The following is a 72,089-nucleotide window of genomic DNA, read 5'->3' as shown; positions in this document are numbered from 1 at the left end:
AAAGTATTAATAAAATTTAAATTAAGTTTAAAGGAAATAAATTAATATTAAGTTAAGAAACAAGAATGATTCCAATTAAAATAAATGTTCTTAAGGGTTAGAAAATGAAGATAAATAAATACATGAGGCTTAAAATCATTATGAGATTGATTAATAACATGCTAGGAAGAGTTAATATCATAAGATTTAATTAGCCTTAAACAAAACAAAAATTTAGAAATTATTTATTATTCTTATAATCACAATAACTAAGAAATTATTATTTTTATTTGTATATTATATTTTCTTGTATTATTGGCACCACTAAGCTTTATGCTTAGCATGTCGGGTTTGCAATACGTAGGTACTAAAGATTTGGCCAGAGAACTCAGTAGACCATAGACTAGGAGATTAAAAGTTTTTATCTGTATTTGGGTCCCGAGTGTCACCTCCTCAGCAGTGCATATTTTGGTAGTGTCCGACATCTTCTATTTTATTTTTTGTCATTGTAATCAAAGTTTGGACATTTAATGTAAATTATGTATTTTTGTACATTAAATGTGCATATGATGTAAATTAATACAGTTTAAAATTTTCAATTTTGAATTGTATATGTATGGAAATGATTTAAATTTTCTTATGTATTTATATGAGTGAAACCTATTAATGTTCTAAATGAGAAAACAATATTGAGAATCTGTACAAAAATAATTATTTCACACAGGTGGGAAAATCGTCAAATTATTAAGAAATGAGGGGAAACTCTGTCAGTTTCTCCACACAAAAAAAATAAAAATAAAATAAAATAAAATAAAATAAATGAACAATTGATTAAATTTAATGAAAATTGAATGTGATAATTAAGAAGTAATAAATTTAGATAAGATAAGATAGGGTGGTCCGGTACTGAGTGTGACATATCTTGCTCAGCTACACTGTAAACGGGTAAGAGGTGTCACATTTAGTGGCATTAGAGCAGGTTTAGGCATTTCATGGTCTAGATAGAGTCCATACCATGCATTGCATTTGTAAGAGTCGAGGTGACACTAATGCAGATCTGTTTGTTTTTCTTATTTTGATCAGGATATGGACCCTACGTCAGAGAGGGAAGTTGAGGAAGAAGTAGAGAGTCAGGCTCCACCTGCAGCTGAGACTGGAGGCAGAGGAGAACCTACTCCACCAGCACCAGAAGTGCCTGTGCAACCTCCACAGGCCATGTTTCAGCAAATGGCCTAGTTTTTCAGACAAATGGCCGTAGTTATGCCATGACCACCACCTCCATAGCAGAAATCTCACCTGGAAAAACTTAAAAAATATGGAGCTATGGACTTCTTGGGTAAGAAGGAAGATGACCCGGTGGCAGCTGAAAATTAGCTAGACCGCACCATAAGGGTATTGAAGCAACTCCATTGCACCCCAAAGCAGAATCTGGAAGGTACTGTGTCCCTGCTCCGGGACAATGTCTATCAGTGGTGGCACACAGTATCCAGTGAGGTTCGGCCAGAGCTGATAACTTGAGATTTCTTCCTCGTTAATTTTAGGAAGAAGTATGTGGGAAGTGTGTACCTAGAAGATAGAAGAAGAGAGTTTATTAGCTTGAGGCAGAGATAGCTGACTGTAGCAGAATATGAGAGAGAATTTGTGAGATTGAGTAGATGTGGAAGGGAGATAGTCCCCACAGAAGCTGAGAGGTGCAGAAGGTTTGAAGAGGGGCTAAATGATAATATTAAAATTATGATAACAGCTTTGGGAATTTCAGATTTTACAAAACTGGTTGAAGCCGCACTGAAAGTGGAAAGGGTCAGAGTAAGTGAACATAATAGGAAAGATAGGCAGCGTAAGAGGGAATTTGGACCAGGACAGTCAAGTATACCGACTGATAGTAAAAAGCTTAATGGTTTTGGTTCATAAGATCAGACACAGGGCTAGAAAGGCCAGACTGGGATATCTATAGCTAGCTCCTCGGGCATAGTAACGAGGGGATCAGCCCTAGTGCCAGAATGTATGCACTATGGCAAGAGACACAAAGGGGAGTGTCGACTGTTAACTGGAGAGTGTTTCAAGTGTGGAGCTACGGATCACTTCATAAGAGATTGCCCTCAAAGGAGTGATTTAGAAGTTCCAGCACGAGCTGATAGACCTACCCCCACAATGCAAAGGGGTAGAAGATCTAGTAGAGGAGAGATGGCTGATATTTCACAGAAGGTCATTTCTGAAACGGTCGAAAGGCCCGAAGTCAGGGTGGCACCACGGGTATATGCCATGGATGCTAGAGAAGAGCTCAACCCAAATATTGATGAGGCAACACAAGGAAGTGGAGAAGCAAGGAGATAGCAGTTCCTCGACTACTTACGACAGGTAAATTTCGAGGACAAAATTTTATTTCGAGGGGAAGAGTTGTAACACCCTCACTTTAGCCTAATCGTACGTTCTACTTTTCCAGTGACTAAGGCCTGTCCAGATAGCTAGAATGTTTGGAATTGTACTTAGACTAGAGTGAGGAGTCATGAATAATTCAAATAAGTGTAAGAAAAATTAAGGAAAAATTTTAGAAATAAAATACAACAAAGTTAAATGAGCCGGTGCCCTAGCGATGGGTGACCTAACGGGAAGTTGCTGTGAAGACAGCTAGTGGCTCTAAACCCTAGGGAAATTCCATGAATTAATTTTTGAAATTCCAGAGAAGAGTCATTGAGGTTTTGATGGTATTAGTATACCAAGAAAATTCTCTTAGAATTTATTCAATCGGTACAGATGATTTTGGGTCAATAAGCCAAACGGAGGGTATTTTGATCATTTCGTCTTCAGAGATGATTTTTGGCCAACTTGTCCAATTAAGTAAATAAATTGTAACACCCTCACTGTAGTAATTTCGTACATTCTACTATTCCGGTGACCAGTGTCGATCTGGACAGCTAGAACGTCTGGAAAAATATTTAGACTAGAGTAAATAACTCAAATAAGTGTAAGAAAAATTAAGGAAAAATTTTAGAAATAAAATACAATCAAGTTAAATGAGTCGATGCCCTAGCGATGGGTGACCGCACGGGAAAGTATCGGTAAAGATAATTACCGACCCCAGACCCGTGAGAAAATTCATGAAATAATTTTTGGGACTCCAGAGAAGAGTCATTGAGGTTTCTATGGCATTAGAATGCTAAGAAAATGTTTAGAAAAATTTTTCAATCGGTACAGACAATTTTAGTCTATTAAGCCAAACGGAGAGCATTTTGGTCATTTCATCTTCAGAGATGATTTTTGGCCAACTTGTCCAGTTAAATAAATAATTATTATGATCTAAAATATGAATAAATATTGCTACAAATTAAATTGAAATTAAGTAGAAAAGAAAAGAAAATGAAATTTAATTAGGATTATGACATCATGCACATGTAAGCATGATGTAATAAAAATTTGTTAGCCAATCACTATTCAACAAGCATTCATAAAAAGGATAAAATGAGATAATAAAAAAAACCCAAAATTCACTCATCTTCTTCCATTTTCTAGAGTTGGCCGAACCATTCCCTAAAAAAAGCTCCATAGCTTCTTCTTTTTTTCAAGCTCTATTTCTCTTAATTTCCTCCATAAATCTTCATACTCCCTTCACAAAAAATTCATTTCTAGTCTTGGGAAAGCTATTGGTAGTAACAAAGAGAAGAAATATTGAAGTTTTGGAGAGCTTAAATTGATCTCAAAGAGGTTAGTGCACTAATTTATTTCTATTTCTTTTCTAAGTATGACAAGCTTGCTAAATTAAGTTAGATTGATATAAAATTAAAAGAAATTTGTAGGGATAGGAAATTACTAAATTTCAACAGCCATTATATGAGTTGTGGTTTGATGGTTTTGAGGAAATTATTTGTGTTTATTAGTGATATTGATGAGTAATTGTGATGAACAAATTGATTGGCATGTGTTTACATGAATTGAAGAATTGTGAGTTAGGGTTTTTTACCTAACTTTGAGGAATTGATGTGTGTCTTGAAATGGATGATGTTGAGATGATTTAATGACCATTAGAAGTGCTATATATGTTAAATGAAGTTTGTGGAGTTGGGAGAATTGAGTTTGGGAGTGTTGATTTTTATGCAGGAAAATCGGACCTTTGAGTCCAGTGCATTGTTTGAGTTATAACTGGAGTTGTGTTGCTCCAATTGGTGTGAGGCTAATTGGAGATGAAACCTAGGACAAAATGCCCCGTTTCTCATGGAGAAACCATGCCCAAATTCTGTCCATAAGTTGACCAATTTATTGTCCCAATTCGAATGTCCAGACCTTGAACCCAGAAAATTGGCCAAATGAATAGTGTATGTTTATTTGGCCATAACTTCTTCTAGACAATTCTAAATGACCAGAATTTTAACCAGTGGAAAGATTAGACCTAGGACTACAACATTCATTGAGAACACTAAGCCCAAAATTGCCTCTAACCAAATGAAATTGTTGACTCAAGTTAGGACACCAAACTAACCTGCACCATGCTGCCCAGAATTTTCTGGACTAAAGCTCACCCGACCAGTTTTGGCAAAATGGCCATAACTTGGTCTATAAAAATCCAAATGCAATGAAACAAATGGAAAAAGTTATATAAGACATAGATATACAATATTGATCTTTTAACCAAAACCCAGAAACCTAGGGAACTAGGTCAATTGACTAGGTTAAGTTAACATATAAATTCTGGAAATTTTCAAAAGGACCATTTGACCTCAGAACACATATTTAGCTATATCTCCTACTAGAAAACTCCAATTAGGTTGGGCCATACAGATCTGGAACCCTAAGAAACAGGGCTCCAACTTTGTTTTAGACTTGGTCCTCAAATTATGAACATAAGAACCCTAAAATGGGAGTCAATGTTTCTGATCTAAACATGAGTCCTGGTAGAACAGAGTACATGAGTCTAGGCCAGTGATTTGGCCATAATTAATTCTACAAAACTTGAAAATTTGTAATAAAAATTTTTGAGTGACTATAAGACGTAGAGAAAAAAATTCTATGAAGGGAGTCAATCTGCTATGTAAAGACAGTGCACCAAATCTGGACCTAAAGAAAAGTCCATAAAACAATTAGACATATGAGATGAAATGAATTAGAATAAATTGTTAAGCATAAAAATAACATGAATTAATGAAATTATAAATACTTAATAATATTATTCTGCCCAAAGTACACCTAGACTCATTTATATAGCTTGGATAGATTGGTATACCAATTAGGGACTACATATTGCAGTACTGCCTACAGGGATAATCATTGACAGACAACATATGTTTAAGATGATTATTCTACTGGCTTTATGCCTACCCGATAGCCATAGTGCCAATTTTTATTATTACTGGCTTATGCCTGCCCACTGGCCTTGTGCCTGATATGACCGTTGTATACTTGATAGACATACGGCTGTCTAACTTGTATACTCCCGTGTATCCAGTCTTTATAGTCTGTCATAGGTTACTTGGGCACAGAAATGAGTAGAAATCCTTAATTGAAATAAATACATGAGAAGATTGTTAAATTGAACTTCATTGAATTATGTTAGTAGTATGCCCTAGAGCATATCATTTAGTATGTATCTTGTACATATTTTATTAATAAAAGGCATTTCCACTTTTCCGTTTACATAATATATTTATGTGTAATAGAAAAGGTCCATTGATATTTTGTTAGAAATATTATTCTTAAGTTGTTAAGAATATGAGTGACAATATTTCTAGCACAAAGTATCATAAATAGGTTCACAATCGAGGATACTTCATAATAAGGACATGACTTATCCAGAAAGATTGTATTCATGTTTGTTCCCAAGTTATTTATATGAGATATAAATAAGATGGAATGGTGAATCTCATGCCATATAACAAACATGATAGGCACTTATAAATGATAAGTAGGCCGAACCAGTGACACTTATGACAAGCACATGGAGTTTACTCTTGTCAATGTTTTGTCATAAATCATATCAGTGCATATAATCTTTAGACCTGAGAGAGCACAGTTATCTTGTATATAGGTAGTTTGAGTTTGATACTGCTTCCATACTTGTACTATGTATGGGTATATGGGCATGTGTTGGCTTCTACTAGTTATATATGGAGGTAGGTGTTAATCAAGATGGAATCTGTTCCTCTAAGTAAATAGAGATAAAATCCTATGTTCATTTAATTGTTCTTGATGTTTCAAGTTCCTGGCCAGGACAGATAGATTTATTCAGAAAAGAGTTTCTGATGAGAAAATCTTTTAATCAAGAACTGGAATTAAAAGAGAACATAATATTCATAGCAAATGGAGTTTGACATAAACCATGACTCCAGCTTGAGTTGGGATTTTGTAATAGAGAAATTCTAGTGCATGGTAACATATGATTATAGGTTCATTTAAGGTAAACCTTATTAATAATTGGGTGGCCATGGCATGCTATACTAGGTGTTAACCATGGTCTATGAGGTTCATAAAATGATTTAGAGAAATCATTTATGGTAAGAAAGAGTTCTGATGATATTAAGAGTTGATATCATGTCTCATTGCCAATTAGTGATGAGCCTAGTAAGTCACACACATACACAAGTTATCACCTATTTAAATATGATTTAATTAATTAATTCAAGAGTTTAATTGATTAATTAAATAGGTTTGGTTTGCAATAAATTGCAAAGTCCCTAGCATGACTTGAAACCAAATCTAGATTATTGGATGTGAAGTATAAATTAAATTTATATTTAAAGTATTTAAATATGAATTTAATTAATGAGAAATTAATTAATAGAGATTAATTAATTAATTTATATTTGATATAAATTAATTAGAAGAAGAAAAATAATTATTTTGGGTTAAGAACTCAAAATTAAGACACAGGGGTATTTTGGTCATTTCACAGTGTGACACGTGGCACCATGAGATGGTGACACATGGGATTACACATAAACTTGCCAAATGTTTTTTAATCATGTAAGATGATTAAAATCAAGATTAAATATAGGTTTAACACTTGGCACAATGTGATTGGGTCACTTAAACCTAGAGCTAATCAAAGGGTGACATGAGGCAAGGGTTTAATGTGTTAACCTAGCTATTTAAGTGTGGTTATGAAAAGAAAAAATAACCAGCAACCTCTCCTCTCCTTTTTCACGCCACTTTGAGGCTTTTCATCTATTCTTCTTCATCTCTCATCAATTCAAAGAGATTAGCCATCAATCTCTTAAATTAAGAACACTAGAAATTTTTTCTAGTGTCCTGTTTACATCTATAATATCTTAAAAGGCAGAACTTGAATTTCTAATTAATAGAAAAGGCTTTAGAAGCTGTTCAAGGGCTACCATAGGTGTTCTTGGTGTGGACAAGCTAGAGGGACAACATCTGGTGTCCTGAAGACGAATCTCAAAGGCGGAACATTGCGATTGCATCAAGAGGTTAGTGTAATCGTTCTTGATTTAATCTAGGGTTCTAAAATTAATCTGATTAATTTTAAAATCTTAAATGGCAAATATAGATCCAAAAACATATTAAAAGAGTTTTAATATGTTGTTTATCATTGAAATCAAATAGATAAAAATATATCTTGCATGATGCATGTGACCCTAGGTGAAAATTTTTTAATTCAATGGTATAAACTTGTGTTTTTCACGCTTTCGTTCCTTCAAATTAAGCATAAGATACATGATAAAAAGAGTCCGATTAATTTATTTTGTCCAAAGTTCTATAAACATGTAAAAGACCTAGAAAATTCATAAAATTTTATATTTCCTTATAAGAATACACGTAGAATAATTATTTCAGTTATTTGTTTATTTTTATTTCAATTTATGCATCACTAAGCATTATGCTTAGCGCATTGGTTCTTACCACGCGTAGGTACAGGAGAGCCACAACAGTAACAACAGTAGAGCCTAGACAGGACTTGAGCAGATCTGCTACAGTGTAAATTGTCACCTCACCAGTTCTTTTTGGTAGGGCTCATGTATAGTTAGATTTTGTATTTTGGTTATTGTATGTAATAAATCAAATTGAGATATGCAACTAAATTTTGGATTGTATATAAAATTGTATATTATTATGAGTAATGTTATATGAATAAAATGCAGGTTTATTTTATTTGAAAATTTTATGAGTAATGTTATCATATGGTACATGAACAATTAACATGAGAAATGATGTGACAGAATGGGATAAAAAAAAAAATTTCTACACATAATATAATATAATTGAATTAACATTGTACATAACAAGACATAATAGGGTGCTCTGGCACCAAATGTAGCACACTTTGCTCGGCTACACTATAGACCGTGTAAGGGGTGTTACATAAATTATATGATATAAAATGTGAATAAATATTTCTAAATATTTAATTAAAAATGATTAGAAAAGGAAAGAAAAGAAAAAGGGAACTAAATTAGATTTATGACATAGATATGACCTAAGCATGATGCAATTAAAATCTCCCAACCAATCCCATTTAGACACATACTTATAAAACCATTAAAAAGACATAAAAATTGACTAAAATTTTGTTGTCTTCCTTATTTGTTCAGCTAGCCAAAATTTTTGAGAGAGAAAACCTCCACGGAAACCTTGATCCCAAGCTTGCTTTCCACCCAAAATCACCATAAAACCTCATCCTCCCTTCACTAAAAATTACCCTTACCACTAGAGCAAGACTTGGGCAGCAATTAGAAGAAGAAAAAGTGAAAGAAAGTGAGATGTGAACAAGCTTAAAAAATCACCAAAGAGGTTAGTACCATATTCTTTACTCTTACTTCCTTCTAAGTATGAATTTAAGTTAAGTTAAGTTGACAACTTAATGAAAAATGAATTAAATATGCATGATTATGTTCTATGGAATTTTGGCTTGCTTTGACATGAGTCAGGGTTTGGTGAATTTCTTGATTTAAAGTGACTATTAGCTACCCCTAGTATGAATTATATGATTAGTACAACAATTAGGAGTAAGATGCATAAATTGAAGGCTTTGGTCAATTAGGGTTAGGGTTTTAAAACTCAAATTTGGGGGTTGATGCAATTGAACATAAATTAAAGTTGTAATAGTCAATTAGTGACCATTTGGCTATATTTGATGAGGAATTGAAGTGATTTGTGCCAATGGAATTGAGATTAGATATGCTGCCCTTGGTGACCTGCAGGGCTGGATGTGAGTCTAGCAGGTTTTGGTAGCTGTAACTTGAGTAGTGTAGGTTCAATTGGTGCAAGGCCAATTGGAAATGAAATCAGATACATAATGGCACAACTTTAATGAAGAAACCCTGCCCAGAAAACCACAATAGACTGACCTAAAAATTGACCAAATCCGGATAACACACATTCTGCCTGGGCAAAATGACCAAATGAACAATGTTCATTCATTTGGTCATAACTCAGTGTAGAAAAGTCCAATTGACGTAAAATTTATATCAATGGAAATCTTGTACAATTTAGGATAACTTTTATGAAGAACACAACTTCAAATTTTGACCATAACCTAATGGAATTGCCCACCAAAAATCAGAACACCAAGCTGGCAGAATGGAATTCTGCCCATAAATTCTGGGCAGACACCAATCCTGCCAGTTTTGTTAAAATTTGCATATCTTGAGCTAGAAAACTCCAAATGGAGTGATTCAAAAAGGGAATTAAAGAAGACACATAAGTAAACAACTTTCATGAAGAGAATTTTATCAAATTCTTACTGTAGAAATGACCAATGGAACAGTAAACTTAGTGCTTGAAATCTGAAAATTTTAAATAACCAACACTAAGCTTTGAAATGGCATTAGCAATCGATGCCAACAATTTTAGAATGCAAAATGTGATATGTTGGTGATATTAGAACAAATATACCTATTGTCTATAAAAATTGTCTTAGAGCAGGGACGCAGTACCCTCCAGATTCAGCTCTGGGGTGCAATAGAATTGCTTTAATACCCTTACGGTGCGGTCTAGCCAATTTCCAGCTGCCACCGGGTCATCTTCCTTCTTACCCAAGAAGTCCACAGCTCCATACTTTCTAAGTTTTTCCAGGTGAGATTTCTACTGTGGAGGAGGTGGCGGTGGCATAACTCCAGCCATTTGAATGAAAAACTCGGTTATTTGCTGAAATATGGCCTGTGGAGGCTACACAGGCACTTCTGGTGCTGATGGAGCAGGTTCTCCCCTACCTCCAGTCTCAGCTGCAGGTGGACATGACTCTCCACTTCTTCCTCAATTGCCCTATGTGACGTAAGGTCCATATCCTAATCAAAATAAGAAAAACAAACAGATCTGCATTAGTGTCACCTCGACTCTTACAAATGCAATGCATGGTATGGACTATATCTAGACCCAGAAACGCCTAAACCTACTCTGATACCACTAAATGTGACACCCCTTACCCATTTACAGTTTAGCCGAGCAGGGCATTTCACACACAGTGCCAGAGGACCCTATCTTATCTTATCTCAATTTATTACTTCTTAATTATCACATTTAATTTTCATTAAATTTAATCATTTGTTCATTTATTTTATTTTATGTTATTTTATTTTATTTTTTTTTGTGGAGAAACTGATGGAGTTTCCCCTCATTTCTTAATAATTTGTCAATTTTCCTACCTGCGTAAAACAATTATTTTTGTACAGATTCTCAAAATCATTTTCTCATTCAGAACATTAATAGGTTTCACTCATATAAATACATAAGAAAATTTAAATCATTTCCATACATATACAATTCAAATATGAAAATTTTAAACTGTATTAATTTACATCATATGCACATTTAATGTACAAAAATACATAATTTACATTAAATGTTCAAACTTTGATTACAATGATCAAAAATAAAATACAAGCTGCTGGACACTACCAAAATATGCATTGCTGAGGAGGTGACACTCGGGACCCAAATGCAGATCAAAACTTCTAATCTCTGAGTCTATGGTCTACTGGGTTCTCTGGCCAAATCTTCAGTATCTACTCCTTGCAAACAACAACGCGCTAAGTATAAAGCTTAGTGGTGCCAATAATACAAGAAAATATAGTATACAAATAAAAATAATAATTTCTTAGTTATTGTGCTTATAAGAATAATAAATAATTTCTAAATTTTTGTTTTGTTTAAGGCTAATTAAATCTTATGATATTAACTGTTCCTAGCATGTTATTAATCGATCTCATAATGATTTTAAGCCTCATGTATTTATTTATCTTTATTTTCTAACTCTTAAGAACATTTATTTTTATTGGAATCATCCTTGTTTCTTAACTTAATATTTCATCAATTTATTTCCTTTAAACTTAATTTAAATTTTATTAATACTTTTCCATGCCCGAGTAACTTATACAAATTGACCAGACTAGATAAATGGGCAAACTAGCACTGGGTACCAAGTACCTCAGGCCGTCGCACCATAGGTCGCAATGTGTCTCCCGGTGTGCAGACAGAATGGCTAATAAGCCATAAAAGCTATAAAGCATAAAGCCAAGCATAACATCATAATCAGTTTAGCCATAGGCTATCATATCATAGAATGGCATAATAGGCCATAAAACACAGAATGGCATGAAGCCATATGCAGTACTACCATCAGAACCCTATTGGCATGCCAATCTATCCAAACCAATCACACTAGGCCTACTAGGGCATATTACACTTTTAATTATGCAATTCTTTGCAATTGAAGTTCATTTGTTACTATTCATTCTATTAGTCAATTAAAATGTTGACCTTTTTATAGACAATAGGCATATTGGTTCTAATATTACCAACATACCACATTTTTCATTCTAAAATTGTTGGCATTGGTTGCCAATACCATTTAAAAACTTAGTGTTGGTTATTTAAAATTTTCAGATTTCAAGCACTAAGTTTACTGTTTCATTGGTTATTTGTACAGTATCAATTTGATAAAATTCTCTTCATGAAAGTTGTTCTTTTATGTGTCTTATTTAATTTCCTTTTTGAATCACTCCATTTGGAGTTTTCTAGCTCAAGATATGCTAATTTTAACAAGACTGGCCAGATTAGTGTCTACGCAGAATTTTCGGGCAGAATTCCATTCTACTAGCTTGGTGTCCTGAATTTTGGTGGGCAATGTCATTAGGTTATGGTCAGAATTTGAAGTTGTGTTCTTCTTAAAAGTTGTCCTAAATTGTCTAAGCTTTCCATTGATATAAATTTCAGGTCAATTGGACATTTCTACACTGAGTTATGACCAAATGAATGAACACTATTCATTTGGTCATTTTGCCCAGGCAGAATGTGTTTTACCCGGATTTGGTCAATTTTTAGGTCAGTCTATTGCGGTTTTGTAGGCAAGATTTCTTCATAAAAGTTGTGTTATTATGTATCTAATTTCATTTCCAATTGGTCCTGCACAAATTGAACCTACAAAACTCAAGTTACAGCTGCCCAAACCTACTAGACTCACATCCAGCCCTACAGGTCACCAAAGGCAGCATATCTAACCTCAATTCCATTGGCACAAATCACTTCAATTCCTCATCAAATATAGCCAAATGGTCACTAATTGACTATTACAACTTTAATTTATGTTCAATTGCATCAAACCCCAAATTTGAGTTTCAAAACCCTAATCCTAATTGACCAAAGCCTTCAATTCATGCATCTTACTCCTAATTATTGTACTAATCATATAATTCATACTAGGGGCAGCTAATATGTCACTTTAAATCAAGAAATTCACTTAACCCTAACTCATGTCAAGGAAGGCTGAAATTCCATGGAACATAATCATGCATATTTAATTCATTTTTCATCAAGTTTTCAACTTTACTTAACTTAAATTCATACTTAGAAGGAAGCAAGAGTAAAGAATATGGCACTAACCTATTTGGTGATTTTTTAAGCTTGTTCAAACCTCACTTTCTTTCACTTTCTCTTCTTCTAATTGCTGCCCAAGTCTTGCTCTAGTGGTAAGGGTAATTTTTAGTGAAGGGAGAATGAGGTTTTATGGTGGTTTTAGGTGGAAAGCAAGCTTGGGATCAAGGCTTCCATGGAGGTTTTCTCTCTCAACAATTTCTGCCAGCTGAACAAATAAGGAAGACAATAGAATTTTAGTCAATTTTTATGTCTTTTTAATGGTTTTATAAGTATGTGTCTAAATGGGATTGGTTGGGAGATTTTAATTGCATCATGCTTAGGTCATATCTATGTCATAAATCTAATTTAATTCCCTTTTTCTTTTCTTCTCTTTTCTACTCATTTTTAATTAAATATTTAGAAATATTTGTTCACATTTTATGTCATATAATTTATTTACTTAATTGGACAAGTTGGCCAAAAATCATCTCTAAAGACGAAATGACTAAAATGCTCTCCGTTTGGCTTATTGAGCCAAAATCATCTGTACCGATTGAATAAAAATTTCCCTCAAGTTTAGCGCCACTAGCTGTCTTCACGCCAACTTCCCGTTAGGTCATCAATCGCTGGGCACTGGCTCATTTAACTTTGTTGTATTTTATTTCTAAAATCTTTCCTTAATTTTTTTTACACTTATTTGAATTATTTATGACCCCTCACTCTAGTCTAAATACAATTTCAAACATTCTAGTTGTCTGGACAGACCTTAGTCACCGAAAATGTAGAACATACGGTTAGGCTAAAGTGAGGGTGTTACAACCTATATAAAATTGGTTTATCAAATTCCCCCAAACTCAAATATTTGCTTGTCCTCAAGCAAATTAAAAACAATTATATGCAATTGGGATACCTTTTTTCTTAGATTCATGAAAATTACTCATCCAAGCTTTCAAACTTATCTCTAGGCACCAACAAACCATAAACCCACCTTCAAGGTATAAGGAATTCAATTCTCACCAAAGTTATCACCGCTTAGCCTTGGGTCAATTATTCATTTCATCAAACCCAAACCAATCAATTACATAGAGAAATCATGCTCAAATAGGATCTAAAATATTCCATAAACTAAAGTGTCTCAAATGATGATGGAAATAGTTAAATGAATGAATAATGTGCCAATCCCATAGGCAAACCAACTAATCCAATCTTCACTAATGTAGCAAAACACAATCAAGAGATCAAAAGGACTTTTAATGGTTGTAATGGGGCTAAGGGGTAATAATGTGGCTAACAAAGAAAAGGTAAAAGGGAAGTAAAATACGAGAATAATTAAATTGTTAAAAAGATCAAGATACACTTTTTTTTTTTTAAGAATCAAATGGGAGGAAGAAATTTACAATAAATCACCAATGCTAGCATATAATTTTTGAACTCTTTTAGGGACTCCATAAATAACATTGAATTTTGCATTCCAATTGTTCCTTTTTAATCAACCCCCAAACTCATTTCTTTATGTCCTTGGGTGGTAAATAATTTTTACAACATGATATAATTGCTAGCCAATTTTACTTTAGTACTTTTCCCATTTAATTATTATATTCTTCTCTTTTTTTTTTAAGGTATCTATCACTTAAACAAATTATTCTCATAAAGTGTAGATAAATGTTTAGGTTTATGGCTAGGTAGATTATGGGTACTAAGAAAATAAGGGATATAAATGAAGGTTCAAATTGGTTTCAAAAGGAAATTTTAAAGTTGGGTTGGTTAAGGTTAAAAATGTAGATTTAAAATTCAAGAATGCCTTGATCATTTCTCTTTCAAGTGAATACTAAGATTTCACCTCGAAAGTTCTAGAAGGCTTGTTCTAGGATTGGTGAGAAACAATTAGTTATTTCTTACTCTAAAGTTTTCTTTAAGCACTCAAAACTCAATGTAATTAATTGGGTGGCCCTTGGCTAAGAAGATATAAACCTAGATAAAAATCTTATAGCCTTATACCAATCCGAAACTTTCAATCCATCAAACCCATCTAGAGGCAAGTTCAATTGCTTTTCAAAATGATTCTCAATCTTCTAAGAATTAGGCAGAAATTTATTTTTTTTTATGTATGCATGATTCCTAAAATGAATGTAAAACTTAAGTAATAAAAAAATGAAATAAAAACTATATATAATATATATGATATCTATATGCAAGTTTATATATTTACATGGTGTAGGTGTATGGTGTGTGGTGCATGTGAACTAAGTAACTAAGTATAAATGAAATGCAATTTAAGTAATGTAAAAAAAAAGATTAAAAATTTTGCAAATATTTTGCCCTCCCCCAAACTCAAATGAGACAATGTACTCATTGGCTTAATCGAAGTGGCGAGAATGTAAATTAAATCAATAAATGGTAGCTCGAGAGATATAAACCAAGAAAGAGTGGAAAAGAGTTACCATGTAGAATATACATACCTAGAGTTGAATGATCAGAATATGTACATGAGGCATGTTAGTTTTAATATTTGGAGCATGAGGCATGTTGATCAAAAACATGAGGTGTATTGAAGTAAAGGTAAATTGACATGCCCTGTGCTGAATGCTGAGCAACTGACACTGGGTAGCAACATGGGACATGTCATGCTTCATGAAAATTTTGGTGAGTTTTAAAAATTTTGCAAATTTGGAGCAATTCAAATAGCTCAAATGATAGCATAACCCTTAGCATGAGGCATGGTAAAGGAAAGCAGTGTCAGCATGCGGCATGTGAATATCCAGAAGTTACCTTAGATGTTGAATTGTCATAGCTAACAGAAGAGCAGCTGCTGTATTTTCAATAATCCAGTTATATGACTATCAAAAAGTAATATCAGTAATGCTATTATAATAGCCCATAGAAACTTAGATTAAAGAAAATGATCAATGCAACAGAAATCTGGATTACAAAGACAATGCATTCATCACAGCAAAAGAAACCAACGAAGCCATCAACAATGAACAAGCCAACTTAAGATGCATGAAACAAACAGAAATAAAGAAAAACAAAAATTTAAACCATTCACAAATAGATAAAATATGTAGAAGTTCAAATAACTAGGAAATGAACAGTTCAAACATAAACAGACTGAGCAGATTACACAATTAAAAACTAAAGTTTCATAAGGTAACTTGAAACTAACAAAAACAAAGTTCTAAAACTAAACAGTTGGTTGGTCTTCTTCATTTGTGGATTGCATTGGCTCATTTGCTGTTGCAGGTGCTTGCTCATTGGATTTCTCAGAAGCAGTGTCCAGGTTTTCTACCATAGCCTTCATTTCTTCAAAAATATCTTAGCCCCATTTGTACAACTGGTTAAAAGAGGCTACCAGCTTGTTATAAATGTCAATCATTTTTTTGTCATGAATTTTCTACTTTTTCCTGAATGAAGAAAACTTCTTTTTAATCTTTTTCTCAAGCTTGGCTTGCTTTTGTCCAAGTGCATCAACCTTAGCTTCTAAAGCTTTCAGAACAACCACAAGATCAGAACTATCATAAAAAACAGGTGGCTGTGCATCACTAATTTTGTCAATTTTGGCTTCCAAATTTTTAAGAAAAGAAAATAAGTCTAATTGCCCAGTAGTAGGTGGGTGAGAGCTAGAAGGACCAGCATCAGTTTGCTAGCCTATACCCTGTGATTGCTGCTACTCTTCACCCTCATGTCCCCCATTTACTAGCATATAAACATCACCCCTTTTTACACAAATTTTCATTTGAGTCATGATAATCCTGTCCAGAAAGGACTGGCTAACCATAGATACCATAGCATACTGGTCAGGGTTAAAACCAAATGATTTGGTAATTACAGTCACCATCCCTCCAACAACTATACTACTAGCTGAATTCTTAGACACTATGTGTTCCATATGAGAGTCAAGAAAATAAGCACCATTTATCTTTTTCTTCTCTTTCATGCACCATAAAAAGAATAAATCATTCTTTCCTACAACTCCATTACTCTGTCCTCTGCCTAGTATGGTGTGAGACATGAACCTTTACAAGTATCTCAGAGCAGGGTCTTGGATAGCTGAGGCTTTAGTAGAACTAGGGTTGTAATATTTTCCATATGGTGCAATTGACTTCCAAAATGAAGGGGGATCATAAATAGTCCTTTCCCACTCAATCACTTTTGCACTATCATTACAAAAACCAAATAAAGCATTCACTTGAGTAGTGTCAAGTTCTCTATCCTGACCCAAACACCTAAAGGAAATGGTGTCCCTATGGTTATTGTTTGTGGGCTGAAAATCCAATTGCAGTGAGCTTAAAAATTCAAATGTCAATTCCTTAGAAGTAGGTTCTTGAATTTTAGCAAAATTACTCCAATCTACATTCTCTAAATATTCATTAACAGAGTCATAAAGCCCTATCTCCCTGAGGCTGTGTTTATCAATGTACTTGGTGGCTAGAATTTTCTTTTTAGCAAGTGCTTCATAATTTTTCCTCATTTCAAAATCTCTAAAAGTCCATGGGTAAAATGAATTTACCTTCTCGCCGGATTGAGGGACAACTGGAGCAGTTTGAGACACATTTGGGCAATGATGCAGAGGTGATTGAACCCTAGTTGGAGTAGAAGAGACTTGCGGTGAAATAGGACTTTAGGCAGCAGAGCGGGTCCTGGTACTGATTGGTTTTGGAGAAATAACCCTAGGCCGTTTCGATGGAGCAGAGGAGCTAAAAACTAATTTTTTTTCTTTTTTGCGTCTCATACACAGCTGAAGGGGCAGATTTTGTGTGTGGTTGCGAGTAAGGTGTCACGTCTTGGGTTGCATTGGCAGGATTAGGGGTAGAATGAGAGGATTGGTGAGGTGGAGAATTAGGGTTCATATCGAGAATTTGGGGATTTGGGGCCGAAATGGGAATTTCGGGTGTAGCATCGGGTGGTGTAGGATTTGGTGTTGGGGTTGAAGAGTTGCTGTTACTAGCCATTTTTTGGGCTCGCAGCTTGGGTGTGTGGCTTGAAGGTTGTTTGGTGTGCACCATGGAAGGAACAGTGAAGGTTTTGAGTCATGCGGATGATGAGATGAAATAGAATGGGATGGCTAGGGTAAATGTTTAAGTGGTGACATACCTAGGGTCCGACATGAGGCATGTTGAGAATAGCTGGTGGTGACATGCCCTGTGTGATTTGGTGTAAGATGAATAACATGAGGCATGTTGGTGACATGCCCTGTGTGATTTGGTGTAAGATGAATAACAAGAGAAAAGTGACATGCCTCGTGTAATTGTACATGAGGTGCTACATGAGGCATGTGAGACCCCTTGAAACTCTTGGTAGGTTTTACATTTTTAGCAATTTAGAGTGCTAAGAACAGGTTTTGATGGTGACACTACCCCCAGCATACATCATGTTGAACCTAGTGCTAAATGACCTGATATACAACCCAAAAATGTGATCCTAAACACACTAAAACTAAACCCAAAACACAATTTGCACAAAAATTTCACTCAAAACCCAATTGAAACCTAATTAATCACTAAGAACAATTAAAATCCATCAATCCACCAAACATAAACTAAAACATTATTCAAGTAATATTCACATTAACAGTCACACCACAAGGAATAACACCCAAATTCAACCCCTAAACTCAGCATTAAAAATTCATGGACAAGGAACAAAACTCTGCTGCAGACACTATTCACATGACTAACTTTCTATAGAATTGTATCATGGAATTTTACAAAATATCTAATGGCAAATATGTCAATCTCAGTGCAATACATCAAAATTAATTACCCAAAACTATATTTCTCACCAATTTCCTCAAAATTTTGAAACAAAATGGCTTTCCACTCCACCATGTTGCTGCAATTAGACATAATGCTCAAATTAGTTCAGATTTGACTTTGTTAAGAGCAGCATGCACTATAGAAAACAAATATGAGGTTTAGCAACTTCCCAAACACTTATTCCTTTAATTCAGCATACACATTTGCTTAAAAATTACCATTAACCTGTAGAAAGAAATTTTAATGCCAAATTTGAGTTCAATGGGGTATAAAATGAAACAAAATAAAAGAAAAATTAAGTATAAGAAAAAATTTTGGGGTGCCTCCTAAAGAACGCTAATTTTAGGTCATTAGCTTGACCATCCTTAATTTAGTGAATTGGTGGATCATTAAGGAAACAACTTGTTCATTTCTCAATTGGCTGGCCTGTGATATAAATCTTGAGCCTTTGACCATTAACTTTAAAAATTCTAGAATTTTCACTCCAAATATCCATAGCTCCATGGGGATAAACTTTGACAACCTTAAAAGGACTAGACCATCTTGATTTCAACTTCCTAGGAAAGAGTCTAAGTCTAGAATTATACAATAGAACCAGGTCACCCTCTCTAAACTCTTTTCTTTTAATATATTTATCGTGCCAAAATCTAGTTCTTTCTTTAAAAATTCTAGCTTTCTCATAGGCATCCAATCTTATCTCTTCAAGTTCATTTATTTGAAGCAATCTTTTCTTTCCAGCACTTTTTAAATAAAAATTCAAAGTTTGGATTGCCCAATATGCTTTCTGTTCCAACTCAATTGGCAAATGACATGATTTCTCATAGACTAGCTTAAAATGTGTAGTACCAATAGGTGTCTTGTAAGCTGTCCTATATGCCCATAGTGCATCATCTAGCCTCAATGACCAATCCTTCCTTGAATGATTAATAATTTTTTTCAAAATTCTCTTCAGTTCCTATTAGATACTTCAACTTGCCCACTGGTCTGAGGGTGGTAAGGTGTAGCTACCTTATGAGTAACCCCATATTTCTTCAAAAGATTTTCAAACTATTTATTGCAGAAATGAGATCCACCATCACTGATTATAGCTATTGTTGCTCCAAATCTAGTGAAAATGAACTTCCTCAAAAATTTCACTACTACCTTTACATCATTTGTAGGGGAAGCAATAGCCTCAATGCATTTTGACACATAATCCACACCTACCAAAATATATTTATTCCCAAAAGATGATGGGAATGGTCCCATGAAATCTATGCCCCAAACATCAAATAAGTCAATCTCTAAAATTTCTTATTGTGGCATTTCATTTTTCTTTGAAATATTCCCCACTCTTTGACATCTATCACATCTCAAAACAAATTCTCTCATAATTTTGAACATGTGTGGCCAATAAAATCTAGCTTGAAGTACTTTAGCCACTGTTTTGTCCACACCGAAATGACCTCCATACTCAGAAGAATAACAATGCTCTAAAATGTTTCCTATTTCCTCTTCAGGCATGCACCTTCTAACTAGGCCATCATTACATCTCTTAAATAACAATGGATCCTCCCATGTATAAAACTTCACTTCATGCAAAAATTTCTTTTTCTGTTGATAGCTCAAATCTGGTGGGAGAACTCCACATGATAGGTAATTAACAAAATTTGCAAACCATAACAATGCAGTAATAACAACTAGCAATTGCTCATTTGAGAAAAACTTCTTTACTCTCATACTTAATCCTTGATAGATGATCCGCTACAACATTTTCAGCTCCCTTTTTATCTTTAATTGTAAATCAAACTCCTATAGCAATAGAACCCATCTTATCAATCTTGGCTTTGCTTCTTTTTTATTCATCAAATATCTTATGGCGGCATGGTCTGTATAGACAATCACTTTTGATCCAACCAGATATGATCTAAACTTTTCCATAGCAAATACCACAGCTAAAAATTCTTTCTCAGTGGTGGCATAATTTACTTGAGCATCATCTAAAGTTTTGCTAGCATAATAGATTGTATAAGACCTCTTTTCTTTTTTCTGACCAAGTACAACTCCCACAACAAAGTCACTAGCATCACATATAACCTCAACTGGCAATGACCAATCTGGAGGTTGCATAATAGGGGCTATTGTTAGAGCTTCCTTCAACCTGTTAAAAGAATCAAAACAAGCTTGGTCAAAATTAAAAGGAACATCATGATTTAACAAATTTGTAAGAGGTTTAGCAATTTTTGAAAAATCCTTTATAAATCGCCTATAGAAACCAGCATGCCCAAGAAAACTTCTAATTCACTTCACTGAAGTTGGTGGAGGCATCTTCTCAATCACTTCTACTTTGGCCTTGTCCACCTCAATTCCTCTATGTGATACCAAATGTCCAAGAACAATGCCTTCTTGCACCATCAAATGACATTTCTCCCAATTTAGCACCAAATTTATTTCTTTACATCTTTTAAGCACTTTAAAGAGGTTAGATAGACAATAATCAAAAGAAAAACCATATACAGAAAAGTCAACCATGAAAACTTCCATAATTTTCTCAATAAAATCAGAGAAAATGGCCATCATACACCGCTGAAAAGTAGCTGGTGCATTACATAAGCCAAAAAGGCATTCTTCTATATACAAACGTGCCACATAGACATGTGAATGTGGTTTTCTCTTGATCACTAGGATGTATTGGGATTTTGAAAAAAACCAGAATACCCATCTAAATAACAAAAAAAATGAATGTTTTACTAACCTCTTTAACATTTGATCAATAAAAGGCAAAGGAAAATGGTCTTTCCTAGTGGCACTATTAAGCTTCCTGTAATCTACACACATCCTCCATCCTGTGACAATTCTAGTAGTCATCAACTCATTATTTTCATTTTTCATAACAGTCACACCTCCTTTCTTAGGTACTACATGAACTGGGCTAACCCAACTACTATCAGAAATAGGATAAATGATCACACCTCCTTTCTTCACCACCTCTTTCATATTAGGATTCAACCTTCTTTGATGTTCTATGGTGGCTTTAAAATTATCCTCTAAAAGAATCGTATGCATGCACAAGGTAGGGTTTATACCCATGATATTATCAATGGTGTAACTGATAACTTTCCTATGTGCTCTTAACTCTCTCAACAATTTTTCAACTTGTACATCACTCAAACTTGCACTAATAATGACAAGATAAGTTGAATTAGGTCTAAGAAAAGCATACCTTAATGTAGATGGAAGTGGTTTGAGGTCTACCTGTGGTGCTTCCTTCTTATCCAACAAAGGTGGTTGTGCAACTTCATGTTTCAACTCTTCAACTTGCAAAACTTGATCTCCTACAACTTCTTGAGTAGTTCCCAAAATTTGAGCAAAAGCTACAACTTCAGGATTTTCATCCTTTGTTGTTCTACTATGTACTAAACAATTCTCCAAAGGGTCCTCAGGATATCTTTTCCTAAATTCTTCTTCCATAATCTCATCAATAACATCCACCCTTAAACAAGGGTTAACTTCATGATGTTTCTTCAAAGCTTGAGTCAAATTAAATTCCACCTCCTCTTCTCCAACTTTTAATGTCAGTCTACCATTCTTCACATCAATTATAGCCCCTATTGTGGCTAAAAATGGCCTTCCTGAAATGATAGGTATGTGAATATCCTCTTCTATTTCAAGAACCACAAAATCAACAGGAATGAAAAATTTCCTAACTTTTAAGGGTACATTCTCCAAAATTCCTACTAGATATTTGATAGATCTATCAATTAGTTACAAAGAAATGGTTATTGGCTTCAATTCTCCAACCTTTAACTTTTCACAAATAGAGAGTGGCATCAAACTTACACTAACTCTAAGATCACACAGTGCTTTGTCAATACTAGTATCCCTAATATGACAAGAAATAAAGAAACTTCCTGGATCCTTCAATTTCGGTGGGAGCTTATTCTGCAAGAGAGCACTACACTCCTCTGTTAATGCCACAGTTTCATAATCTTCTAGTCTTCTCTTATTTGACAAAATTTCTTTTAAGAACTTAGCATATGAGGGCATTTGAGAAATTGCATCTGTAAATGGAATGTTGATGTATAATTTCTTCAAAACTTTCAAAAATTTCCCGAACTGCTTATCTAGCTTTGCTTTCTGAAACCTCTAAGGATATGGCAATGGTGGCTTGTATGGTGGTGGAGGCACATATTTTTCCTCTTCTTCTTTTTCAACTTCCTTCTTCTTGTTTGCTTCCTCATTAACTTTATCATGATTTGAAGTAGATTCATTCTTGTTTTCATCTTTTTTCTTCTTTTTTTCTCTTCTACCTCATCTTTCTTTTTATCTCCCACAATTTTCCCACTCCTTAAGATCACTGCCTTGCAATGTTCTCTAAGATTCTCTAGCTGACTTGGAAGTTTTCCTTGTGCTTTGCTAGAAGAACTTTCTTATTGAGCTATTTGGTTTTCCAACATCCTATTATGAGTGGCAAGCTAGTCTATCCTTGAAGTTAATTGTTGAATCATTTCTCCTTATTTTTGTTGAGCAGTTAAGAAATTCTCCATATAGACTTCAAAATTGAATCTTAGTCTGAAGACTGAACTGGTGGTTGTGGAACAGGAGCATTTTGATTCATTTGTGGTGGAAATCAAGGTGGTAATCTGTTTTGCTGAAAATTCAGCTGTTGTTGCTTGAAATTAAGAAGTTGCTGATAATTCTACTGCTGCTGTCCTTGTCAACCTCCCTAAGAAAAGTTAGGGTGATTCCTCCATGCTGGATTATATGTAGCAAAAAAAGGATTACCAACTGGTTTCTGATTGTAATTCCCAACAAAATCAACTTGCTCATTTCCAAATTCTTGCCCATAAGAAGCAAAATCATTGATACAATGCATATTTCCTGCACCAACATCTTCTACATTACTAGATCCTCTAATTAAAGCATCAACCTTCATGCTTAACTTATACATTTTTCTTGTTAAAGCATTAAATTTGGCATTGAACATACTCTTGGCATCTAACTCATATACACCAGCTAATGGCTTCTTCATTTCATTCCTTTCACAGCTCCATTGATAATTATTGTATGCAATTTTATCCAATGCTGAATAAGCTTCATCTTCTGACTTCTCCATAAGATCACCTCCTGAAGATGCATCAATTATACTTCTAATTGTTGGAGAAACACCATTGTAGAAATGTTGAACTAGCATCCATTTAGGGATTCAATGATGTGGACATCTCCTTTGAAGATCCTTGTATCTCTCCCAAGCTTCATAGAGACTTTTATCACCCCTTGGCTTGAAAGAAGTTAATTCATTTCTCAATTTTGCAGTCTTGCTAGTAGGAAAGTATTGAGCCAAGAAAGCTTGTGACAACTCATCCCAAGTAGTTATTGAACCCAGAGGTAATGAATGCAACCACTCCCTAGCATGATCCTTAAAAAAAAAGGAAATAATCTCAATCGGATGGCATCATCTAACACTCCATTTATCTTCAGCATGTCACTAATTTCAAGAAAATGTGCAAGGTGCACATGTGGACTCTCAGTAGGACCTCCCCCAAACTGTGATTGTTGAACCATTTGACAAAGTGAGGGCTTCAACTCAAAGTTATTTGCTTTCAATCTAGGACTTGTAATACTTAGTCTAAAATCTTCAAAACTAGGGAAAGCATGATCCTTAATTGATCTATTGTTGTTGCTTGCCATAGCTTCTATCACTTGTTGCTCTTTTTGTTGTTCTTGTTGTCTTCGAATTTTGAGTTCAGGTTTTCTTCTTTTAGACTTTGCTCTTAAAGCTTTAGCTGTCTTTTTAATCTCAGGATTAAAAATTAAATCAATTTCTGCACTTTTTGTCCTTCTCATATAAAAGATATGTACCTGAAAAACCAAAACAAGAAAATCTAAAAGTAAAATGATAAAGAAAAGAAATTAAAATAAAAAAAAATGCCCAAATTAACCAAACAATCAATCATCTAATATTAAACAAAAACAAATCTCCGGCAATGGCGCCAAAAACTTGATACATACTCTGCAAGTAAACGAGTCGTTCAAGTAGTAAAGAAAAGATATCATCCCACAAAGTTTTATTGTTTGAGTACCAAACTATAAAAGTCACAATTATTTGGGCTATCGATAATGTGTGCCAAAAGTAAAGTAAGGGATACAGCAAAATAAATTGGGAAAGTAAAGAAATTATAATAAAATAAGCAATTAAATTTCTAAGCACTAAACTAATTTACTAAAATTTCAACAAGTGACAAAAGATTTAATTAATTAATGATAAAAATTGATTTCAGAGTTGAGGTTCATGAAGTAAATTTCATTAGGATTTGGATAGGAAAAACCAAGATTAAGGGAAATACAAGTTTGAAGGAAGTTGATTCTGATTTACTTTAATTTCTCTTTCAAGTAAACTAAAGAGTGTTTTAAAGAAAACTAAACCTCATTCTCATACGATGTTTAATTACCCAAAACCCCTTAAGCTCTTTAATTAACTTGAAATTCCTCTTAACCCACTAGTTTATCTCTAACACTAAGTAATTAAGTTCATTATCTTGATTATTTATAATAGATTTTCACCTCTTAGTCCTTCAATCTAAGATTAAGAACAAAACCCAAATGGTACCAACAATGGGTATGTAAATAAGCACACAAGATAAGAATCAAAACTTATGGATACTAAAATTTAGTTAAAACCAGTCAAATCCACAAATAAAACTTAAATCATTACACCCAACTCTGAAATCCTAAGTATCTACTCACTCATGCTTGTATTTACAAGTGGTAAGTATGAAATAGAGCAAGAAAATATGAAAATAAAACTAAAAATAAAAAAACCCAGAAGAAGAGAATCTAAATCTTTGAAAATGAAAGCTGGAAACGTCACTCTGCAGGTGTTCTTCCTCTAAAAATGGCATGGTTCCTTCTTTCCTTCCTCTTTTGATTTTTCTCTCTCTTTCTCCTTATGGTAAAAATGAGAATATGATGCTTATATATCCCCTCAAGGTTTGCCTTAAAAATAATCTCTAAAAGAATAAAGACAAAAGGTGTAAAATGTATGAAAAGAGAAAATTTTTCTATGTCAGCAAATCTGCTAGTGCCATCCCACATGCCCCATGTTGATTTTAGTTATTTTTCACATGCCTCATGTTGATTTGGAGGAGGAATCTTTAGATTCTGCACGACCAGCTACATGGGGCATGTTGAAGTCCCTGAAACTTTCAGCGTGTTTTGTTCCAAAATCTCTGTCTACACGATAAAATGTTGAATTTACATGCCTCATGTGGATTCCTGTTGGCTGACTCTTTTCTTCACATGACCTTCAACACGGGGCATGTTGAAGCCCTTGAAATCTCGGCTGGTCTTCTTCCTTAGGCAAATTTTCTTCATTTTTCACACTACTTTAAGCTTCCAAATCACTTTGAATTTCTTCTATATGGACCTTTTTGCCTTTAAACCTTATTAAAACCTATCAAAAACATTAAAATTCCAAAAATCAAATATAATGAAATTAAAATTAACAAATTAACTAAAATAAGCACTAAAAGCATAATTACTAAACTAAAAAGGGCAAAATTGATGCAAAACTACCCTAAAATACCTATAAAAAATTAGTTTATCAGTGCCATAGCTTAGTCACATCTGAATTTGATATAGAAGTGCAAACTACAGCTGTGCCAATGACTACTAAACAATCTAGCACATATAACCTGCCAATTCATTTACCTTTCATCATAATAAGAGCACTTTTCAAAACCTTCAAAAATCCATCATCATTAGAAAATCTATAAACTTTGGCTTCTAGAATAGATAAAGAGATGAGGTTCTTTTTCATATCTGGAACATGTCGTACCTCAGTCAAAGGGATGAGGCTTCTAGAGTAGTTAAGGGAGCATCAGTTGTATGTCAAGTTCTCAAAGTGTGAGTTTTGGTTGAAAAGCATATCTTTCTTAGGGCATTTAGTGTTAGAAAATGGTATTGAAGTGGACCCCAAGAAAGTAGAAGTAGTGGCAGATTGGCCAAGGCTAACTGCAGTGACTAAGATCAAGAGTTTCCTAAGTTTGGCTAACTATTATAGGAGATTTGTACTTGATTTCTCCAAGATAGCTACTCCTATTACTAGGTTGACTTAAGAGAGTAGAAAATTTGAGTGGATAGACTAGTGCAAAGAGAGTTTTCAGAAGCTCAAGGAATGCTTGGTGACAGCACCAATTCTAGCTTTACCTTCAGACAATGAAGATTTTACAATATATTGTGATGCCTCCAGAGTTAGTTTGGGGTGTGTTCCTATCTAAAATGGCAAGGCAATAGCTTATGCTTTAAGGTAATTGAAGAAGTAGACTTAGAAATGGTAGTTGTAATTTTTGCCCTAAAGATGTGGAGACACTTTCTTTATGGCTAAGTGTGAAATCTTCATTGACCACAAGAGTCTCTAGTACATCTTCAACCAGAAGGAGTTGAACCTCAGGCAAAGAAGGCGGGTGAAACTACTACGTGATTATAATTGTACTATCTAGTACCATTCGGGTAAGGTGAATGTCACTACAGATGCCCTCAGTTGTAAATCATTTGGCAGTTTGTCTCACATATTGCTGGAAAGGTGACCCATTTTAAAAGAGCTACATAAATTAATAAAAGAGTGAGGAGAAAAAGAGAGAAAAAAAAAAAAAGAACGGACTCACCTAGCTTTAAAAAAAAAAAAAAGTGGCTCTTTCTCTCATTGCCCCTTCTACCTTCCTTTATTTCCTTTTTTTTTTTTTTTTTTGGTTCTTACTTACTTCAAGAAAGTATTCAAGATTTGATTAAGGTGAGTATTACTAAGTGATAAATATTCAAGAAACATGCCATATGTTATATTTTCATGATTATATGCTTTTAATTTATCTCATATGCTCATAACATGCATGTTTATGTGGTGAATTTGAGGGAAATCAATAATTTTGCACACGTCTCTTTTCTAGGTTCATGTTTTTATCAATTTTTTGTGTCTTTTTGTTTTGAAAAAATTGTAGAAAATTTATATTCATGTTCTTCATGAAATTCTAATAATTTTAGACTCAAGAATCATAAAAAAAAAAAAAAAAGCTTCTGATTTGAGTTAGTTATAGCCATTCAAAGTTAGGGTGTCTGCAGAATCTGATCTACAGAATAGCCAACTTTTGGGGCCTATATCTTCCCTGATTTTTAATCTTTTTCTATGTTTCTTGATCCTAAAGTTAATTTCAAGGTCTTCACTATCTTTTACCATTTGTTTCATGTCAATAACTTTGGTGGTTTGTGAGATACATTGATTTTAAAAAAGTAGTGTCAATCTATCTTTGATACGAAACAATAGTAAATCCCAATTTTTGTAAATTATTGGGTGTGGTTTATTAATTAGTTATTAATTTTATAATTTTTTTATGATATATTGGCATGCTTCTAGAATTTTTATGTAATTTCTGTGCATGCTTTGATGACATTAAAAATTTAAATCTCAAAATACTATAAATCTACCCAAATTTGGATATTTCATGTTAGTTTATAATTTTTTTTTTCAAGTTTTAAATTGTATTTTGATCTAATTTTAATATTGTATGTAATGTGATATGGTGTTATGAAGTGTTAGAATTAGATTAGAAGACCCTTGGCTATTAAGTAGTTTTAGTCAAATAAAAGTCTAAATTAATTAGGATATAAGTGTTAGATTTTAAAACAAATTGTTATAGTTTATTTCATATTATAAATAAAATTGATAAGTAGCCATAAGGTAAATACCAAAAGGGGCAATAATTTCATGGAGTTTACATAAAGCTTAATGGTAGCAAGACATAGATAAACATGTCATACTAGAAGTGAAGCTTAATGGTAGCAAGACATAGATAAACATGTCATACTAGAAGTGAAGGCTCTTTCTCAAAGGTAGCTTTCCTCAATAGTAACTGTAATTATTTTAATATAAGCATCCCTGAATTTTCAAAATAACAATTTTGTATGCAATATGCAATAATAATAGGATTTTATCAAATAAATAATAAAAATTAATTTTGTTTTCATCTTTTAACCCACTTTTTTATGAAAATTGAAATAAATAAATATTTGATAAATTAAAATTAATTTTGTTTGCAAAAACCAATTTTGGCATGTAAATAAATTAAATTAATATTTGATCAATTATAAAATAAATTGGCATGTTAGAAATAAATTATTTCAGGTTGTAATTATTTGTGCCTTATGTGTTTATTAAAATAAAATGCACATGTATATAATTTGATTAATTTAATTAACTTTATGGTAATTTGGTAAATTAATTAGTTAAATAGAAACTTAGGATTTTTTATAAATTAAACTTGTTTGTAAATTAAATTGTCAATAATTAATTAATTAATTTTAGTCACTTGGTAAATGTAACACCCCTATGTTCGGTAGTGCGTACTACTGTTCCGGTGACCAGTATTGTCTGGACAGCTAGAATGCCTAGAACTACACTTCGATATGAGTGAGGAGACATAAAATAATGAAATACAAGAAAAGAAAACATAAGGAAAACAAAGGAAAAATAATAGCAAAGAAATGCAATCAAGTTAAGCGAGCCGAGAACCCTAGCGATGGGTGACCGCACTGGGAAGTCACGGCATGGACCGTTGACTAGCCCTGGACCGCGGGGAACTCTGAAAAATATTTTTAGGACTTAAATAGACACCTATTGAAATACAAATACCATTAGAAATATTAAATGAAAATTTAATAATTAGTACAAAGAAAAGTGAGAAATCAAAAAACGGACAAAACTCGGTGTTACCGAAAAATCGGGAATGCAACCCGAACAGGGGCATTGTGGTCATTTGATACCCCGAGTTGTCTTTTGACCTAAATGTCCATTAAAAATAAATAATATTACACTTGGAAAATGTCATGAAAAATTTATTTAGTGGCACCTAATGTAAATAGCAAAAATGGAGGGTAAATGGAGTAATTATCAATTAAAACATATAATATACTTTAATTAAGGTGAGTGGACCACTATGGGAATTAAATTAACACCTTTATGGGAAGGTGTACTTCCACTAAACATCATCTTCTTCATTTCTTTCATCCAAGCCGAAATGAAATTCCTTGAAAACCTCCATTGCCGCATTTGATTCAAGCTTCATCATCTCCTCCATTTCACCTCCAAACACCAAAGTTCCTTCATTAATCTTGATCCCCACCTCACAAGGAAGAGTTTGATAGCAATTTTAAGAAGTTTTAGTGAAGATTTAACAAGCCTCATCAATAGGTAAGTTTGAGTTTTTGATTGTTGCTTTGTTAAAGTTTGTAAGGATGTTATGGGTGCTTGATTTATGGAGAAATTTTTGAGGTTTGATGTTGAATGGGGATGTGTACTTTTGGCAGCCATGGAAACACTTTGAAGGCAGTTTATTTTTGCTTGTAAATGGTGAATTAAATGATTGATTAAATGTATATTGTGTAGGAAATTGTTTGGGTCATGTATACTTAGTATATGTAAATGTGTATTGAAATTTGAAGCTTGGAAATTAATGGAATGTAAATGCATCATTGCGGCAATTTTTCGACTCTTGAGGAATGCTGGAATTCATGCTTGGTTTATGGTATATTAATATTAATTTGTGATAGGGGTTATGGCAGTTTAAGTGCATGTATGATGGTGTGAAGTTGGACATGTAAATAAGCATGAATTGGTGATTAAATTGTTGTAAATTGAGTTGGACAAATTCTGCACTTGTTGGTGCACATTGAATGTAATTGTAAGCTGCCAAAATGACCTATAATATGTTGTAAATTATGTTTAGGTTAGGGTACAACCAGAATTGCTTTGAATGTTAAGTTTGGTGAGTGTTAAAAGTGATACTTGATGTGTATGCAAGAAATGCAGTAAGGCAGTTTGAGTTTTAGGCCTATAACTTTAATTGTGTGGCTCCAATTGGTATGAGACCAATTGGAGATGAAACTAGGCACAAAATGTGCCAACTTTCATGAAGGAAGCATACCAAAATTCTGCTTGCAAGGTAGCTTGAAAAATGACCAAATACGGATTAAGTGCAAATAAGGCCTGAAAATTGACCATTTGGGAAGCAGTTAGTGTTTAGGCCATAACTCACTCAAAACAGGTCCAATTGACCTGCAATTTTGACCATGAATAGTTAAGACCCATATCTACAAGTCTTATGAGGACACCAAAGCCCAGAAATGACCATAAGCAAGTCAAACAGCTTGCACAATTCGGGTCCAAAAACTGGCCGAACCTAAAATGACCTAAAGTGACCTAAAGTGACCAAATTTGATGCAATTTGACCAGCAATAGTAAAATGACCATAACTTGGTCTACATAACTCAGAATGACCTGAAATTTTGCCCCGCGTTCCATAAGACATAGATCTACAAGTTTGTAGTTTTGACCGAAACCCGAAAACCGAGGGAACTAGGTCGTCCGGCTAGGTCAAACTAGTATCCCGGAATCCAACAAATTGCAAGAAAATGCAGTATACACGGAAATGAACTTGGTAACATATACCAACTCTAAAATACTATCGAATGTAACATATTAATAACATTAAAACCTAATTTACCTAGAATGCATCGAGGGTCGACATATTAGGTTGACTAAGCAAATATTAGAATTCAGTGAATTACTTATCAAGCATTATCGTTAGAAACAGTTAATTTAGTACTGAAACACTTCAAATTGTGTTTCTCAGTTAGCAAAGACTCAAGAAAACGGAAGGAAACACTGAGTCAAGACCAGAAGACAGTTATCAGAGGTTTGTGCACAACAGCTATTTCTTTTGAATTATTTTCAATTGAAATAAATTATGACTATTTGTATATTATTGTTTTGAATTGTGGAATTGTGGAACTGTGAAAAATTGTTTGAATGATATTTGATGGATATTTATTGCTTGAAAAGCATTGTAAATGGTTTGAAACTATGAAAAAATTTGTTTGAATGATATTGATGGATACTTATTGATTGAAAAGCATTGGAAATGATTTGAAACCACAGCTATCATGTATATTGATTGTATTCCTCGCTAGCTTGTCTAGTGGGACGAATTGAATTCCCTCTCTGGCTGAAGTGTTGAGGTGTGTGCCTGTTGAGGGCGAATCGAATGAGTACTTATATTTTTGCTAGCTAGCTATGTTATTCCTCATTAGTCATCGACTTTTGGGACGAATTAAACTTTGGAACATGATTAAGCTGTGTGTGATTTATTGATTTGTATTATGAGATTGTGAAATGGAGTTAAATTCTTATTGACATTCACTGTCTTTGAATTTAATCATTATTTGATTTATTGAAATTATTGTGATATTGAGAAATGGAGTTTAAATTCTTGTTGACATTTATTGTCTTGAATTTAACTATGGTTTTGAGTATCCACTCTTTATATGAATTATCAATTGTGATTTAAAATTTTATTGGTTAATGTTGTGCACCACTGAGACATTGCCTCAGCGATAGCTTTTCATTGCTGTCGCAGGTAGACAGACGGATAGGGCAGCAGACTAGGCTGCTAGTACATCCAGCGAGAGATTATCGGGTATATTGAGTATACCTCATTTTGCATTTTGTGCTGTAATGTATATTCACTGTATGTATATATTGATTTTGGTTTTGAGCAATTATAAATTCAAATTGTACATTGAAGTTGTAAAATAATTATGAGTTATTTTGGCTTATAAAAAATTGTATTATACTTCTTGTATCTCAGTCTTTAAAAAATCACTGTGGATTTGAGTTGAGAAATGTGTTGTGTTGAGAAATATGTTGGAGTTGAGATTTGAAAATATATTGAAGTGCTTTTTACAGGTTTTCTGAAGAACTGTTTATCCAAAATACAGATGGCACTCTGCCAAAATTTTTACAGAAATTCCAAATAATTCAAATGTGTTAGTTCTATCACTTCAGTTCAAAACAGTTTTTAACACCTGTAACTAGTGCTCACCACTGTAAAAGTAGTAAGAAAAGTTTTTTAAAAATCCCTTGTAGTGTATTTAATGGGTTATCAGTAGACGGAGTTGGTAATTCATTAGGTATACTACGAGATCATGTTATGCCTTACAGAGGGGTAGGGTGTGACATGTTTTGGTGGTATCAGAGCAAAGTTTTTTTAAATTCTATTTTTACATGTTACTTGAATATTGTTTCTTCATAGTACAACTGCTCAATATCATTGTTTGATACATACAGTACATTACATTATAAATATGCACTAACGGGAGGAAATCTCCTTGTGTTGTTTGTTCAGGAGGTCTAAGATCCTCGCATTGACCATGGAAGAGGGTGATCGTTCAGTCGATCAATCTATTGAGGCTGAGGTGCAAGGGGATGCCCCAGCCCTACATAATGTCAGTGGTTCAAGAAGACCACCTGCAGCTGCAGCTTCCTGCTCAGTTCGCTCAACAGATGGCTGCAATGTTCCAACAAATGGCTGGTAATGTGTCTACTCAAGTCCCAATACAGACACCAGTGGTACAACCACAGTCTCCTACTAGGCAGTATGATAAATTGATGAAATATGGGGCTACAGAGTTCAAGGGGACAATAGATCCTCTAGAGGCTGAACAGTGGTTAGAGAGGATGGATAGGGTATTCAAGAAACTGCATTGCACGGAGGAGCTCAGATTTGAATACTTTGTATCTCTACTATAGGGGGATGCTTATGACTGGTGGAAAACCATTCCCCACAGTCTAGTAGAACTTGCAGTGCTAACATGGAATGACTTTCTCAAGGAATTCAGACAAAAATATGTCCCTGATGCTTATATAGACCAGAAGTTACAAGAATTCCTAAGTCTGAAATAGGGGAATAGATCAGTGGCTGAGTATGAAAGAGAATTTTCCCGCCTGAGCCATTATGCAGTGAGTTTACTTTCTACCAGCAGGGAGAGATGCAAGAGGTTTGAAACCGGCTTGAAGCCCAGTATCAGATTACAAGTAGTCGGATTCAAACACACTAACTTCTCTGAACTTGTTTCTCAAGCTCTAGAGTTGGAAAGAATTGAGTCTGAAGCAGCTCTTGAGAAAAAAAAATCAGAGAAGACAGAGAAAGAGGGAAAATCAATAGAACAGAGTTCCAGTGGTCCTACTGGAAAGAGGAAGAATCATGGGGGACATGGTAGAGGTGGCAAGAAGTCTGGTAGGGGAAGATATTCAGGACAGAAGCCTCCTCTATCTGGTCAACAGAGTACCAGAGGTTCCTACCCTCCTCGCCAATGTGAAACATGTGGAAGAAATCATGGTGGGATATGCTACAAGGCTATTGGAGCCTGTTATAACTGTGGAGGCACAGGACACTTTGCCAAGGACTGCACCAGTAGTCGCAGAGTTGGACCACCTCCTACTACTGCAAAAGGGTTAGTTCAGAGCCCTATCACTAGAAGTTCATAACCACCCAGCAGAGGTAGAGGCAGGGGTAGAGGTAGCCCAGTAGGCAGCCAAGGCACAGTGAAACAATCAGAGCAAAACAGTGCTCCAGTCAGAATCTATGCAATGAGACAGAGAGAAGAAGCCGAGACATCTGATGTTGTGGCTGGTACCTTCTCAACTTTTAATCAAGATGTGTTTGTGTTATTTGATCCAGGTTCTACCCATTTTTATGTGAGTGCTAGCATTATTGATTGCATTGCTGTTCCATGTACAAAAATGGACTTTGAGGTGCTAGTAACAAGTCCACTAGGACAGGAAGTCAGGGTTAATAGAATGTATAGAGATTGTCCTTTGGTGATCCAAGGACACACTTTTCTGTCTGATTTCATTGAAATTCCCTTCAGAGATTATGACATTATCTTGGGCATGGATTGGTTAGCTAGGCATCATGCCATGATTAACTGTAGGCTAAAGACAGTCACTTTTGGTCTCCCTCAGCACAGTGATGTGGTAATACATGGGGAGAGGCAATTATTGCCATCAAACATCATTTCGACTGCACTAGCCAGAAAAATGATCAGAAAGGGGTATGAAGCCAACTTGGCACATGTGGTAGACACCCAAGTGGGGAGTCCAGCATTGAAGGACATCCCTACAGTACATGACTTTCCAGATGTGTTTCCTGATGAATTACTAGGATTACCTCCGGAAAGAGAAGTGCAGTTTGAAATTAATGTTATGCCTGGTGTGGATCCAATCTCCATAACGCCATACAGAATGGCACCAGTAGAGTTGAAGGAGTTAAAGATACAATTGCAAGAATTACTTGAAAAGGGCTTCATCCGCCCTAGTGTGTCACCTTGGGGAGCACCAGTGTTGATTGATCAGATCAGAATGGCTGCTCAGAATGATGATAAATATCAGAAGCTACTGAAAGAAGTCCAGCAGGGCAAGAAAGTTGAATTTTCTATGAAAAATGATGGTTTATTACTACATCAGGGTAGAGTGTGCGTTCCTAGTGATGTGGAATTTAGACAAATCATTATGAAGGAAGCACATGAGTCTCCTTTTGCTATGCACCCTGGTGGAACTAAAATGTGCAGAGGGCTGAAAGAGCATTACTGGTGGATGGGTATGAAGAGAGATATAGCTGAATTTGTTTCCAAATGCCTAACTTGTCAGCAAGTAAAGGCAGAACATCAAGTTCCAGCTGGTTTGTTACATCCTTTATCGATGCAGTGGAAATGGGAACGAATAACTATGGATTTTGTTACAGGACTTCCAAGGACACGAATAGTCATGATGCAAGATGGGTTATAGTTGATGATTGACCAAGTCTGCTCACTTTTTGCCAAGTGGATGGACTATAGCCGGAAAGATTGGCGATTGTACATATATGAGATTGTAAAGCGCATGGAGTGCCAGATCAATTGTGTCCGACAGAGATCCTAGGTTCACTTCTAGATTCTCGGGTAGTCTTGAAAGCCCTAGGAACTAGATTGAACTTCAAAGACAAAGATTCCACCCACGCATGCATGGCCACCAAAGGGTAATTCAGATATTAGAAGATATGCTACGGGCTTGTGTGATTGAGTTTGAAGGTAGTTGGGATACACACTTGCCTTTGATTGAGTTTGCTTATAACAACAGCTACCAATCAAGCATTAGGATGCCTCCATATGAAGCTTTGTATGGCAGAAAGTGCAGAACTCCCTTATGTTGGGATGAAGTAGGTGAAAGGAAGATGATTGGGCCAGAAATTGTTCAACAGACAGAGGAAAAGATCAGATTGATCAGAGATAGACTCAAGGTCGTGATCGCACTGTTAGAAGTCCTATGTTGATCTGAAGAGAAGAGATATTGAGTATGCAGTGGGTGATAAAGTATTCCTCAAAGTTTCTCCTTGGAAGAGGATTATGAGATTTGGCAGAAAGGGGAAAGTGAGTCCTCGTTTCATTGGACCATATGAGATTCTGGAAAGAGTGGGTCCTTTGGCATATCGGTTGGCATTACCTCCAGAGCTAGCAAGGATACACAGTGTCTTCCATGTGTCCATGTTAAGGAGGTACAGATCTAACCCATCTCATGTACTATCAGTTGAAGAGATTGAGGTAAATCCATACCTCTCATATGAGGAAGAACCCATAAAAATTTTGGCATATGAGGTGAAGTAACTGAGGAATAAACAGATACACCTGGTTAAAGTGCTGTGGAACCATCATTCAGGCCAGGAAGCTACTTGGGAACGTGAAGAGGATATGAGGAGACAACACCCACAGCTGTTCAGAGACTAATGCCAGGTAAAATTTCAGGACGAAATTTATTTAAGGGGGGAGAATTGTAACACCCCTATGTTCGGTAGTGCGTACTACTGTTCCGGTGACCAGTGTTGTCCGGACAGCTAGAATGCCTAGAACTACACTTCGATATGAGTGAGGAGACATAAAATAATGAAATACAAGAAAAAAAAACATAAGAAAAACAAAGGAAAAATAATAGCAAAGAAATGTAATCAAGTTAAGCGAGCCGAGAACCCTAGCGATGGGTGACCCCACCGGGAAGTCACGGCGTGGACCGTTGACTAGCCCTGGACCGCGGGAAATCTTGGAAAATATTTTTAAGACTTAAATAGACACCTATTGAAATACAAATACCATTAGAAATATTAAATGAAAATTTAATAATTCGTACAAAGAAAAGTGAGAAATCAAAAAACGGACAAAACCCGGTGTTACCGAAAAATCGGGAATGCAACTCGAACAGGGGCATTGTGGTCATTTGATACCCCGAGTTGTCTTTTGACCTAAATATCCATTAAAAATAAATAATATTACACTTGGAAAATGTCATGAAAAATTTATTTAGTGGTACCTAATGTAAATAGCAAAAATGGAGGGTAAATGGAGTAATTATCAATTAAAACATATAATATACTTTAATTAAGGTGAGTGGACCACTATGGGAATTAAATTAACACCTTATGGGCAGGTGTACTTCCACTAAACATCATCTTCTTTATTTCTTTCATCCAAGCCGAAATGAAATTCCTTGAAAACCTCCATTGCCGCATTTGATTCAAGCTTCATCATCTACTCCATTTCACCTCCAAACACCAAAGTTCCCTCATTAATCTTGATCCCCACCTCACAAGGAAGAGTTTGATAGCAATTTTAAGAAGTTTTAGTGAAGATTTAACAAGCCTCATCAATAGGTAAGTTTGAGTTTTTTATTGTTGCTTTGTTAAAATTTGTAAGGATGTTATGGGTGTTTGATTTATGGAGAAATTTTTGAGGTTTGATGTTGAATGGGGATGTGTACTTTTGGCATCCATGGAAACACTTTGAAGGCAGTTTATTTTTGCTTGTAAATGGTGAATTAAATGATTGATTAAATGTATATTGTGTAGGAAATTGTTTGGGTGATGTATACTTAATATATGTAAATGTGTATTGAAATTTGAAGCTTGGAAATTAATGGAATGTAAATGTATCATTGCGGCAGTTTGTCAACTCTTGAAGAATGCTGGAATTCATGCTTGGTTTATGGTATATTAATTTTAATTTGTGATAGGGGTTATGACAGTTTGATTGCATGTATGATGGTGTGAAGTTGGACATGTAAATGAGCATGAATTGGTGATTAAATTGTTGTAAATTGAGTTGGACAAATTCTGCACTTGTTGGTGCACATTGAATGTAATTGTAAGCTGCCAAAATGACCTATAATATGTTGTAAATTATGTTTAGGTTGGGGTACAACCAGAATTGGTTTGAATGTTAAGTTTGGTGAGTGTTAAAAGTGATGCTTGATGTGTATGCAAGAAATGCAATAAGGCAGTTTGAGTTTTAGGCCTATAACTTTAATTGTGTGGCTCCAATTGGTATGAGACCAATTGGAGGTGAAACTAGGCACAAAATGTGCCAACTTTCATGAAGGAAGCATACCAAAATTCTGCTTGCAAGGTAGCTTGAAAAATGACCAAATCCGGATTAAGTGCAAATAACGCTTGAAAATTGACCATTTGGGCAGCAGTTAGTATTTAGGCCATAACTCACTCAAAACAGGTCCAATTGACCTGAAATGTTGACCATGAATAGTTAAGACCCATATCTACAAGTCTTATGAAGACACCAAAGCCCAGAAATGACCATAAGCAAGCCAAACAGCTTGCACAAGTTCGGGTCCAAAAACTAGCTGAACCTAAAATGACCTAAAGTGACCAAATTTGATGCAATTTGACCAGCAATAGTAAAATGACCATAACTTGGTCTACATAACTCAGAATGACCTGAAATTTTGCCCCGCGTTCCATAAGACATAGATCTACAAGTTTATAGTTTTGACCGAAACCTGAAAACCGAGGGAACTAGGTCGTTTGGCTAGGTCAAACTAGTATCCTGGAATCCAGCAAATTACAAGAAAATGCAGTATACACGGAAATGAACTTAGTAACATATACCAACCCTAAAATACTATCGAATGTGACATATTAATAACATTAAAACCTAATTTACCTAGAATGCATCGAGGGTCGACATATTAGGTTGACTAAGCAAATATTAGAATTCAGTGAATTACTTATCAAGCATTATCGTTAGAAATAGTTAATTTAGTACTGAAACACTTCAAATTGTGTTTCTCAGTTAGCAAAGACTCAGGAAAAGGGAAGGAAACACTGAATCAAGACCAGGAGACAGTTATCAGAGGTTTGTGCACAACAGCTATTTCTTTTGAATTATTTTCAATTGAAATAAATTATGACTATTTGTATATTATTGTTTTGAATTGTGGAACTATGAAAATTTGTTTGAATGATATTTGATGGATATTTATTGCTTGAAAAGTATTGTAAATGGTTTGAAACTATGAAAAAATTTGTTTGAATGATATTGATGGATACTTATTGATTGAAAAGCATTGGAAATGATTTGAAACCACAGCTATCATGTATATTGATTGTATTCCTCGCTAGCTTGTCTAGTGGGACGAATTGAATTCCCTCTCTGGCTGAAGTGTTGAGGTGTGTGCCTGTTGAGGATGAATCGAATGAGTACTCATATTTTTACTAACTAGCTATGTTATTTCTCATTAGTCATCAACTTTTGGGACGAATTGAACTTTGGAACATGATTAAGCTGTGTGTGATTTATTGATTTGTATTATGAGATTGTGAAATGGAGTTAAATTCTTATTGACATTCACTGTCTTTTGAATTTAATCATGATTTGATTTGTTGAAATTATTGTGATATTGAGAAATGGAGTTTAAATTCTTGTTGACATTTATTGTCTTGAATTTAACTATGGTTTTGAGTATCCACTCTTTATATGAATTATCAATTGTGATTTAAAATTTTATTGGTTAATGTTGTGCACCACTGAGACATTGTCTCAGCGATAGTTTTTCATTGCTGTCGCAGGTAAACAGACGGACAGGGCAGCAGACTAGGCTGCTAGTACATCCAGCGAGAGATTATCGGGTATATTGAGTATACCTCATTTTGCATTTTGTACTGTAATGTATATTCACTGTATGTATATATTGATTTTGGTTTTGAGCAGTTGTAAATTCAAATTGTACATTGAAGTTGTAAAATAATTATGAGTTATTTTGGCTTGTAAAAAATTGTATTATATTTCTTGTATCTCAGTCTTTGAAAAATCACTGTGGATTTGAGTTGAGAAATGAGTTGTGTTGAGAAATATGTTGGAGTTGAGATTTGAAAATATATTGAAGTGCTTTTTACAGATTTTCTGAAGAACTGTTTATCAAAAATACAGATGGCACTCTGCCAAAATTTTTACAGAATTTCCAAATAATTCAAATGTGTTAGTTCTATCACTTCAGTTCAAAAAGGTTTTTAACACTTGTAAATAGTGCTCACCACTGTAAAAGTAGTAAGAAAAGTTTTTTAAAAATCCCTTATAGTGTATTTAATGGGTTATCAGTAGACGGAGTTGGTAATTCATTAGGTATACTACGGGATCATGTTATGCCTTATAGAGGGGTAGGGTGTGACAATAAATGTCTGTAACGCTCTCACTTTAGGTAGTCCGTATATTCCACTGTTCCGATGACTAACGTCTGTTCGGACAGTCAGAATGTCTAGAACTATACTTAAACTAGAGTGAGGAGACATAAATTGACTGGATAAAGACTAAGTAAAATTAAGGGAAAATAAAAGAAACGAAGTGTAAATAGGTTAAATGAGTCGAAGGTCACGAAGATGGGTAACCCTAATGGGAAGTGGCTGCGAAGACAGTTGTCAATCCTAGACACATGGGAAACCCTGTGGAATAATTATTTAGGACTTAATTAAAGAAATTATGAGGTTTAAATGACAATAAAAATGTCAAGGAGATATAAGGAAATTTAAGTTAATCGATACAGACAATTATAACTCAATGGATACAACGAATGGCATTTTGTTCATTTCACCCTCAGTGTTGAATTTTGACCTAAATGTCAATTAAAATTGGAAAGATTAAAACATTAGAAATGAATTAAAATCATGAATTTGTGCAATGGAAAAAAGGAAAAGAAAAGAAAAGAAAAGAAAGAAATAAAAATATAAATGAGTTATGACATAAACATGATGTCAAAATGACATCATTAAAATTTGTAACCAATTAAATATGGATAACCACATATAAGTAAAGATAAAATCAGTTAAATGGACAAAAGAGCTCATCATCTTCTTCCTTGAGTACCTTGGCCGAACCACTTGCTTGGCCCATCCTCCATTTCCATCTTCCTTCCAAGCTTGATTTCCATTCATTCCTCACCATAAAACCCCTAAGTCTCAATATAAAATCTTGATTACTCATCTTGGTAAAGACTTTGGGGGCAAAAAGAAGAGGAGAAGTGAAGGTTTATCAAGTTGGGAATTTCATCAAGTAAGCTTCACTTTTCTTTTCTTTTTTATAGTTGATATTAAGGTTAATTATGAGTGAATTACATAGAAAAGGTTGAAATCCATGCATGAAAAGAGAGACCTAAATTTCGGCAGCCATGGGGGGGAGGTTAGGATTTGATAAATTGTTTGAATTAAATTGCCTAAAAGTGGTTTTTGATAGGTATATTTGAGTTAGATGTTGGTTGGCATGTGTTACATGAGATTGCAAAATTAATAAATTAAGGTTTGGTATAAAAATTGGGAAATTGATGATATATTGATTAATTGATGATGTTGAGATCAATTATGGACTATTTGAAGTGTATTGAATGTGATTTAAAGTTGGTAGTTGTCACACCTTACCCCTCTGTAAGGCATAACATGATCCCGTAGAATACCTAATGAACTACCGAACTTCACCTACCGATAATTCATTAAGTACCCTACAAGGGATTTTAAAACCATTTTTTTACTTTTTGGAAGTGGTAAGCATTTTAGTAGGAATTAAAAACATTTAATTGAAGTTTCAAAACTAGTAAAAATTTTTGTTCATTTTTATTTGTCCGTAAATTTTGAAAAAATTTCGGCAAAGTGCCATTTGTGTTTTGAGAAAACAGTTCTTCAAACACCTGTAAAAACACTTTTAATAATTATTTTCTCAGCTCCCAACACCAAAACAACTCAAGTCAATAGAATTCAATTTAAGTCCACAATTTAACCAAAGTTTGACATCTCAAATACTTCATAAATTCATTCACATTGTATATAGTACCTAATTTACAAATACATATCTTTATTTAGAAAAAAAAAATCTAAAATAACAATATTATAATTTACTGTACAACTGCTCAATTTTACATTAATACTTATGACATTACAATATTTACATCAAATAACTACAAGGGTATAAATAAATACCAGTACAAAAAGGATCAGTGAAGTCCTTGTCAATTCAGCAGCTCACCCTACTGCTTTTTCTTTGCCCTTATCTGCGACAGCAAAATAAGCTATCGCTGAGTATAAAAATACTCAGTGATGAACAATAAAAATTCAAAATGCAGTACTTAAAACATTCATAGATAAATCACAATTTGAATATTTTACAATCACATTTCACAAATTATCAAAACTCATTATAGCATAATTTTGATCAAATAATTTAATAAACACAGTGTTGCCAATTCATACACAACTTAAGCCATGACACAAAATTTTCGATCAATACCGCGTTGTACACCATGACAAAGCAATCTACAACCCCACTAATCAAAATCGATGAGGGAGGTGGCTAGCTAGCTAATGAGTACTCATCCGATCTACAACCTTAACTGGTAAACCAGAGAGGGAGCAAAATAATTGATCTCAACCCCATAAATGAAGGAGGAATAATAAGGCGCTGTCATGCTAAGTGTGAATCAGAAATGAATTTCAAACATTTTATTCAAATAATTCATGAGAAATCTGATACATTCCCAAAGTCATAGTTTCATACACAAAGTGGCAACACAATTCATGATTAACACCAAATTTTCATAAATCATACCCAATCAAATCGGTAATAAGAAAATGATGAAATAGGATTTATTCTGCACAAACCTAACGTGAGTCCCCTCTAGGCCTTGACTCAGTCCCTTAGACCTTCTGGGTCTTTTTCAGCTGAAACACGAAATTTATAGTGTCTCAGTATCATTGTCTCACAATAATTCCAATAATTAATTCATATATGTTCAATTCTAGCCCCAATATGCTTAAACTTACATTCTTGAAAATTCTCATATTGAGGTTACTATTCATGGTACTATTCAAGTCAAAATATTGACTTTCTTATGCTTAATAGGTATGGAAAATCCAATTATACCCACATACCACATTTTGATTATCTAACTTGTTGGTTTTGGTTCTTTTCTCAAATCTTAAGTCTTTTAGGCAAAATTGCAAATTTTCAGTTTTAGTGTCCTGTTTTGCATTGTTCCGTTGGTCATGTTGCTATTAGAATTTGACTAAGTTTTCTTCATAGAAATTGTTTCTTATTGTCTTAAATTTATTTCTCTTTTTGAATCACTCTATTTGGAGTTTTGTAGCTTAAGTTATAGCTATTTGAACATAGCTAGACGGATTGGTCTAACCCAGATTTTCTGGGCACCAAACCTGGTTCTAGCAGTTTTAGGTCACTAAATTTGGGTGGCTAAATGACTTGGTTAAGGGTATAATTTGGACTTATATTCTTCATGAAAGTTGTAGGGCTATGTCTCAGGTTTATATTGGTAAAATTTCAGGTCATTTGGTCATTTTTGTAGAGGGCAGAACACTCAATTCTGGATTTGGTCAATTTGTTCACTAGGTTTTAGTCACTTTCTAGGCATGATTCTCAAATGAAAAATTTGTCATTTTGTGTCTAGTTTCATTCCCAATTGGCCTCACACCAATTGGGTTGGTAAATTTTTAATTTTGGTCCCTGAAAGGGACCTTGGTCATGCTGCTTGCTTAATGACCATATCCAATCCGAATCTCTACTTGATTCCCACACTTCCAACATACCACAATTGGTCACATATGACTATTTTTCAGCTCAAACAAGGTCAAACACACCATTTGACCAATTCTCAAAATTTTTTCTCCCAAATCCTAGGTCCAAAACCCTAACTTTGCTACTTGAATTAATTCTTGAAATTAAAATGTATACACATTACCTACACACTCATTTAAGCTTACATACACTTTTAATTCAATCAAAACACATCATATTCTCATAAATCTATGGCTGGCCGAAATCACACATAGTCCTCCATAGATTTTTTCTTTTCATTTTAAATATATTTCTAGGTTTATTTAACTATAAACACAATAATTCAACTAGAAATTCAAAGTTTAGCTTACTAACCTTCTCTTTGAAATTCAAACACCCAATTCCTTCACTTTTCTTTCAAAATTTCTTGATCAATCTTCCTTTTTAGTTGGCCAAACAAGGTTTAATTATGGAACTTGCAATTTCTATGGCTAAATTTTGGTTTTCTTCAAGCTCAAAAATGAGCTTTCATGGAGGATTTTGAGAGGGAGAGGGTGAGAGAGAAGTGGGGCGGCAATAAGATGAAGAAGACAATTTTTTTTTCTTTTCTTTTATAAATTTTAACTTAATTACTACATAATTATCCTACATTTTTTTAATATTTAATGATTAAGTTTATTGCATTATGCATGATGTCATGCATGATGTAATAACTTTTTCACTTTTTCTTTTTCTTCTTTTTTTTTCCATTTATTTTGCCATTAGTTCTTTAATTTAATTTCCAATTCCGAAATTTTCTTTTCTCCGATTTTATTTGATAGTCAGGTCAGGAGTCAACTCTAAGGGTCAATTGACCAAATTGCCCATCGCCGGTTCGACCCAGTTTGTAAATAATTCAATATTTTTTCTGAATCCCTGACCTAATTATTTGACTGGCTTAACAATTCTTTTTCATGATTTTCTCTTTTCCACTGTGTTCGCAATAGTCCTAAGGACCACAGCGTCACATTTTACGGTTCGAAATTTGAGTTTAAATCGACCTCGCAGTCCTTCCAGAGAAGGTCACCCATCGCTGTGACTCTCAGCTCATTTAACTTCTTGTGTTCTGTTTTTCTTATTTATACTTAACTAATTGACAATTACTAATTATTTGTGTTTAGGGCTTATTTAGTTATCTTAGATGTGGTTCTACTTCTCTTAATTATCTAGACCGACACCGATCATCGGAACAGTGAAATATACTAGGCTATGTAAATAGGGGTGTTACAGTAGGAGTGTGGAATGGTGGTATTGGGAGTGTTATTTTCATGCAGGAAATTCTAGACCTTGAGTCCAGCGTGGTTTTAAGGCCATAAGTAGAACTATGTTGCTCCAATTGGCGTGAGGCTAATTGGAGATGAAACTTAGGACAATTTGCCACATTTTTCATGTAGAGACCCTGCCCAGAAACTGAACCTAAAATGACTTAAAGTTGGCTTGAATCTGGATAACTATATGCTAGACCTGGAAAAATAACCATATGAACAGTAAATGTTCAAATGGCCATAACTCACTCTAGGAAGGTCAGAATGACCTGATTCTTGAACCCATGGAAAGCTTAGTAGGACATTTTTTCATGAAGATCAGGAACCCTAATTCTGACCCTAACCTAATCAAATTGCTAAGCAAAGTTAGCCCAAACAAACTGCCAGAATCAAAACTGACTAGAAAAACCTAAATATTGACCAATCCGACCAGTTGTGCCAAAAATGCCATAACTTGGTCTACAAAACTACAAATGTAGTGAAACTAAAGCCAAAATTTCTATGAGACCTAGAACTACAATTTTTGAGTTTTGACCAAAACCCAAAACCTAATGGAACATAGAGAATTTGCTAGGACACATTAATACTTCCAATCCTGGATTTCTGAACTTGAACCAAAATGCCAATTGACCCCAAGACAGTAGTTATACCATAATTTTCACTAGAAAATTTCAATGAGGATGAACCAAATTGACCTGGAACCCTAAGAAATAGAGCTATAACTTTGGTGTATTGACCAGAATTCAAAGTTTAAGGGAACTTAGAGAAATTATTAGGAGAAGTCAGAACTCCAAACTTGGAATTTCTAAATTTGAGGTATTTGGTCTTTTGACCCTCGGATGGTTAAAAGACCACTTTCTCTAGAAAACTTCAATTGGCATGATCCCAAATGATCTAAAAAGCTAAGATGAAGACCTAAAACTTTGTTTTAGGGACCTAGACCTAATTTTAAGCCTAAGTGCTTGGAAATGTATGACAAAGAAGATGGAAAATCCTGAAACTAGTAGTCTTACAGGGTTCAACATCCTGAACAATCCTTAATTAATTGACTATAATTAGAGTTATACCACTTCAAATTGAATGATTCAAAATGGAAATGTAAGTTAACACATAAAGAAACAACTTCCTTGACGGAAGTATAGCCAAATGGATTATGCATCTTGGCCAAATTGCTAGAGGAAATTAAGGTATAAAATCTGAAATCCATGAAATGTTCATGGATTACTTGGAATATGAATGGTAACTCACATAAATGACTTAATGAACACTTAAATCGTGTGAATAGGTAGTTGGGGCTTGTATTCCCATCACAAATAGAACACATAATACATTAGTAATATAACTTGAAATATAAAATTTAATTAACATAAATGGATCGTTAAATGTATAAATGAGGTAAAGCTATTATTAGGACTTATGTTTCTATTGCAAATAGAATAATAATACCTTGCTCAATAAATGGTACATGAGAGGAAATAATGTGAATCCTCAATATTTAGTATGCAAAACACTTCTTGAATTGTGATTGATAATTCATATAAATATTTTAATGAATGAATAAATCACATAAAGGTGTGAATAGGACATTTGTTCTTATCATGAGAGAAAGGAAAAATGCTTTGAGTACAAATGGTACATGAAATCAATTGATGTGAATTGTAATCAACATGAATGATATGATGAATCCAAAAAATATTTAGAAATGAGATTTGAAAATTTATGCTTCTACCATGAATAGAATCAAAATATTATAAAATATAAATGAAACATATAATGAAATAATAAAACATATGAACCCCTAATGGTACTAATGTACCCATGTAAGGCTTTATGCCTGTATTTATGGCTTGTATGCCCGATTATGTGTTACCATGGCTTCTTAGCCATATTGATTGCATACATGGTTGACATTATACGTCCCATGGCATGACGGCCTAAGGCACCACGGTGTCCAGTGTCAGCTATATTGATTGCATACGTGATTGACATTATGTGTCCCATGGTATAACGGCCCGAGGCACCACAGTGTCTAATGCTAGGGACCCGTGTATCCAGTCCAGTCAGCCTGTCATAGGTTATTTGGGTAGTGAAATGAGTTAAAAATATTAGAAATTAAATAAATGAGTGAGAAAGATCTAAAATGAACTAGATTGGTTCTAAAAATTTATTTATTATGAAATGATCCAAAATACTTAGAAATATTAAGTAAAATAATGAAAACGCTAGAAAAATAAGTATAACTTAAATAATTATTACAAATGCATCTTCCATAATTGTTGACCCCGTGTAGCTCAAAATGAGCATTGATTTTGATGATAACAAAACTCAAACAGTATCTATCTAACCTAACTTTAAAGTGATGTGTAGATTCCTTTTCTTATTCATAAAGAATTTTTGAAGTTGTATCGAAGGAGGAAGAATACTCAAAGGCATCTCAAGACAAATCCAAAATGAGAAAAGAACAAGATTATGAAAGCCAAGACTCAAAGTAAATGTATGAAAGTCATAGAGTTAGAGATTGAGTCTTAGGTTTTATGTGAAAAGAATAGATGAGAATTTAGTCGAATGGAGCTCAAAAATGAAACTTTATTTTCTGATTACTTTTTCCTCATCATTACCTTGGATGCTGTTATTAGAACTTATTTTTCTTTTAAGGTCTAAATCTTTGTTTTTAAATATTACAAGTTGAGACATGCAGCTGTTGACTTAGTTTGCTAACTGCTTTGCTAAAATATTAGTTTGCTAATGTGTTTGCTAAAATATTAGTTTACTAACTAGTTTACTGCTGTTGCCAAAATTTCATTAGTTTGCTAAATGATCAGAGCTGCTCAACTTCGCACAACAAGACAAAATAATGGTCATTTTGTCTTGAGCAGTGTGTATAACGTTCCAAAAAGGTTTCAAACGGTCTAAAATGATTTGGGACTATAAATAAACCTTCTTTACTTCATTTTATTTTTGATGAAAGCTTACATTTGAACTCCAACTTTGATTTTTCATTTATTGCTTTCATTCAAGAGCTTTAAAGTCTTTGAGCTACCATTGGCAAACCAACTCATCTCTTCTTTATAGTTTGATTTGTATTGAGTAAGAGTGAGTGTTAAAACATTAAGTTGCATTTAAGAGAGGTTGTACAAGCAGCTATTGTAGTTTGAGAGAGAGTAAGTGCTTGTGATAGCACTTTTCAAAGGTTCAAACTGCCTTGGTAAAAGCTTGGTGTTGAAAAAGTGTAAAGGGCTTTTGGTCTCTTGCCTTTAAAAGAGCAAATAGTGAAGAGAAGACTCAAAGAGAGTTCTTTGAGAGAGTGGATGTAGGCTAGTTAAGCCGAACCACTATAAAGATCATTGTGTTTGATCTCTCTAACCTTAACCTCTTTACTTTTGTGCAATTTAATTTTTATACATGACCTTGAATGTTGATTGAATATATTGAGTTGGTATATTTGAGGATTTATGAGTATGATGAGAAATTAGTTGAAAGTCTTGTGATGCATGTTTTGGTAGCTATAAATATTGATTAAAGCTTGACTTGCAACTTAAGGACACTTTATTGAAATACATATCACTGCCATTATATATTAAGAAGCACCTAGTTGAACAAAGCCACATTTTTTTATTAGGCTACAAGTAAGGGCTGAAAAATTGTTAAAGTCCAATTCACCCCCCTCTTGGACTATTTTGGGACAACAATAGTAATATGAACATAAGTTCAATATTTTTATTAATTTTGTATATTGTATATTATTATTGTAAACTTATGAACTAAGCACTTCCAAATAACAACAAAATTGAGAAAAGATATTTAATATTTAAAATTTCACATGAAATCAAATAATTCTTGATTACATAAATTATGCTCTAATTTTTATTTTTATTTGTATATATTATTTTTTTGTTATATTATTGCACTACTAAGCAGAAATGCTTAGCGCGATGGATTGTTTCCTCGTGTAGGTACTGAAAATAAAGCCCAGTGGACATTAACTGGGATTTAGGAGTCCGGATTTGCAGAAGTGTCTACGGTATCACCTCCTTAGCAATGCATGTAGATAGAGCCCATATAAGTCATATTAATGTATTTTGTACATTATAAATATCTATTGTGTTGTAATGTAAATTATGAAATTATATTTAATATGTATATGATGTAAATTAATAAATTGGCTATTTTATATGTAATTAATTTGTATATCGTGTAAATTAATAAAAATTTCAGAATTTTTATATATATAAATTAAGCATGAATGGATATGTATGGAAATGAATATAGAATTAAAATACATAATGATATTTGAAATGATAAGATGGTTATAATGGATATGAATGAGACTATCATTGGAAAATGTTGTTGAAATTTTTAACAGATGAATAGTGAAACACATCAAACGGTAATAGAATTGGGGAAACTCTGTTAGTTTTTCCTTTGAATATAAATTATTTTAAAATATAACGAGATTAAAATTAGAAAAAATGAGTAAAGTAAGATAAGATAAAGTGCTTCGGCACAGAGTATGACAGTCCTTGCTTGGCTACACTGTAGACCGGGTAAAGGGTGTTACAATGTCACTCAATTAAATTTAACAAGCCCATAGATAGGGAATACTTGTATATGAAAATTATTTGTAAACTTACTCTATTTAAATTATTTATGTGTGTAGGTTTAGAAATTGCATAATTAGGTAAGAATTTTGATAAAGGAATAATAAACAAGATTTTTAGAAATATTAGTAAAGGACTAGTACTCGAATTAGCGAGGTTAGACTTGGCATAAGGGGTGCTTAACACCTTCCCATTACGTACCCACTGTCCTGAACCTAGACTTTGGGCTATGGTGACAATGGTTGTGGAACCTCTGCAAGGAATAAGTTGCCATCCATGACTCTATCAAAAAATTGAATGCATCAATCAAGTCCCTTCGGTTGTCCTTTTGGAAATTGATGCCTCAATCAGATGTCCCTCGGAAGAAATAATGAATATGTCTCAGTGATAACTAGAGTAGTGACTCCTGTCTATATATGCTTTTGTGTCATAAATCCTTAGTATCGTGATAGTGTTATGTGAGTATGGTACTTACCAATGGACTCGATTCTATTAAGATTGTCTAAATTGCATATCTAAAAAATGCTATCTAAAATAGTGGTACTTAAGTGAGACAGATGTGACCTCACCATCTTTTATGCTTATTACCCGGTGCACTTTATGCAATCCTAGTAGATGATCTTTTGCCTCACACCACATGACCCCACAGCAAGTGCCTCTCATCAATGGGTAAAGTCATATTCTCAAAAATCAGCAAAGCCAAATCTTCAGTAATCGATAAAGCCATTCACTCCATGGGCTAAAAGCCACTCTCTACAATGCGTGAAGCCACTTTCCATAGCCAAAGCTAAATAACCTTTTCACAACACTCTTATTTATAGTGTTTAGTTACCCTAATCCTAATTTAATTAGGAATCCAACTCAATTTAAGAATAACACTAAAGTAGAAGTTCTATTCTACATAAGAAATATTCCTCCTTCCTAATGAGGAAAATTTCTCCCATTCAAATTAGGAAAAAACCAAATCCAATTAGGATTTTGAGTCATAAATTTAACATAACCTTTGAGGCTTCAGTGAACCATGAACTCCACTGGGTCTGCTTTTACACTCAATAATTTTGTGCTTTCAACTCAAAAATCAATAATTCAAAGAGAGAATAGATCTAAAAAAAGAAGTTCATATCAAAATAGGCAAAAATTCATGTCAAAATTAGTTAATTAACAAAAAATAAAATTTTTTTCCAATTCAAAACCACATAGAAAATAATTTTTTAAATCCGAACAATAAAACTAACTTCAAAGAATAAGCTAAAAAAGGTAGTATATAGAGAATGATCTAGGAGAACAGGGTGTTAGAGACTAATGGCCAAAGAGGAATGACCCGGATTTGCAATGAAATGCCAAAGAGGGAGGAGGTGATGAGAAATGGCCGAAGAGCAATTGGAAATCGAAGAGCAACTAGGGGAGAACTGGAGGAATGGAGGGAAGAGGCTGTCGTGTGGTTAGGGCTCTAGATAAGAGAAATGAAAGTGGAGAACAATGGCTCATAGTCTTTATTAAGTTTTATTTCATAATTTTAATTATTTTAATAAGAAATTTGAGAGTGGAATGAGTATGCAACTGTGCACCTTTATTTCTTTTTTTCTTCTGTGGCGAAATTTAAATATTCCTCACTAATGTTACTAAATTTGGTTCAGTATGTCATTCCCCACCACAATTAGTTACTAATATGTTTTTGGTGGCGAAATAAATTTCCCCACAAATATTTCAATAGAAAAAAAAAAAAAGATTTGTTGTAATGACTTTGATACTTTTTGGGAACTTCACCTTCCTAAGGTAAATGACCACAACCAAACAAGGCCTTAATAAGTAAAGAAACTATAAGGGAATAGTAAAGAATGCCTAACAAATACAACCATATGTGTGCATCATCCACATGAGGTTTCACAACATAGACATTTCACATTTAATAATTATGCCACCAAAGGTCCCCCTTTTTACATTTCATAATCACATTCCAATTTGCTCGGCCCATTATAAGATCTCTTCAAGACTTCCTCTCCACATATCAAACATATGGAGCTGGAGACACACTACAAGAGAAATAGAATTTTGTGACAGGTTTTTTATGACGGAAATATTCTATCATAAATTAGAAACGGATTTTTGACAGATTACATCACTGGGACGAATTTGTGATGGAATATTCATCACAAATTTTTTAGTTATTTTTTTAATATTTTAATTATTAACGGATGGAATATTCCATCTCTAAGTCATCACAAATTTGTGAGAGATGAATTTATTCATCACTAATTTGTGAATAAAGAATGTTGCTGTCAAAAAATTTGTGACGGAATGTATTTCCGTCACAAAATTTGTGACGGAATATAATATTCCATCGCTAATTTGTGACGGAAAAATATTATCGTCAAAAAATTTGTGACGGAATGTATTTTCGTCACATTATTCCATCACTAATTTATGACTGAAAAATATTGCCGTCAAAAACTTTGTGACGGAATGTATTTCCATCACAAAGTTTGTGACGGAACATATTATTCCGTCACTAATTTGTGATGGAAAAATGTTGCCATTAAAAACTTTGTGACGGAATGTATTTCTATCACAAAGTTTGTGAGAGAATATATTATTCTGTCACAAAGTTTGTGATGAAAAACTTAATTCCATTACAAATTATTGACGGAATATATTATTCCATCACAAATGTGACGAATTAACTAATCCATCACAAAATTTAGAATTAATTTTTTAAATAATTTTAATAAATTAAACCATATTAATATAAAAAATAATTTAAAAGATTTTTATATTATAAACATAGAGCCTCAAGCATTATTAATATTACTAAGTTTTTATTTTTTTTATTTACAAAATTTTTATTACAAAAATATCTTTTTTTTAATCTATTTTACCTTAAAACTATGTCGTTTTGAAAAACCCTCTGCCTACTCACAAATAAATGTAACCCTTATCTCATTCTCTCGTCTTATCAATTTCAGTCTTTTACTTTAGCTACCTCCCTCTATTCCCATTCTCTCATCTGCCATCGCCCTATCTCCCTCAACCTCTCTCTCATCTCAGTCTCGCAAATGGCCCTTAAGCTCGCTTCTCACAAGTGAGTTGTCTCATTTTCGCTTCAATGTAGGGAATAATAGCAAAAGGCAGATCTCATTTGTGTAGACAAAGCAAGTAGCAGATTCTTGCCAATTGTTCTATGTTTTTACATTCTCGTTATTTTATCAATGGGCCAATCATACTATGCTATTATTCCTTTTTTTTTTTTTAACGACTTTTTGTTTTGAGTTTGAGGAGTTAAGATTGTATACCATAACTGCCAGAATCAATTTAATTAAAAATGTTCTCTAGAACTTTTTACGAGCAGAGGAAGGTTCAAATGGATTCTGTAAATCCTAAATATGTTCTCCATAACTATTTATGCCACACGGCCATTGACTCAACCAAACTAGTTGATATTGGGGAAGTTAGGAGGTTGCTTAAATTAATAGAGCGGCCATATGATGAGCAACCAGGGATGGAAAAATATGCTCGCCCGCCACCAGCTTAGGCTTATCGGCCAAGAGTCTGTATGCTTTCTTGTTCTCCATAAGTTGCGTGCATGTATCACAAATATCAAAATAATATTTATTTTGAACTTGTATATAATAGTTGAATCAAGTTTTCCTTGGGAGTCTCGACAATTAAATGTAAACTGCATTTATCTTTGCTACTTTATGTTGTTATAGCAGGCAATAGGAGGAAACATATTTTTTTATTAATTTTTTGTTCTCTCCTTTTCATGGTGAAGGTTAAACCTACTTGAGTTTTTCAAACTTATAACAAACTTAAGGATACTGGTTTATTCGGTTAGTAGTTCAGGGAGTGGGGGAAATGAAAAATATAACCTGTATGAATTTTGTTTATGATAGTAATTGATTCGTGGGAACAAGAATTACCTGATGAAATTTTTTTTTTCAATTTCCTTCTTATTTTTCTCTGCCTTGCACATTTTTCCCATTAGAAGCAGCAGTTGACAGCTATACATTCAACTTAGCCCGGATTCTTTATTTTTAATTTTATTTCAATCTTTATTTTTAATTAAATTTAATAGTTCCTTTTTATTTGATGAAGATGGGGAGAAGTTTTTGGTGGGTATCCCTTAATTGACGTATTGACAAGGAAGTGAAAATTTATTTTATAGAATTTATTTGGAAAATTTATTTTACAAAATAAAATTTAAAATTTTTTATAGGATTACTAAATTTTAAAAATATAAATTACTGATAGAAATACTTCTATACAAATCTCTGCACATGTCAACCTAGGAAAATTTAATAGTAGGTTTTCAACCTAGGAAAACTTAATAGTAGGTTTTCTTTGTGTGACCATTTAGTAGAACTTATCTACTTTGTGGTTATGCATCACTAGTGGTGTAATGCCAATATATGTTAAAATTTTATATTAATTTTCTTTTTTTCTTGGAAAATAAAATAAAATCCATGTACTCATTAAGTCTTTCATTTTGATTATTACAGATTATGGAAATTCTGAAGTTGGTTAGAAGAGAATTAAGTGGAGAGTCTGTTAACAATTTGATCAATTTTTTGGCAAGGTAATATTTTCAAATTAGTGGCTTCATTGGTTTCATGCTTCTGTCTTGAGCTGCCATCTAACTTGGCATTGTATACATTGGAACAAACTGATAGTTATTTATACATAATTTAGTGATTTTACTGTAAATTTATAACTTCTCGCAGATCATTTTGTTGAACAGATAGAAGAATTGCCCAATTTTTTTGGATTATTGTTGTAGAATCTTCTAACCACAGCAGTATCTGGAAGTGCTTTGTCCAAGTAAGTTGATATCCTATGAAATACTATTGCTAAGAATTTTCACAAAGTGTAGTCACAGAAGATATTATCATTTGCCCGTCTTTTTTGGTTCAATATGTAAATGGAATTGGTATGTTGCAACGATACAGGCTGAGCAACTTGGATAGCTTTTTTTATTTGTTTTTTTATACAGGTTTGCATTGATGAACCACAATTGTTATTTATTTATTTATTTATTTCACACTTGAGTTGCTTATGTAAATAAGTAGAAGCAAAAGAATGCTCTTTTGCCTCTAGAAAAATACATATTAGCAAATTTTTTTGTGTATCAAGCTTTGTCTATATATATATATTAAAGTAATTTAAGTTGTAATATTTATAAAGTAGCAAAAAATTATTATACTTCTTGTGATACTTTAAAATTAACTTTATTATTTAATTTGACTTTATAAACTATGAAGACAAATTAAATAATAAAATTAATTTTAAAGTATCACAACAAGTATAATATATATATATATATATATATATAAGTTAAGTTGTAATTTTTATAAAGTAGCAAAAAGTATAAAAATTAATTTTTATAAAGTATAAAGAGTATTTTTTATAAAAATTAATTTTAAAGTATCACAACAAATATAATATTTTAGTTAATTAAATTTTATATATATATATATATATATATATATATATATATATATATATATATATATATATATATATATATATCAATTTTTGCGAATGCCTTATATGTTGCCATCATATTCCGTTGGTAACCATGGGCCATCAAAACATCACACATCAGCACCAAGCCCAATTTGCTAACCAACCCCTTTTTACAGCACAATCCTCAACATAGGCTAAGCCAAGCCCAAATGGGGTTATTGGAAAATAATGCTCACAGAAAATTTGTCCATGAGCCGCCACCCTGACTTGCCCAATTAAAGGCAGGGGGGACCATGTGCCATTTGCAAATATCCCTCTACACGTTTGCTTGTGGTTGACCCTAGGGTTTTTCTTGCCAATCCTGTCATACTTCTTACTTTCATTTATTTAATATTTAATATATTTATTTTATTTAATATAAATTATAAATTTATATATTTATTAATGATTTGATTTTATATAGATTTATTTTTTAAAAAAGTAAAAAAATATATTTTTTAATTTTTTGAGATTAAGTAAATTATTAATTTTTAAATATTTAAATAATCAAACGTGGTTTTTAAAGAAATTAAAAGAATTTTTATTTCTTCACTTCTGTCATATTAATAAGAAAATACTGAATATTAAATTATAAAAAAAAAACGCATATCCTTATTTAGAAAAAAAGTAAATAAATCCTTCTATCTTCTGACAAATATTATATTCGAGTTTTTACTCTCTCAATTTCTTATAAAAAAATACCTCCCTCTCTCTTAGTCTTCCTGTAACTTACTTTTTTTTTAATTCAAATCAATCATTCACTGGAATAACCTGAATATGACTCATTTATCACCTTTTTATTATATGCACAATAGAAATTTGATATAAACTTTTTTTATCGTCTTTAATTTGTGTAAATTTTGTTATATCATGAATATTAGATTGTGAGATGATCTATCCCTGACCCGATGTTCAAATTGATTTCATTGTTAGGGTTGCTGCTAGGGAATTAGGTGATGAATCTCTGCTTGGATGCTAGCGGCAACATTGGAGCCAATCGAGGTAGAGAAGATATGGTTTTCATCTAAAGGGAACTTTTAAGTTTGGTTTATTATTTATATTTTGGGAGTGTTGTGAGATCTTGTATTAGTTAATTCATGATATGATTATATGCATAACTATTATTAATGAGCATCCCTATTGCAATAGTGGCTATATCGCTCCTATTGATATTAGTAGCTTTATTTGAAGTGATTGGGCTTGTTTGAATGATGTTGTAGTTTGGGTGGTATAAGGTGGAAGTATTGGAAGTGTTTTTTTTTTTTTTTTCCATTTAAGGTTTGTAAAATTAGCCTAATTAAGAGGCTTTTGTACGTTCTGGATTAATGCTGCTGAAATTTCGTTAGATAAATATTCATATGTCTATATAATATAACATACATATTAACATTACGTTAAAAAAGTAAAGTAAATCTAATTTCATTTAGCCATAGATGACCGTTCGGTGATATGCTCACTGGAGGGTGAGCTTTTACCGAATTGTCCTGAAGGACAGTTTGGAAATGCAGTGTCTATATTCAATATCTGTAAATGGATGCTTATTTACTTATGCATAAGTAGAAATTTAGTGGTATCTCATTATGTTCTCTGATTTCATATATAGAAATGTGATATTTCATTTAATAATCTTAAATGGAATAGCACATATTTCATATCGTGCAATTGGAGAACCTAGAAGAGATGCTGTCGAAATTTCTACATATGCACGGTAAAAGTGTTCGTTTGTAGTTGTATAGACAGTGCATTTTTTAATGGTTAGGGCCATACCCTTTCAAATTTGTTGTGAAATTAAGGATACTAATTTAGGAACTTTCTAAATTTTAAAAGATTTAATGAGTAATTGTATACATTTAATAACTAATTTTAAGTGAAATGATAAATATTTATTTTAGTATTATTACATAAATGTTAACACGAATGCCATTATTGGCTATATTTCAGAGACATTAAATATGAATTCGAATTGACAATGGATGTATGCAAGATTAGAAAATGGGTTCCTAAATCCTAGGTTTATAGCTGGGGTTGAGCAGTTTATAGAGTTTGCTAGAATGCATCCATAGTACATGGATGGTGAAAAGATAAGATGTCTGTATAATCATCATAAGTGTCGAAATAGGAATTTTCTGGATGAGATTACAGTGAAAGTACATCTTGGGACACAAGGTTTTGTAAAAAATTATTATTGTTGGAATAACCATGGGGAAACTTATGTGCAGCCTCAAAATGTACAGAATGTTTCTCAAGAAGAATTATTTGTTCAAAATGTTAAGCCTCAAACTTTATAGCCTCAAACTTTATAGCCTCAATCTCACAATGAATTTCAATCGATGGTTTATGATTTCTTACTTTTATAAGTGGTGAGCATTTTCTAATAGGTATTAAAACATTTATTCGAAGTTTTAAGACTAGTAAAAATTTTTGTCCCATTTTATTTTTTCGCAAATTTTATAAAAATTTTGGCAGAGTGCCATCTGTATTTTGAGAAAAAAATTCTTCAAATACCTATAAAAAAGCACTTCCAAAGACTTATCTCAACAACTTCATCAATTCAATATCCATCCCAACCAATTTCAATATCATTTCTTAATTTCTAAAATTCAACATCATCAAAATACTATAATTCAATTTTATTCAAATTAAAACAAAATATTTTCATTCATATTTCAATAAAGATGAAACAATTTATATACATCATTCCAAATATTTACATTAGGAAAAATCCAAACCAAAATTTATTACAAGCTTTATACAACTGCTCATGACCAGTTTTACATGTCCATACATTTACATACATTAAAATAATTTTTACAATCAGGGTATAAAATATACCTATAAACTTCAGAATAGGTAGCTCCTTAATCTTCAGCAGCTCACTCTGCTACTCCTCTAGTCTCTATATCTGCAACAGTAATAATAGTCATCGTTGAGTACTAGGACTCAGTGGTGCACAACATATTAAAATAATCTTTATGCGGAATTTAAATCATACTCATTCAAAAATTGAACTGAACATGAGAAATAAATTCAAAACATGACTTATAAAATTTTAATCCAAACAATTTCATTTCGAAAGTATCAAAAGAAATTTCATAAAAACACACAGTTATATCATGCCACTCGAAACAAATATTATCTCAATAACCAGAGGCTAAGGAGAAGTCACAACACAAGGCTAGCTAGCTCAAATATATGGGAACCCATTCTTTTTCTTCTTCTACTGGCACACACCTCAATACTTCAGCCAGAGAAGGAATCAAAATTCGAAATTGATTTCCCCCACTAGTCATGCTAGTTGTCACACCCTACTCCCCCGTAAGATGTAACATGATCCTAGCTAGCTCAAATATATGGGAACCCATTCTTTTTCTTCTTCTACTGGCACACACCTCAACACTTCAGCCAGAGAAGGAATCAAAATTCGAAAACTGATTTCCCCCACTAGTCATGCTAGTTGTCACACCCTACTCCCCCGTAAGATGTAACATGATCCCGTAGTACACCTAATGAATTACCGTACTTCGCCTATCAGTAACCCATTAAATATACTACAAGGGATTTTAAATCAATTTTCGTGAAATTTAAATCATCGATTAAAATCTGGTGTTATAAAAATTTTTCAAAATTTTGGCAGAGTGCCAGTTGTATTTTGAGAAAGCAGTTCTTCAAAACCTGTAAAGAAACACACTTCCAATATGATTTCTCAAATACAACTCCAATAAACTTCATTTCATCTCACAATTCAATCTCAATAATCAAATCAATTTATTTTCAAACCAACCTCATCATAAAAGAAACATTTTATTGATTATAAGATTCAAAATTAATATTACAAAACTATTCAGGTAAATGAAACCTCAAATTTGCATTTACAATAATTTACATTTAATTACATACCAAAATATTTTACAAGAGTTTTTATACAACTGCTCAAATAATTTACATACATATTATTACATGCATACACCAAAACCTATTTACATGGGTATACCTATGATATACCTGGAGCTGATCCGAATGTGTCTTCAAAGAAGTTTACTCAACTGCTTCATGCTCTTTTCACCTGTGACAGCATACAAAGCTATCGCTGAGTGGTGAACTCAGTGGTGCACAACTATAACTTAAAACATAGTTCAATATACCTTAGCAAAATTACAGCAAATAATTTGAAAATCAGGATACTCATCAAATTCCAAAAATCAAATTATTCCTTGCCAATAACATAAATCATTTGTATGAAATGACTTTGATCATGAAATTCAATTTATCAAATCACAACCAAACATTTAAGGTAATTCCAACAAAATCAATTATACATAAATCATAATTGAAATCACAATTCTTTACTATTCAAAAACCATTCTTTATCTCACTAACTATGCAAGACTAATCTGAAAGGGCCATCTTCGGGGTGATTCTAACTCCCTATGGTTGGGGAGGTCGAATCATCGTGCACAGTACACATCACAATAATGAAACTTCCGAAAGGGCCATAACATATAAACTTAGATCTAACCTCTAATAAGAGGAGAACCTAAGCCTGTGCACGTACCATGGTAATCAAAACAAAGCTAACTCCATTATCTCCTCAACAAATGAGAGAGACGGTAATAACCAAGTCAAGCATCTATAGTTAGATATAAAATAATATCACTGTGACACCCCTTACCCGTCTACAGTGTAGCCGAGCAAGTTATACCACTCAGTGTGCCGAAGCACCAATTTATGTTTCTATTACAATTTATCCCTTTATAATTCATTTATTTTCAATTTTGATAAATTTGAATTTATCCGCAAATTTTATAGAAAATCCGGCAGAGTGCCGACTGTAAATTAGAAAAACAGTTCTTCTGAACCTGTTTAAAAAAACTTCCAAAATAATTTTCAAATCCAAACTCCATTATACACATTCAAGTCAATCTCAAAATCTCAATCTCAAATCACAATACTATTTTCAAAATTTTTCTGTTCACTTCATTACTTGAAGCATATTCACAAATAATTATCAATATTTCATTTATCAACATACATTATGCAGAAAATCTCAATAATATGAAATTTCATATATTTACATTAATACATAATTACAGGAGTTTATAGTTACAATCCAAACTAATACAAAATGCAAAAATACAAAAGGGCCACCCATAGTCCTAATGTCCTACCATATGCAGTGCAGATGTGAGGTGACTCTGGACCCCGGGTGCAGCTCTAAAGGCTCACCCCGTCTGATGTCTGCTGGGCTCCCCAGCTAGGTCTCCAGTACCTGCGCGTGGCAAAAGCGATGCGCTAAGCAATTCTCCTTAGTAGTGACAATATAAAATAAAATAAAAAAATTATGCAGAATTTATGATTTTATTTTTGGGTAGACTTGATTTCTGGTATTATTTGTAGTATTATTCACTTAAAATTTGATAAGGCTTATTATCATTGTCCGAGTAACCCATACTAGTTGACTGGACTGGATAAACGGGTAAACTGGCACTAGGTACTAAGTACCTCGGACCATCACACCATTGGTCACACTGTGTCTCTCGGTGTGCAACAGAATAACTAATAAGCTGTAACAATTATCAGGGTTAAAACCCAAGTATATCAACTCAAATAACATAGCCAAAGGCTATTATTTCACAGAATGGCATGGGAAAGCCATGAAACACAGAATGGCATGAAGCCATATGCGATCGCTAACGTAACCCTATTGGCATGCCAAGCTATCCAAACCAATCTTGTTAGGTATACTAGGGCATTTTACACTTTTAAGTTTCACAATTTTTGAATTTCAAGTTTTGGTGTTACTATTCACTTCATTAGTCAACCAAAATGTTGACTTTTGCATAGACAATAGGTACATTGGTTCTAATATCACCAACATACCACATTTTGCATTTTAAACTTGTTGGTTTTTGTTGCCAAAACCATTTCTAAGCTTAATATTAATTAAGCAAAATTTTCAGTTTTCATACTTTATTTTTACTATTCCATTGGTCAATTTTACAGTGGGAATTTGGCAAAATGATCAACATGAAAGTTGTTCCTTATTTTGTCTAGTTGAATTTCATTTTTTGAATCACTCCATTTGGAGTTTTATAGCTCAAGTTATAGTCCAAAAATTACAACCGGCAGGATTAAAATTTTTCTGAGCTGACCATATCTATAGTGCAGTGAATAGTAATTGCAACTCACTTGTTGGATAGGTTCTGATCATAATTTGGGTTAGGTTCCTTCATGAAAGTTGTTAGTCTATATCTCAACTTGTTGCTGGTAAATTTCAGGTCAATTGGACTTTTCTACATTGAGTTATGGCCAAATAAAAAATCACTGTTCATTTGGTCATTCTGCAAAAACAGACTGCAGGTCACCCGGATTAAAGCAAGTTTTTGGTCCACTTGGTTTGGTTTTATGGGCATGGTTTCTTCACCAAAGTTGTGCCATTATGTGTCTAGTTTCATGTCCAATTGGCGTTGCACCAATTGAACCTCTACAATTTAAGTTATGGCTGCCTACACCTGCTGGACTCAAGTCCAATTCTGCAGGTCACTCCATTCTGCAGGTCACTTTCATGGCAGCCACACCAAACCCAATCCCATCACTCAAAACACTTCATTTTTAATTTAAACAGAACTAAATAGTCACTAATTGACCATTAAAGCCTATTTTCATCATCACATGGTCAAAATCCCATTTTTCCACCCCAAACCCTAATTCACACATTACCCTTCATGCATTTTCATTGCATTTCTTCAATCCACTTATTAAATACATATTATGGGCAGCCATGATAGTCTTTTAATTTCATTAAACTCAACACAATCAAACCCTAAACATGGCTACCAAAAATCTAGGGTTTCCATCCCAATGGTATTCAATAATTTTTCTTTGCAATTTACACATATTCCAAGTTCTTAACATGAATTTAAAGAAAAATTCATGGTTGGGTCACTAACCTCAAAGGAGTGAGATTTTTCCACTTGTTAAAACTCTTGTTTTCCTCTTCTTTTTGCTCCCAAAAGGATCACTAAGGTGTAGGAGCAAGTTTTTGTGTTGAGAAATTTAAGTTTTAATGGATGAAAACCCAAGAAATCAAGCTTCGGTAAAGCTTGGCTATGGAGGGCTATGGTGGGAGAGTTTTACGTCAAGGAGAAGAAGAGAGAGGAGGTCTGATTTTTCTTCTTCACTTTCTGCCCATTTAGTCTCTTTTATATACCTTGGTGACATGTGTCAACACTTGATTGGGTTGGAGACTTTTAATGACATCCTTATGATGTCATAATTTCAATTTCTTTCATTTTTTCCATCCTTTTCTTGTCCAATTAATTTCAATTAAATTTTTAACAACATTTAATCATATTTTATGTTATATAAATTATTTATTTAACTGGACAAGTTGCCCCAAAAATTATCTCTGAAGACGAAATGACTAAAATGCCCTCCGTTTGGCTTAACAGGCCAAAAGTGTCTTTACCGATTGAAAAATTTTTCTAAGTATTTTCTTGGCATTCTAATGCTATAAGAACCTCAATGACCCTTCCCTGGAGTCCTAAAAATTATTTTATAATTTTACCTAAATTTTTTTCTTATTAATTATTTGAGTTAATTTTTAGTTCCTCACTTTAGTTTAAATATTTTTCTGAACGTTCTAGCTGTCCGGATCAACACTGGTCACTGGAACAGTAAACTATATGGACTAGCTAAAATGAGGATGTTACAACTCTTCCCCTCTAATAAAATTTCGTCCTCGAAATTTACCTGATGCAAACAGTTGAGGGAACTATTGCCTCATTATCTCTTCACTTTCTCAAGTTGCCTCTTCAGTGTTGTGGTGCCTCTAAAGCACTTTCACCAATGGAATTTGTTTATTTCTCAGTTCCTTCACTTTCCGAGCTAGTATTTGTATAGGTTCTTCTGTGTATGTCAAGTCCGGTCGGATTTCAATCTCTTCCATGGAAATGACATGTGAAGGGTCTGAGTGATATCTTCTCAGCATGAAAACATGGAATACATTATGAATTTTATCTAGTTCTGGTGGTAAAGCTAGCCGATAGGCCACTGGTCTCACACGTTCAATGACTTCATATGGGCCAATGAACCTAGGGCTTAACTTACCTTTCCTTCCAAGCCTCAGTACTTTCTTCCACGGTGAGACTTTGAGAAACACTTTATCGCCAATTACATACTCTATCTCTTTTCTCTTCAAGTCAGCATATGATTTCTGTCTATTTGAGGCAACCTTCAGGTTAGCTTTGATTATCTTCACTTTCTCCTCAGTTTGTTTCACCAGGTCTGGTCCTACCAGTTTATTTTCGTCCAATTCAGTCCAACACACTGGGGTTCTACATTTCCTCCCATACAGTGCTTCAAACGGAGCCATTTGAATGCTAGCTTGGTAGCTATTGTTATATGTGAATTCTGCTAGTGGGAGGTATCTATCCCAACTCCCCTCAAACTTAATGACATAACTCCTTAGCATATCTTCCAGGATCTATCACATAATTCACAGTGTTACTATCATTTCAATTTATTAATTGCAAAAATTCAATTAGGTCTTAGGTTTACCTGGATTACTCGTTCTGACTGTCCATCCGTCTGAGGATGAAAAGCCATGCTAAAACGGAGTTGTGTGCTCAAGGCTTCTTGTAACTTTTTCCAGAATCTCGATGTAAACGTTGGGTCTCGGTCAGATATGATGGAAAGTGGGATTTCATACAATCTAACTATCTCACTGATATACAATTCTGCTAGCTTCTCCAGTGAGTAGTCAGTCCTAACTGGCAGAAAATATGCTGACTTAGTCAATCTATCCACTATCACCCACACTGCATCATGCTTCCTTTGGGTGAGAGGTAGACCACTAACAAAATCCATAGTGACCCGGTCCCATTTCCATTCAGGTATGCTTATAGGATATAGCAATCCGGATGGAACTTGATGTTCTGCTTTGACTTGCTGACATGTCAAACACTTAGTCACATAGTCAGCTATATCCCTCTTCATACCAGGCCACCAATAATGCTTCTTCGAATCATTATACATTTTTGTGCTCCCCAGGTGCATAGCATAAACACTAGTTTGTGCTTCTTTCAGAATACTAGTCTTCAGTTCCCCATCATTTGGTACACACACTCTTCCTCTGTAGTACAGACACCCATCTGCTTTCACCTCATATTCAGTTTCCTTCCCCTCAGGAATTTTTCCCACAATGGCCATTAGTTTTTCATCTGCCCTTTGCCCATCTTGTATCTGCTATAGCAAGGTTGGCCTCACTTGTAACTCAGCCAAAATAGCTCCATCTTGAGCTAAGGACAGACAGGCATTTAGTGATCTTAAAGTTGTGATGGACTTCCTGCTCAAAGCATCAGCAACTACATTTGTCTTCCCAGGATGATAATCTATCACACAATCATAGTCCTTCAGGAACTCAATCCATCGCCTCTGCCTGAGGTTGAGCTCCTTCTGGGTTGGCAAGTATTTTAGGCTCTTGTGGTCTGTATAGATGTAGCATTTTTTGCCATATAAAGAATGCCTCCATATCTTCAGTGCGAAGATAATTAATGCTAACTCTAGGTCATGAGTAGGGTAGTTCTTTTCATGTGGCCTTAACTGCCTGGAAGCATAGGCGGCCACTTTCCCCTCTTGCATCAATACACACCCTAGCCCATTATATGAGGCATCACTGTAGACCACAAAGTCTTTTCCCGACACTGACTGTGTTAACACTGGTGCTTCTGTCAACATAGCCTTTAGCCTCTTAAAACTAGCTTGGCACTTGTCATTCTAGCCAAATTTCACATTCTTGTAAACAACTTGGTCATTGGAGTAGCTATGAGAGAGAACCCCTTCACAAATCTTCTGTAATATCCAGCTAGCCCCAAGAAACTTCTGACCTCTGTTGTATTTCTAGGAGGCTTTCATTCCATCACTGCTTCTATCTGTTTGGGATCTACTCTAATCCTCTCTGCTGATACTATGTGTCCAAGAAAGGAGATTTCACTCATCCAGAAGTCACACTTGGACAACTTAGCATACAGCTTCTTTTCTCGCAGGGTTTGCAGAACAATACTCAAATGTTCATCATGTTCTTCCCTGATCTTGGAATACACCAGAATATCATCAATGAAGACCACTACAAACCGATCTAAGTATGGATGGAAGATACGGTTCATAAGGTCCATAAATGCTACTGGTGCATTTGTCAAACCAAACGGCATCACTAAAAATTCATAGTGCCCAGACCGAGTTCTAAATGCAGTTTTTGACACATCTGCATCCTTTACCCTCAACTGATGATACCCTGATCTGATATCAATTTTTGACAATACACCGGCTCCTTTCAACTGATCAAACAGATCGTCGATTCTGGGCAATGGATATTTGTTCTTCATAGTTACTTTGTTTAACTGCCGGTAATTAATACACAATCTCAAGGTTCCATCCTTCTTCTTCACAAATAGCACTGGAGCTCCCCATGGTGACACACTGGGGCGTATGAACCCTTTATCAAGCAACTCTTGCAATTGAGTTTTCAACTCCCTCAATTGAGTGGGTGCCATCCTATAAGGAGCAATAGAAATGGGTGCTATACTAGGCATTACCTCAATAGCAAACTCGACTTCCCTTTCTGGTGGTAAACCAGGTAACTCTTCAGGAAATACATCTGGGAAGTCTCTCACTGTGGGTATATTACTCAGGTTTGGCTTAGCTTGCTTAGTATCAACCACGTGTGCTAGGTAAGCTTCACAGCCTTTTCTTATCAATCTTCTTACAACTGTGGCTGATATAACATTGGACAGGAAATCTGTCCTTTCACCCACAATAGTGATCTCATTACCCTCAGAAGTTTTCAGAGAAATCCTCTTCAATTTGCAATCAACTATTACCTGATGATGTGACAACCCATCCATTCCCAAAATCACATCAAAATCGTGGAAGGGCAACTCAATTAGGTCTGCCGAGAATTCATACCCCTGAATCCTCAACGGGCAACCTTTATACACCTTATTCACTACCACACTGTGGCCTAGTGGATTTGTGACCAAAATGTCTTGATCACTCTCCTCTACTGGAACTCCCCTCTCTATGGGTAGTTTGATGCAAATGTAGGAATGAGTGGATCCTGGATCCACCAATACATGTACAGAAGTGTTGTAGAGGGAAAACGTACCCCTGATGACATCCGGGGTATCTTGCTCCTCCTGAACTCTGATGGCATAGGCCCTGCCAGGTATTCTAGTGTCTGGCCTCTCAGCTGACTCAGATGCAGGCCTTAGTGATGGACTAGCTGCCTCAGGTTTACCAGGCTTCCTACCCCTTTGTGGTGCAGGAGCAGGTCTGTCAGTTTGTGTTGGAGCAACTGTAGTAGTCCTCTTCTGACAATTCTTGATCTGATGTTCTGTCGATCCACACCGTAAGCATGCACTGGTCACTCGCCAATATTCCCCCTTATGCCACTTCTAATAGTACTGACAAGCAGAAGATGCAGGGGTTGGTCCCCTAAACACTGTCCCTGGAGAGCTACCCATTGATGGTGTGGACTGGCCTCTCCTAGGTGTGAACTGTGGTCTGGGCCCCTGAGACTGGCCCTGACCCTGTGGTGGTCCTAAACTCTGAGCAGGACGACCCTTACTCTTCTTGCTGGGAGCAGAAAATGTACTAAACTGACCTAAACCCCTCTTCTGCTGTCTTTCCCTTCTATTTTGTTCATTGATTCTGACCCTTTCCACTTTTGATGCTGCATCTACCAGTTTAGAAAAATCCGTGATCTCCAGTGCTGTGATCATGACTTTAATGTTGTCATTGAGCCCTTCTTCAAACTGTCTGCACCTCTCTGCCTCTGTAGGGACTATCTCCCTCCCATACCGGCTCAGTCTGACAAATTCACGCTCATACTCAGCCACTGACAACTGTCTCTGTCTCAAATTGATAAATTCCCTTCTTCGCTCTTCTAAATACACTTTGCTAATATATTTCTTCCTGGACTCTGTGAGTAATAATTCCTAGGTGATCCGTTAAGGTTGCACCTCATTGGTTACTGTGTCCCACCACTGATATACATCATCCTGAAGTAGGGACACAGCACCCGCCAGGTTCTGTTCGGGGGTGCAATTTAGCTGCTTTAGCATTCTGTTGGTTCTATCCAACCAATTTTCTGCGGCCATGGGATCATCTTCCCTCTTCCCAAAGAAGTCCATAGCCCCATGCTTCCTCAATTTCTCCAAATGAGATTTCTGTGGTACTGGTGGAGGTTGTGGCTGTGGTTGTGGTGGTGGAATTGCCCCCATCATTTGCCGGTAAAACTCGATCATTTGTTGAAAGAGTGCAAACTGAGGTTGGGTAGTTGCCTCAGCTGCTGGTGGAGCAGGTTCTCCCCTGCCCCCAGACTCAGCCCTTGGTGGAGCATGACTCTCCACCTCTTCATCAACTGCTCTTTGTGAAGCAGTATCCATATCCTATTCAAAATAAGAAAACAAACAGATCTGCATCAGTGTCACCTCAACACTTACAAATGCAATGCAATGGTATGTACTCTATCTAGGCTCAGAAATGCCTAAACCGATGCTCTGATATCACTAAATGTGACACCCCTTACCCGTCTACAGTGTAGCCGAGCAAGTTATACCACTCAGTGTGCCGGAGCACCAATTTATGTTTCTATTACAATTTATCCCTTTATAATTCATTTATTTTCAATTTTGATAAATTTGAATTTATCCGCAAATTTTATAGAAAATCCGGCAGAGTGCCGGCTATAAATTAGAAAAACAGTTCTTCTGAACCTGTTTAAAAACACTTCTAAAATAATTTCCAAATCCAAACTCCATTATACACATTCAAGTTAATCTCAAAATCTCAATCTCAAATCACAATACTATTTTTAAAACTTTTCTGTTCACTTCATCACTTGAAGCATATTCACGAATAATTCTCAACATTTTATTTATCAACATACATTATGCAAAAAATCTCAATAATATGAAATTTCATATATTTACATTAATACATAATTACAGGAGTTTATTGTTACAATCCAAACTAATACAAAATGCAAAAATACAAAAGGGCCACCGATAGTCCTAATGTCCTACCATATGCAGTGCAGATGTGAGGTGACTCTGGACCCCGGATGCAGCTCTGAAGGCTCACCCCGTCTGATGTCTGCTGGGCTCCCCAGCTAGGTCTCCAGTATTTTGCCACGCGCTAAGCAATTCTGCTAAGTGGTGACAATATAAAATAAAATAAAATAAAATATTTATGCAGAATGTATGATTTCATTTTTGGGTAGACTTGATTTCTGGTATTATTTGTAGTATTATTCACTTAAAATTTGATAAGGTTTATTATCATTGCCCGAGTAACCCATACTAGTTGACTGGACTGGATAAACAGGTAAACTAGCACTGGGTACTATGTACCTCGGACCATCACACCATCGGTCACACTGTGTCTCCTGGTGTGCAACAGAACAACTAATAAGCTGTAACAATTATCAGGGTTAAAACCCAAGTATATCAACTCAAATAACATAGCCAAAGGCTATTATTTCACAGAATGGCATGAGAAAGCCATGAAACACAGAATGGCATGAAGCCATATGCGATCGCTAATGAACCCTATTGGCATGCCAAGCTATCCAAACCAATCTTGTTAGGTATACTAGGGCATTTTACACTTTTAAGTTTCACAATTTTTGAATTTCAAGTTTTGGTGTTACTATTCACTTCATTAGTCAACCAAAATGTTGACTTTTGCATAGGCAATAGGTACATTAGTTCTAATATCACCAACATACCACATTTTGCATTTTAAACTTGTTGGTTTTGGTTGCCAAAACCATTTCTAAGCTTAATATTAATTGAGCAGAATTTTTAGTTTTCATACCTTATTTTTATTGTTCCATTGGTCAATTTTGCAGTGGGAATTTGGCAAAATGATCAACATGAAAGTTGTTTCTTATTTTGTCTAGTTGAATTTTCTTTTTGGAATCACTCCATTTGGAGTTTTGTAGCTCAAGTTATGGTCTAAAAATCACAACTGGCCGGATTGAAATTTTTTTGAACTGACCATATCTACAGTGCAGTGAATAGTAAATGCAACTCACTTGTTAGATAGGTTCTGATCATAATTTGCTTTTAGGTTCCTTCATAAAAGTTGTTGTTCTATATCTCAGCTTATTGCTGGTAAAATTTCAGGTCAATTGGACCTTTCTACATTGAGTTATGGCCACATTGTTCATTTGGTCATTCTGCAGAAACAGACTGCAAGTCACCCGGATTAAGGCAAGCTTTTGGTCCACTTGGTTTAGTTTTATGGGCATGGTTTCTTCACTAAAGTTGTGCCATTATGTGTCTAGTTTCATGTCCAATTGGCCTTGCACCAATTGAACCTCTAAAATTTAAGTTATGGCTGCCTAAACCTGCTGGACTCAAGTCCAATTCTGCTGGTCACTCCATTCTGCAGGTCACTTTCATGGCAGCCACACCAAACCCAATCCCATCACTCAACACACTTCATTTTTAATTTAAACAGAACTAAATGGTCACTAATTGACCATTAAAACCTATTTTCATCATCACATGGTCAAAATCCCATTTTTCCACCCCAAATCCTAACTCACACATTACCCTTCATGCATTTTCATTACATTTCTTCAATCCACTTATTAAATACATATTATGGGCAGCCATGATAGTCTCTCAATTTCATTAAACTCAACACAATCAAACCCTAAACATGGCTACCAAAAATCTAGGGTTTCCATCCCAATGGTATTCAACAATTTTTCTTTGCAATTTACACATATTCAAAGTTCTTAACATGAATTTAAAGAAAAATTCATGGTTGGGTCACTAACCTCAAAGGAGTGAGATTTTCCCACTTGCTAAAACTCTTGTTTTCCTCTTCTTTTTGCTCCCAAAAGGATAACCAAGGTGTAGGAGTAAGTTTTTGTGTTGAGAAATTTAAGTTTTAATGGATGAAAACCCAAGAAATCAAGCTTGGATAAAGCTTGGCTATGGAGGGCTATGGTGGGAGAGTTTTACGTCAAGGAGAAGAAGAGAGAGGAGGTCTGATTTTTCTTCTTTACTTTCTGCCCATTTAGTCTCTTTTATATACCTTCGTGACATGTGTCAACACTTGATTGGGTTGGAGACTTTTAATGACATCCTTATGATGTCATAATTTCAATTTCTTTCATTTTTTCCATCCTTTTCTTGTCTAATTAATTTCAATTAAATTTTTAACAACATTTAATCATATTTTATGTTATATAAATTATTTATTTAACTGGACAAGTTGCCCCAAGAATCATCTCTGAAGACGAAATGACCAAAATGCCCTCCATTTGGCTTAACGGGCCAAAATTGTCTTTACCGATTGAAAAAATTTTGTAAGTATTTTCTTAGCATTCTAATGCCATAAGAACCTCAATGACCCTTCTCTGGAGTCCTAGAAATTATTTTATAATTTTTCCTAAATTTTTTTCTTATTAATTATTTGAGTTAATATTTAGTTCCTCACTTTAGTTTAAATATTTTTACGAACGTTCTAGCTGTCCGGATCGACACTGGTCACCGGAATAGTAGACTGTATGGACTAGCTAAAATGAGGATGTTACAACTCTTCCCCTCTAATAAAATTTTGTCCTCGAAATTTACCTGATGCAAACAGTTGAGGGAACTGTTGCCTCATTATCTCTTCACTTTCCCAAGTTGCCTCTTCAGTGTTGTGGTGCCTCCAAAGCACTTTCACCAGTGGAATTTGTTTATTTCTCAGTTCCTTCACTTCTCGAGCTAGTATTTGTATAGGTTCTTCTATGTATGTCAAGTCTGGTCGGATTTCAATCTCTTCTATGGAAATGACATGTGAAGGGTCTAAGCGATATCTTCTCAGCATGGAAACATAGAATACATTATGAATTTTATCCAGTTCTGGTGGTAAAGCTAGCTGATAGGCCACTGGTCCCACACGTTCAATGACTTCATATGGGCCAATGAACCTAGGGCTTAACTTACCTTTCCTTCCAAACCTCAGTACTTTCTTCCACGGTGAGACTTTGAGAAATACTTTATCGCCAATTACATACTCTATCTCTTTTCTCTTCAAGTCAGCATATGATTTATGTCTATCTGAGGCAACCTTCAGGTTAGCTTTGATTATCTTCACTTTCTCCTCAGTCTGTTTCACCAGGTCTGGTCCTACCAGTTTATCTTCATCCAATTCAGTCCAACACACTGGGGTTCTACATTTCCTCCCATACAGTGCTTCATACAGAGCCATTTGAATGCTAGCTTGGTAGCTATTGTTATATGCGAATTCTGCCAGTGGGAGGTATCTATCCCAACTCCCCTCAAACTCAATGACACAACTCCTTAGCATATCTTCTAGGATCTGTCACATAATTCACAGTGTTACTATCATTTCAATTTATTAATTGCAAAAATTCAATTAGATCTTAGGTTTACCGGGATTACTCGTTCTGACTGCCCATCAGTCTGAGGATGAAAAGCCGTGCTAAAACGTAGTTGTGTGCTCAAGGCTTCTTGCAACTTTTTCCAGAATCTCGATGTAAACCTTGGGTCTCGGTCAGATATGATGGAAAGTGGGATTCCATGCAGTCTAACTATCTCACTGATATACAATTCTGCTAGCTTCTCCAGTGAGTAGTCAGTCCTAACTAGCAAAAAATGTGCTGACTTAGTCAATCTATCCACTATCACCCACACTGCATCATGCTTCCTTTGGGTGAGAGGTAGACCACTAACAAAATCCATAGTGACCCGGTCCCATTTCCATTCAGGTATGCTTATAGGCTGTAGCAATCCTGATGGAACTTGATGTTCTGCTTTGACTTGCTGACATGTCAAACACTTAGTCACATAGTCAGCTATATCCCTCTTCATACCAGGCCACCAATAATGAGGCTTCGAATCATTATACATTTTTGTGTTCCCCGGGTGCATAGCATAAACACTAGTGTGTGCTTCTTTCAAAATACTAGTCTTCAGTTCCCCATCATCTGGTACACACATTCTTCCTCTATAGCATAGACACCCATCTGCTTTCACCTCATATTCAGTTTCCTTCCCCTCAGGAATTTTTCCCACAATGGCCATTAGTTTTTCATCTGCCCTTGCCCATCTTGTATCTGCTGTAGCAGGGTTAGCCTCACTTGTAACTCAGCCAAAATAGCTCCATCTTGAGCTAAGGACAGACAGGCATTTAGTGATCTTAAAGTTGTGATGGACTTCCTGCTCAAAGCATCATCAACGACATTTGTCTTCCCAGGATGATAATCTATCACACAATCATAGTCCTTCAGGAACTCAATCCATCGCTTCTGCCTGAGGTTGAGCTCCTTCTGGGTTGGCAAGTGTTTTAGGCTCTCATGGTCTTTATAGATGTAGCATTTTTTACCATATAAATAATGCCTC

At 34.4% G+C, this 72,089-nt stretch overlaps 1 protein-coding gene, 1 long non-coding RNA gene and 1 other non-coding gene across 3 annotated transcripts; 2 read left to right on the top strand and 1 right to left on the bottom strand.

Moving 5' to 3' along the window:
- Nucleotides 1–20,318: 20,318 nt before the first annotated feature.
- Nucleotides 20,319–23,538, bottom strand: LOC110668858 (uncharacterized). Its single transcript, XM_058149393.1, has 4 exons — nt 23,292–23,538; nt 22,366–22,567; nt 21,262–22,260; nt 20,319–20,667 (listed from the first exon to the last, which is right to left on the bottom strand). The coding sequence occupies exons 1-4, from the start codon at nt 23,536–23,538 to the stop codon at nt 20,319–20,321; spliced, it is 1,797 nt and encodes a 598-aa protein (XP_058005376.1).
- Nucleotides 23,539–23,710: 172 nt separating this feature from the next.
- Nucleotides 23,711–23,817, top strand: LOC131181955 (small nucleolar RNA R71). Its single transcript, XR_009150425.1, has one exon. It is a non-coding gene; the product is annotated as a small nucleolar RNA R71 (small nucleolar RNA).
- Nucleotides 23,818–52,114: 28,297 nt separating this feature from the next.
- Nucleotides 52,115–56,019, top strand: LOC110667568 (uncharacterized). The gene is made up of 4 exons (XR_009150053.1): nt 52,115–52,243; nt 53,661–53,737; nt 53,900–53,979; nt 55,597–56,019. It is a non-coding gene; the product is annotated as an uncharacterized LOC110667568 (long non-coding RNA).
- Nucleotides 56,020–72,089: the final 16,070 nt, after the last annotated feature.

The sequence above is a fragment of the Hevea brasiliensis genome, chromosome 7, assembly GCF_030052815.1.
Source record: "Hevea brasiliensis isolate MT/VB/25A 57/8 chromosome 7, ASM3005281v1, whole genome shotgun sequence".
Taxonomy (NCBI): domain Eukaryota; kingdom Viridiplantae; phylum Streptophyta; class Magnoliopsida; order Malpighiales; family Euphorbiaceae; genus Hevea; species Hevea brasiliensis.
The sequence above is the reverse complement of the archived record's forward strand: the minus strand, read 5'-3'. Positions and strand labels throughout refer to the sequence as shown.

What these genes read in the sequence shown, in the direction of transcription:
- LOC110668858 (XM_058149393.1), bottom strand. Translation starts at nt 23,538, where the DNA reads ATGAAGAAGCCATTAGCTGGTGTATATGAGTTAGATGCCAAGAGTATG. An exon ending in ACTAGTATTGACAAAGCACT is followed by an intron (nt 22,261 to 22,365) that starts GTGTGATCTTAG and finishes ACTAATTGATAG; the next exon opens with ATCTATCAAATATCTAGTAG. An exon ending in ATTGATCAAATGTTAAAGAG is followed by an intron (nt 20,668 to 21,261) that starts GTTAGTAAAACA and finishes TTCTTTTAACAG; the next exon opens with GTTGAAGGAAGCTCTAACAA.